A 72,089-nucleotide genomic window follows, 5' to 3' on the forward strand; every position below is an offset into this window, starting at 1 on the left:
ACCTCCTGCTGCTGGGAGTCCTTCCAGCGAGGAGCGCTTGGACAAAGGGTTTCCTGCCGAGGGCGGTGTTCGCACCGTCCCAGACAGGGTTTGTGTATTCTGGGTAGGTAGGGCTTTTGCGAGAAGGTGACTGCGGAGTGGCACCCCGGTGCTCACTACGCATCTGCCGGTCAGAACCAGTTCCGGGGGCGCCAGCCCTGGCCTGGGGAAAGTCCGGCAGGGGAGAGGGGTGTAACTACCCCCCTTCCTGGTCCCACCCTTAGGGCAGGACCTAGTCATGTACCCACCCCTTTCTTTAGAATAAAGACCGGAGCGGGGACCCTTCCAAATTAGATCATCTTTGAATCAAGAACTACTTTCTACGAAAGGACATTCGAGACTCTTCTCAAGATTTCTCCCTTGTGACTAAGGAGTAGTCACCCTGCATCAGCGGGCACCATCTAAGAACTCTGCGGGTTGCTGTAAGTCCTTCCTCAAGGATCCGACGGCCCAGCTCGACGAGAACCGGCTTCCCTGGCACCTCTGACCTCTACCCACGTCATCAGCCCAGCTGTGATCTGTGGGTGCGACGAGACCTCGAGGGACCGGCCATCATCAAAACCTGCACGCTTTCTTAACCAGCACGACCATCGAAGCAATTCTCTGGTGAGTGCTCTGGGGTCCGAGAAGCCCCGACCCTGAGCCGCTCCAGCACCGAAGTGCAGTCTCCCAGCATCTCCACGATCTGCGTGGGGCCCTTCTGCTCGCTGCTCAGCACGTTGTCTGGTCACTTGCCGCTGGCTTGTGCCCTTCCTTGACGACATCCGACAACAAACGCTGCTGGTCTGGTTGCTCCAGACCGGCCCTTGCTCCCTTTTTCGAGAGGAGCACCCCGGACCCTCCTGGTCCATTCAAGACGCCATCTTAGGCCCACCACGTGGCCCGAGATCTGCCAAGGCTTGTTGCCCCAATCCTGGGCCCAGCGACGCCGACAGCATCATCCTTCGTGGGACAGCTCGCACCTCCACCGTGGTCGCCGACAACGCCTCCTGGTCCGTGAGACTGCAGAGCCTAGCGTCGCCCACTCACCTGGTCGAGGTGACGGCCAACGGGTGCCTTCCCGGTACCCTCTGACTACTGGCTAGTAGTACAAACTTGGTCCCCTCTGCTTTCAGGTATCATCAATCTCTGATCCAGGCTTGGATCTCTACGAACTATTCAACACTGGTCGCCGGCCAGCAACTCCTTTTCTTCCGGCTCCTGGCTCGTCAGCGAAGACCCCGACGCCTGTAAGACTTGTGCAGCCGCAGCCCTCGTGGCTAGGTAACTCGGCATTTCGGTGCCTGCATAGCCTCTTTACTCTAGGGTCCCGAGTCCCTCGCTTCCGACTTGCCTTATCGGGTCCGCCCGAGACCTTAAACTTTCCGTGTCCTCGGACACTTGTTTTAATTGTGCACTTGAAGTATTTTCCTAAGAGTTTTGGTTTGTGCTTAGTACCCTGTCCTCATAAAGAGTACAGGGATGTTGTGATCTTTAATAAATAACTGTTTATTTTCATAACCCTTGTGTGGTGTCCTTTCACTGGGTGTTCAAGGGGTACATGTGTGGTAAACAGCTGGCTTAACACGCCCTCTCGAGTCTTTAGCCTTAGACTGCTCGTATCCACGCTACTAGGATAGCTGGTCTATAGGTTGACTTACAACCAATCACCATAAGGGTCGTTTGGAACGATACATAGCGGTCGCTAGAATAGCGAACGCTGCATATCGGGCCAACTTCTCACAGTCCTTTAATGCAGAACTAGTGAAGCAAATATGTAAAGGCTTACAGATTTCTCAAAAGTTTCATTCAGCCTTACACCCTCAGGCAGCAGGACTTGTGGAGCGGTTTAACGGCACGCTCAAGTTAAAGATGGCCAAAATATGTGAGAGTACAGGTCTCCATTGGCCAGACGCCCTTCCATTAGCTTTGCTTTCAACGAGAGTCACTGTGAATGCAAAAATGGGCGTCTCCCCCCACGAAGTGGTATTCGGCCGTCCGGCCAATATCTGGGGAGTGCCCAGGCCTAAATGTTTTACTGAAGTACCATACCCTCTGTTGACAGATTACCTGTATGCTTTGACTAAAGATCTTCGTTCTATTCATCAGCAGGTAGCAGACACTCTGAAGCCGTTGCCGGAGGGGCCTGGACACTCCATCCACCCAGGGGACTGGGTGGTCGTAAGAAGATATCAGCGGAAGTCTTGTCTGGAGCCAAGGTGGTCGGAGCTGCGCCAGGTGCTCCTCACCACACGTACTGCACTTCGGATCGACGGACGGAAGGCGTGGACACATGCCTCACATTTGAAGAGGGTCCCGCTCCCGTTGCCCTATGACAAATGGGTACAGGATGGCATCGCTGACGAGGAGCATGAGTCTATCCCGAGGTATGCTCCTTTCTCGGATGCTTCACTGATTGGAGGAGAGCGAAGAGGAACAGAGAATTCGGTGAGCTCTACTACTCCTGTTGCTACTAGTGAAGAGACACCAGAGAGTTCAGCATCTGCCACAGATACTCCTGTTTTGTTCACTGACCCCGAAGTGCCAGGGAGCACTCGATATAATTTGCGGCCCGAAGAAAATAAGTAACAGTAAGGAAAAAAAAATAATGGACTAAACACTGGAAGAAGGGCTTAGTAGACTTTCTGGATACGAAGATTTAGTGGTAGGGATGGACTTGCAAGAGCCCTGGTGTTTAGCCGAAGATTGTGTGCTATGAGACTATAGAGTGGTGCGGGGCCCGAATAAGTGCTTCCTTTGTTTCCAAATTGTTGAACAGCGACGTTGGAATTAGGTATGGACGGTAAAAGCCTGCCTGTGAGGCTTTGAAGGACACAGGGAGAAGATCCCTTTTTAAGGGTTGAAGAACCCCTCTGGCCGGTTGAGGATTGTCTGGGACTATTTTTTTAGTAGAAGTGTTTTTTCTTTTTGATTTTTTGATATTTTGAACGATTATTAAGAATGTATCCTTTTGGACGCCCCATTCCTGATGAGGAGCAGCCCTTTGCGGCTCCTCCGAGACCTGTGCCTGATTCCCCCTGGTTGGCCCTTCCCCGAAAAGGAAAGATTGTGGTCATCATTATTATTCTGATTGCCTTTATAGTGACTCTTGGAATATTGTTTTTCCTGGATAAAGCTTATCCCGTTCATGTGTTTGCACCCACACCCACTGCCGTCCCTGAACACAATATGATTACTGTTGATTATGGTGAAAGAATGTTAAGAAAAAGTTATAAAGATAATGTTTTTATTAAGACTTTGCACCATGCGCACGCCACTACCAACTTGACAGATTGATGGGTTTGTGGGCTTTTGCCTTCTGCTGCCTATAAGAAAGACAGATTCCTTGCCCTCCCTTTGACGCCAGTGAATAGTTGTGTGGGGTGGTATACTCTTATAGGTCTTGTCAAATATTTCCAGCAGCCAGGTTCCCTGACTCCCCGACTGCAGAATAGGGGGTGGACAATGACAATGCGAGTACGCCCTCTGCCTCCATCTTCCCTCGGACGAATATATACTGATGGACGTTTTGACCAGACTTTTATAGAGACGTGTGAGAAAAGGTTGGGTCGGTTTCTGACACCAAATGATACTGACAAACTTAGGGAAAGTTTCCTGAAATTGAATGCTACTCTGTCCTACAGACACCCCCCGAAGAGTAACAACAGTTCCAAGTCTCTGATACCCCTGGCTGTGGTGGGTCCTTCTCCGTTTTTCTGTATAGAGGGAAGGGGCCCCATCAAAGTCAGTAATAGTTCCTGTAATGTGACTGCTTCAATACGCTTCCCTCTTAGCCCCTCTTTGATTGCCTCACCCAGTATCTATTTTGTCTGCGGTGATAATGGATACTTATGGTTGCCCGAGTGTTGGGTTGGGGTGTGCTACTTAGCCTACATGATTCCTCCTGTGTATGTGGCTCCTTCTGATTATCACAAAACTCATCGTCGATTCCCCAGTCCCCAGGAGCAGCCGCAAGAGCAGCGCAAAAGGAGGGAACTTCAGGTAGATGACGTTGACCAGACGGACACCTCGTACCAACAATGGACTGATTTTTCTAAGGGTTTGCTACCTTTCTGGGGTCTGATATTTAACAGCAGAGCTATTCGGCGACTGTCCAGAGTGATGGAAAAGGTAGTTCTAACGGAGATAGATATTACAACTAACATATCTATTGAGGTTCAGGCTATGAGATTATTCACGATCCAGAACAGGATGGTGCTTGACGTCATCCTAGCAGATAGGGGCGGGGCTTGCCGCGTCATCGGGACGTCTTGCTGTGTTTACATTCCTGACTCGGCCCCGACTGTTAACTTGGCAGTACAGAAATTACATAGATTAGCGACTGAACTACATCAGGATAATGGGACCTGGTCCTTACAGGGGTGGCTCTGGGGCGCCTTCTCTTCCTGGGGTTGGAAAATATTGATGGGTTTGGTTGGTGTGGTGAGTGTAATTCTGACTTGCTGCCTTTGCATATATTGCCTCCCTCCATGTTGCTCAATGTGCGCTACAAATTTACGTCCGAAAAAGAAGTTACCTGGTCAATATACCACTTCTATGATTACTGAAATTCCTGCTGGTGCAAGTTGGTTGATGTTTATTGCAGAAGATGTTCTAGATTAGAGACATGAAAATAAAGGTGTAGAAATGTTTTGCCCCTAGAATGGATGTCGGCACTACCTTTTGGCAAATAAATGAGGCCATAGTTAGCCAATGATGCTAAAAGGAGGGTTTGATAGAATTCACTTTTCGATACCCTAATTACCTATTGCTGATGTATGAGTTAGCATCATATGGCTAACTGATGAAGTTCGTATATGCACTTATGCTGAATTATTTTTTCTTTGCTCCTTACGTATATCCAAATGTATGTGTGATCATATTAGTTTCTTAGCTTAGCCTGTGTGCCACCATTTTGTGTATTCCTCTGTGCCTGCGGGCCCTGCTCGCTCATATGCCCCTCCCGCAGGAATACAGAAAATTCACTAAGACAGCAGTTTTCGTTTCTCGGCTTACTGTGGCCGAAACTAACAAGTCTCTTTATCAGTAATGTTCTCATGCCCAGAGACGCCGAAGCCTAGCTCCATGGCCTTGAGTAGAGATAATGATGTATCCCTTGCAGGTGCAGATGCCTACTGTATGAGAGCATTGTCCACTGGTCTGAGGCTCGGTAATTTTCCATTAGGGGCGTACCCCTTTTTGCTGTATTGCATTATAATGTATCGCTGTGATGCAGAGAGTCAGTCCTCTCGTTCGCACTCCTAGGAGTGAGGTCGGACAGGGCCCTCTCATATGAGTGTTGTTTGGCCTAATAAAGACTTTTGTTTATTCTTCTCCACTGTCCGGCTGACTTCCTGTATAGCGACTATAGGTGAGTGCGGTAAGTCACTCGGGTGGATTTGAGCCACGCTTATCAACATACTGAAGTGCTTTTTGTGTGCTATACATGTGACATACCATGATAATAATTGTGAGCCAATTAAATGTTACTAATGACATCTGCTAATAACTATATGTACAAGGGTATTAGTGCAATTGTGAATTGGATGGTGTGAGCACGACACATTCTAACTAACCGTCTTGTAAGAGGCCCATGTAATGAGATATTTAATTTCACTCGTGTGATATAACCTCGTGCTCAGAATCACCCTGGCAGGAACCCGACGTGCACTTCCGCAAAGAAAAATACGCTATTTAAACGGCTTTGAGGGATAGACATGGCATCCCCGGAAACTCGCCGTGTCCCTCGCTGCACTCAGTAACGATAATAAACAGCACTGTGCACTCTGGGCATCTGCATACAACACATGCATGTATATTCGTGAATATGTAGTGTTTGTGTACACACAGATTTCTTTTAAATAAATACAGTGCTGGCAGATTAGCAAATGGTTGCCAGAATCAAGGCTGTGCACACAGTATTTTGTAAGGTTGACGGTAAATACGGTTGATAAAGTCTCTGGGGCGCCCACCTCTAGCAGAGGAAGCTACGGCGACGTGACTTAGTTCAGTGTATCTTATGTGCAGATATGCGCGGGGGCCTCCCGGACTCCCTGCTAGACTTGGCTCTCAGGTATATGCCCCCCTCTTCCACAGCCCTGAGTCACGCTGTGGTCGTGGCGTTACAGAAGAGCCGCCATTAGTCCAGCCATCCTGGAGTTGACTCGCGCTATGGCATCAATGCGCTGAGTTCAACGATTCTTTTTTGCATTCTCTTGTGCCCATGATATTGACGGGGGCTTTCCACGGTGCGGGCTTGCCCCGGTCCCGGTCCCGGCCCGTGATAGTGAAGCGCAGTTGGTTCACCTCCTCCCAGTCGATGAAGTGCAGCACACTCAGCTAAAACTTCCCAGTAACTTGAGATCGCCTCGGAGACGGAAGCCGCGAGTGGTGCGCGCACACACCATATGCGTTCAATGATCGTGCCCGTGCCTGTGCCTGAAATGCGCGTAATAGACAAAACAACACGCAGTAAAAGGCCTATAGCAGGCCGCATATTGAAAATCACACGGACAAGCCTGAGGAATGTGCAAGCCTGTTTGTGGCGCTCCTCACACCGCAGCTCCCAGCCCGGCGCATGGCAGTCAGAAATGAGCAAGGCATGGCGGGGATGACGTAGGCAACAAACCCAGAGTGACAATTGGGTGAGAGCCTAATACGTCAGACCGACGCTCTGCTTTGAGACGTGCCGCCCGCCATCCACCCGCAGCTATGCACAGCCCCCCGCCATCTCTAACAATGATGGAAGCCCTGCGTGTGCCCGGTGAGTGGGGTTGGGAGGGTGTGTGTGTGCGCGTTTGTGTGTGTATGTAAGCCCCGCGTGTGTGGGGAGGGGAGGAAGGGGATGCGTGTGTGCGCGTGGGAATGTGTGTGCGCATGCGTCAGTGTGGCTGTGTTTGCGCATGGGAATGAGGCACGAGAGGGGCACGGCGTAGTGCGCGCCCACGAGGTGAAATCTGCGCTCGTGCACCTCTCGTGTCCACATTCCCAAATACGGGTAACAATAGTTGTCTTGCTGACAGCAATCAATGCTTTCGCGTTGAATGTAGGTCAGCTCGACCTAATGATCCATGCACAAGATTTGGGTGCAGAGTTCTTTATATGTAGAAAGCCGTCAGGAAGAGTTCTATTGGTGGAAAAGTACAATTGTTCTAAGAAGTGCCTTTGTATATTTTGGTTCTTTATTTTTTTTGTTTTTCTTTACTGAAACAAACTCACTTTTGAATGTTTATTATTTGAGAACACAAGGAGTTGTGCTGCTCACACACAGTAACATGTTCGCAGCAGCGAATGCAGTACATGGCTGTACACAGGAAATATTTATTCACATTTTCATCTTCTGTTATTGATATAGAAAATGGCGCAAAGCAGGGGCGGAGCTTCGAGGGTGTTTAGGATATGACACACCCAAATAAATGCATTCTTGGCCTGAGAGCTGGGTCTGGTGGCCCTAGTTGGGTCTTCTGTACCTTTGTTGGTTTTTCTCTTTGTCCTTATTTGCCTAAAGGATTTTTTTATTTTATTTTTATCAGTGGCCCACCTAATACAAATCAGTAGTCAACTTGTTCTTCGTGGGAACAGTGTATCCCAAACCTTGGACATCTCATCCCTTCACCCTTAGGCATACTGTTTTTAGCCGGGAAACTTGCAATTTACACCCCTGAAACTCGCTGACTAAGCTACGCCCCTGGCACGGCGTGACGTCATCAACAGATGTTGCGAGCAGAGCAGGTGTCTTGCATGCAGAAGGCACCTTTTTTTCACACCCTTCTTTCACAGTTCAGCTTGACTTGCCCTGGATATGGAAGCCAACTTTTCGTCTTGGCTATTAATATATGTCAGTCAGCTCGCCCTAATGCTGGGCGGAAGTGTCTTGGGTTTTTAAATAATCAGAGAATACAAAATGCCTGTTTTTTTAAGTTAGAGAACAGTCTGCTACCCTTGATACTAAATGTGGACTATTGGTCAAGTTTACCTAAACTAGAATTGATATGTGACGTGTGGAATAGAGAGATCCAGGCTAAGGAGTGTGTAATGTTTATAAATCCAGGGCTTCTGAGTTTAGGAGGAGTTTTTTAGAAGAATGTTCTTTGAAAATAGGATAATAAATCCCCCAAAATACATATTTATGGTCTATGACCTTTAACAGATTGTTGCAGACTTTGTACGATTTTTTAAAGTTGTTTAATCTATTAAATAGCGATTCCTTATCCATTTCTAAATCCATTTTAGGTGTCGACAAAAAGTTACAGTTTCCTAGAATGAGATTAGTACTTTGCAAAAAAAACGTTTTGCAGTCGCAAACACTGAATGAGAGAGTTTGCGACCACAAAAATGCTTTGTATATGTGGCTGTAGGTCAATTGGGTACCGAGGGATATGGGCGATGACTCCGCTTCGTGCCCCAGGTCCCCAGTAGAGGGACATTGTGGGATGTGGTCAGTATCACGGGGGTCACCAGTGTCCTCCTTGCTAGCCCAAGGAGTATGCCAATCATATTGGGGTTACTCTCTCAGACTCTCTCGCCCTGTATCCTGTAGTCATCAATATATTATCTTGAGTAATGGTTGCATTGTGATTCCATCTGCTCCAATGTATTGTTTCAGGTAGCAAAGCTGGGTTGGATATATTTTGTAGAAGTTTTGGGAAGAAGCTCATTCGGCTTGTTGGGATTTTGTCTTGCAGAAACTGATATGTGCAACAGTCTTATTAAGAAACCTATTAAAATGTGTAAAAATAGTTTCAGGCACATGGGATACTGCATGAGACCATACTGGCTCAGCAAGTGGGGTGGTGTTGTGTCAGACTTGTGTCAAGTCCTTCTGCCAATCACTCTGACGCTTGTCAGGCTCTCTTGCACAGGATTTGTCTCTGCCCTTCCTACTGGCCCATTGACCGGAACTACTTCGTTAGTGCTTAATATGAGCCAGTGGTTGCCGCAGTTGTGGCTGGCATGTACAGGGAAGAGGGGGTGGGGGCGAGCGCAAAATAAAATAAAAAGAATAGAAACGTAGCTGAACGTGACGCAACGTCCTCAGCTCCGGTCCTCTTCTCACCACTGGAACTGGAAGCAGCAACTCCCTTGACCAATTATGGCGCTGCTCTGAAGCAGCATGAGTGCAGCATCCTGATTGGAGGGTGCAGCCTCACTCAGAGCTCCACCGAACTCCGGAGACTTTGGATTGGTCTAACCCAACTGTCATAGGACAGCTGGGTTAGAGCTGTTTAAAGTGCACATGTGTGGCTGGCCATCGCAAGATGGCTGCTAAAAAGACATGTACATTTTAAACCGTGCATAACCAGTCCACCCTCCTCCATGCTGAGTGACATGCTGCTGTTACTCAGCAGCGGCCCCGCCCCCGTCCTGACGTTCTGTTTGGGACGAGGAAGAAAAATAAAATTACTATTTTATTTTTCAGGGTTTGGGAGGATTTTAAGTGGGGTGACACTCCTCCGCTCCAATGGAGGAGCATCCCCAGGGTTGCCATTGGCCCTCATTTTGAGGTGATCGGCACTTATTTTTACTCATCGGAAATTTACAGGGCCCGATTCACATAACTAACTTAAGACAAAATCCTAAACTTACTACTTTTGGTATTCACAGAAGTTAGGATTTTGTTTAAGTTTGTCTTAAGACAAACTTAAGACAGACTTAAGACAAACTTAAGACAAAATCCTAACTTCTGTGAATACCAAAAGTAGTAAGTTTAGGATTTTGTCTTAAGTTAGTTCTGTGAATCGGGCCCACAGAGAGCAAGAAAAGTAAAAACACACAAACTGGAAAGAGAAAGATGGAAAAAACATCACATTGACAGAAAGCAGGAACCAGCAAGAGTGAGACAAAAAGCGGACAGAATGGCCAGCAGTGAATTAAAGAGGCACGAAGTAGATTCAAGACTACGCAGCCTTGGTATTCGGTGCACAGACATTTAATAGCACAAGCTGCGGGGTTCTAAGCAAAGCTTTGGACACTGAACTCATTCTTTCACAAATGAAGCACTTCATCCCCTGGTGCACCTTGCAGTGCAGTCCCAGCCTCTCCTCCTAGTATGGGGAATCTCTGGGTATCTGGTAGATTCTCCTCTCTTTCTTTTCCAGATTTTGAGTTCTCACTGAAGATTTTGGAAAACATATTACAGAAGAGCCAGTGCATTCTGTCCCTCATATGACTAATAAACTAATTGATACTCATCTCAAACAAGACACCAACATGTGAGCCACCGACTCAAGCTTCTGTGTAACATCAAACACTTGGAGGCAGATTTATCAAGGCTTTGTATTTGGTGCCAAGTCACAAAAGGTGACAAAGTCTTGAGAAACTAATTCATTTTGCAGTCTGAAAGTGCACAGGCGTGGGTGAAAAGAGCATCAGGGCCACGAATTAGTAGATATGGTGCTGCCCTGCTCGTCTCACACAATGCAGGTTGTTGCCCTTCGTGAAATATTACTAAATCTGCCCCTAATTCTGAAGGAAAGAGCTTAAAATGTCTAGACAAACCATTTTTAGTTCACAGATTGACTATGGCTGAGCCCTACCCAGTGCCTTTCCCAGCTGTTCTCCCCTCTGCAGCCAGACCGACCACAATCACCAAGGGCCAGATGTATCAAAGGGTTTTACCCATTCTATGTCTACGGGAAAATGTGTTCATACATTTGGCCCCAAGTCATTCTAGAGTCCCATCAATGGCTTCCCTTGGAGCCAGGTGACTTGCTCCCTCCATAAACTGTTCAAGTCTGAACCTTGTAACCAGGGTGTAGATAGCCCATGTCTCTCATGACAAGGTGCCATCTCGTGCAGTCGAGCCAGGCGCCCATCCATCTAGGCCCCACCCCTGCTGAGATCTGTGTGCTTGCTCAACAGCTTATGCAGTTCCCTGATGCACTTTGTTGTGCTGAAAGCTGTTCATCAAACATTTGTCTGCTGTCTCATTAGCTGGAGGCTCTCCAGTGTTGTGCCTGCTTACCTGCTGCTTGCATGCTTTGTCCCCCCCCCCACTCCTGGGCCCACCCGCTGAGCTCTTTTTAAAGCTCTATATGGAAAACCAATGAATAATAGTGTCTGTGTTTTATTACCATGTGGCAGTTCTTTATGCTTTCCATAAAGTCTAATAAAGTTAATTTATGAGAAAACCATAAGTACAGTTTGATGAATTTGCAGAAAATGTGTAGATGGTTTGCCTCTTCAGTCTTCAATAGATCTGTCAAGGCGAGGTAGGTAAGGTAGGTAAGGTAGGGAGAGAAGGAAGAGTTATCCGTTCAAGCCCCCTAGTAGTTTTGTCTTCCGATACAGCGGGCTCCGGCCCATCCCTGAAGCAACCTCCGTGCTCTGTAAAGTCACTGACCGCCAGTCCAAAGGCTGTGTGACGCAAGATCTGGTCACAGTGCACGACTTCCGGTCTCAGCCACGGCTGCTGCCTGGAAGCAGCGGTAAGGCGGGTGGCGGGGAAGGAGCGGGGGTGAGCGGGGGTGAGCGGATCACTATAAAAAAAAAATCACGGAATTATGGTCGCCAAACGGAACATAGCACAAAAGTGAGGAGGGGCGGAGGTGCCGTCTCTTGCAGAGTGGGAAAGGGACATGGATGCAGCCATGTTTGCCGAGAGGGAGGTGTTCAGTAGTAGAGATTGCCCTAAAAAGTGGAGTAAAATCTGGGGGTCATGGAATAAATATAGAGGTGATATTTGTGAGCCACCTCCGGACCAAGAAGATGATGACTCAGACTCGGATGAGGCGTGTTGATTTATTGGTGGATGGACGGGGCCCGGTTACAGACATTGAGGAAATGCAAATTGGTGACTTGATAATAATAATTGGTAATCATGGTGATAAAGTGTTGTGCTATACTGCTTAATTATGTACAAGAATGTTTTCTTGCTTTGTTGAAATGAAACTCAATAAAAATCTTTTTTAAAAAAAACAATTACGTACCTCCTGGCCAGCACTGCTGCCGCCGCCTCTCCTACGTCATCTTCCTAGCTTCCTGTGAGAAACAGGAAGCAGAAAGAACCGGGGCTCCCACACTCCCGCAGCCAATCACAACGCTGTCTAGCTGACACAGCGCTCAGCAAAGGGCTGTAGGGATGAGCATGTTCTCCATGCAGGCTGCATTAGGGAGGAAAGTGCGCATGACTGGTTTGGGCGGCCGAGAGGGCCGACCAAACAGTTATTGCGTACTTAGGAGGGTTGCCACACTCCACCCCTGCTCTTCAGCCCCCCTTGTCCCATCACGCAATCTGCAGCAGCAGGAGGACAAAATAAAATTACTTATTATCATTTTATTTTTACCTTTCTTTTCCTGCTTCGAGGCACTGGGGTGACGCTCCTCCGCCTTAGCGGAGGAGCCTCTACTGTCTGGTCTGCTCTCCATCCGCCCCTGAGCTCCAAGTGCATCTGGCCTTGCACTGCTCTCAGCCCCCTTACTAACAGAAACTCCATCCATGGCCTGTGTCCAACCATACCCCCCTAAAACCATCTCTGCGCATTGCCTCTTTGGCTCTCGGCCACTGTCTTGACTCAGGCCATTGCCTGCTCCCATTTCCATTGGCCCCTGGCTTGCTGCCTGTTATATGGTCAGGTACTGGCAAGTCCCCCTCCTCCCCTAAACCTAGACTCTTGGGGTGGGGGCCCTTCCCAGTTCTGGCGCAGCTTGCAGCCCCCTCTTCCCCAAGGCAACAACTTAAACAACACACCTGTTTGGATTAAAGGTTGTAAACCCAGGCCTTATTTATTACATAATAATAATCAGAAATTAATATTATTACATCTTGCACACAATATGCAGAAAGTCTGTTCCATTACATTGATAGGTACAATATTTCAATTGGCTACCCTTAACATATATCTAATACATAGCCATTCCTATCATAAACTAAGTGATCAATAACATTATCTTTCTGCGTATCCCTGTTTGAGCCTACGGCAAGGTCAATGACTGGCCCCCAGATCCCGATCAAGCTATGTCCCAACCTCTTACCGGAGTGACCTTCCGCAGGTGGCCCAGTTCACTGGAAGGATATCTCCCCCGGACACACCCTACACCCTGAACATTATCTTCATAAGGGCCGGTGCAGTTATGCATGCTTGCACCCTTGTGCGCATGCGCGTGCAAGGGTTAGCCAACCAACCTACGGGAAGCAGAACTTCCCTTCCCTGCACCCTTCCAGCCTACCGGCTGTAACTGCCCTTAGAGTTCCATGAGAGACCATCTGTCCCCCCCTTGGGCATCTCCATTTGACAATGGTGATGCCTGCTAAGGACAGTAAAATATGCTCACCAATCATGACCTTACTGCCACAGGCCAGCATAGTTGCCCGACTATCTGGCCTCCCCCCTCTTCCTCCAAGAAAGGTCTTGCCCTGTCCCTTGCCTCAACTAGCCGTGCAAGTAAGTTTTCCATGAACAGCTCATTACCCAGTCTAGGGAGGTGCACAAAAAGTTCTCGTTGGAGCCTCCAATTGAGGCCCTGCATCTTGCAGATGGCTAACTGTGAAGCAGCAGAAAAAGAGACTGCTCCCGCCGCTCCACCGTCTTTTAAGGCCATCTGCGCCGTGAGCCGGATCTGACATACTTCCCCAACTTTTTTTTAACGCGAGACCCAGAAGCGCTGTCAAGCGCTTCCGGGTCATGCGCCCGCCAGCCAATCAGTGGAGGCAAAAAGAGGCACGGGAGGGGGGTGTCGCGTCACCGCTGTGCGCTGCCCCACCCCACCTCCCAGCCAGCTGAGGGGGACCGGCACGATCGCCATAATCGGCTCTGTGCCCGAGTCCGTGCCAGCCTATGAATCGGTTATGTGTTGCGTCATTTCCTGTGTAGAGTGCACTGGGGCAGGTAGCGTAGTGTCGCCATTTAGATGCATTCACAGAGAAATGTTTATTCTCCAACCCAAACAGTTCAGTCCAGACCCAAGCAGGTGGCCATCTCCCTGGAGTGAAGCCTCAGATAGGGTAAGAGTCACAAAACTATGAAGGTCTAGGTAGCGTGAGTTTACGCCAATGATTTGTGTAGATTTCCCAATTTTCGGGGATTCAGACAATACTCTGGTTGTAACCTTTGCATTTTTACTACAACCGCTGAGAATGTTGGTATTTTTTCAATCCCAGTTTCTATATTTACTCCAGAATTTTTGAAGTCTAAGGTTAAGTGTGAAATTTGGGTGGGCAGCAACTAGGATTGTTTTTAAATACCCTGGGTGTTCCTCTAGTTCCCAACTGCTGCACTCCCCCAGGCCCCCGCTCCCCTAAGGACACCCATATCCCCATGCTGCCACATTGGTGGGTTTTCCCTGGCTATAAATGGGACAGAGGTGCAAAAATGTCCTTTGAACAGTCTGCCCAAAACAGTATGAGCTGTCAGTTTCTTTATCCACACACTGTGGAGCTGCAGGGGGGCTGTAGAACCCCAATGCAAACAAGGAACCTGGCCCACATTCTCAAGCTTCAGTAGTAACAAGCATTTACAATGCAATGGTCTCTGCATTATTAAAGGTAGAGCTATTGGCATTGCTCATGACATTTTTTTTTTTATCATAAATAAATGACATTGTCATTTACATTGCCAATAGCTTAATTGTTAAATAAATGGCATTGTCATTCACAATGCCAATAGCTTAATCGCTTGCATATGCATGACCTATTGCATTTACACCCACACAGAGCCACACACACAAAGCCACCCACACACACAAACAGAGCCACCCACACAGTCATTCACATAGAGCCACCTACACAGAGCCACCCTCACACAGACAGAGCCACCCACACATAGGGCCACCTGCAAAAAAAGCTATCCACACAGAGCCAGACACACACGCACACACACAACCACACACACAGAGCCACGCACACACACACAGAGCCACGCACACACACACAGAGCCATGCACACACACACACAGAGCCACACAAACATACAGAGCCACACACACACACACAGAGCCACACACACACACACAGAGCCACACACACACACGCAGAGCCACGCTCACACACACACACAGAGCCACACACACACACAGAGCCACACACAGACAGAGCCACACACACAGACAACATAAATGCAGTGTGTATGTGTTAGCTGATCACTGCATAAGTGAGTCAAAGAATGTATTGAGGGTTTCACTTAATCAACTCATTCAGCTGTAGTGCTTTAGGGACGAATTCTACTTGGAAGAGGTTTGATAACATTCTTTAGACCCCCAAAAGAAATGTTTTGCTTCATTTGTGGGACCAATAAACGCCATTGCTACCTACACAATATAGATTATTCACAAAAACTACAAAGCTGCTGGTTTTCAGTTCATCAGAAAATGTGCAGTTTAAGTTTTGCCAGGCAGGAGTGTGCTTGTGCCCTCCGTCGTGCTGTGTGACTCTAAAAGGGGACGGAAGTGGTACTCACAGTGGTTGTCGGTGTTCTCCGGGACTATTTCCACCAGCACGAAGGCCCCTTCCTCCACGGTGTCGAGCAGAATGGTGGTGGCCTGCAGCTGATCGCTGGTCGTCAGGTCCCTCCACGCACCCACGGCCTGCAGCTGCAGGAGGTCCTTTACCAACTCCACCATGGCTTGCGGAGCAGAGGAAACAGGATGCCAACCCACCGAACAGGCTCTTCCAAATTGCGCACGCACACCTTTTAGCACGCACGATATATAACCGCACAAAATAAAAACCGAAAAACACCCAAAGTGCACCCCTCAGAGGTCTTTTACTATCTCAAGAGCAGTCACCAACCTGGGGGGCAGTTCCGGACAAACAGCAAACATATTACATGTATGTTAGAAATGTCTGCAGATCGAGAAACAACTACTAGTGCCTCTGAAGTAATCGAAAGGTGTGACGTAGCTCTTTATAAAACAAAGAACCAGGGATCACTACCCAACTGCAACCATCAGGCACGACGCGTTCCCGATGACACAGACTTGTCTTTCCTCGAATAATCAATTGTTGTTGGGCTGAGCCAGCAGTCATTTGGGAAGCAGTACGGCCTATGGACTTTCAAAGCTCCTTCTGTTTCCCCCCATGACCAGCCATTACACACAGTCGGGTTTATTTTCAAAAGAAGCCTTTTTGTGCCACTTCATAGGAACAACAGAAAATGATGCATTGTGAACACCCAATGATAAAGATAGACAGACAGACACACACACACACATCTGTTACCAGAACAGGACAAGTTCACAACTTCGTATGTAATGTCTCCTGTCTTTAGACAGCAGAGAACACAGAATACTTTCTCCCAACATACCATGACAAAAGTGACTTAACTGAGAATGGACAGTTATCTCCCAATAAAACAGGTTGGTTGCCTTTTTTACTTCCACTGGCTCCTCTGGTGTCTGCATTATTGTATACAAATGACAATGGCTCAGCAGAGCATTGCATTGTCCCTGACAGTATTAATGAAATGTGTCTTGTGCCAGCCCCACTCTATTTGGTAAAAGTAGTGTTTGTTACTGGAGTATTTGGAATGCTCGGGGTGCGGGTCACCTGTCGTTGTCCTTTAAAGGGTGACCGCCGTCTCTTCTAAAAGTACAAGGGTCTCTAGGCCGCAGGGCAGACCCGTTTACCCCCTCAGTGCCCACCGAGCCCTGCCCACAGCGCGCGTGCTGCTTGCCCTGAAATAAAATGGGTGCTGTATGTCTCGTGGGTTCGTCCGTGCTCGCCAGAGCCACCCCCTTGCTCTGATGCCTCCCTCTGAATGCACCACGGAGCGCCTTGGCTCGACGTGCGCCCCTTTCATCCAAACCCGTGCTTGGCACACCTGAAGCCCGCGTCATCCACTCCAGAGGCTGGTGAAGGACGGGCACCACCCTCTCGTGGGTAAGTAAGTAAAACGTTTGTAGAACGCACAAATACCGAGGTTTCTTGGCGCTCTAAGCGAAGCCTCCAAAAGGGGACACGGGACTTCTTTTTACCGACTGGGCCGGGTTCAACTCCTTCACTAGTAACTTCTTTTTCATACAGCGCCTGCTACTGTAATGTTGCCACTTCTTGGCACTATGAACAAGATGTGCTGCTAGTTGTAGAATGTGCTTACTGCTGCATCGCTGTCGTTTCTTGGCACTGTAAATAAACGATGTTGCAATTACCAAATTCAACTCTGCACTACTTGATTTACCGAGCTCTAAATGCTGAAAGGACCCGATCCTGTGGCGTGCCGGTTACACACAGCACTTAACACAATACACGTAAAGTGAAACAGGAGAGTTGTGGGGACACCAAACCCAGTGCCACTCAGCGCAAGTCGGAGATGAAAAAGCAGCGAGTTTACCTACAGCTGAGATGCAAGATTGATGCATTCCCTATAAACGTTGCAATAAGGCAATTTGTCATGAACCACACAGTTTGATCAAGTGGGGTAGCCAGGATTCAAAACAGGGGCTTGTACGAAATCGGAACAATACCGCGGAACCACGTTGAACTAAAAATAAAATGCAGCAGGGTCAGCTTTAGTCCGTGTCTGTCACTTCCAGACCAGGGCTAATCCCGTGAATGTGTTCACTGAAGAGGGAACGGCGCGCGGGCCATCGCATTCTCCCAGGCTGTATTAGCTGCACAAACACGGCATTCCAGGCCCGAGGCCAGCACACAGCTCTGTGCACACAGCCCTGTGCACGCGCCGCCACTGGTCCACAAACACGGCATTCCAGGCCCGAGGCTCGACCAACAGCTAGAGCAGACCGGGAGAACATGAAGCAGGGACCATAGAGGCACGTACTTGAAAAGCTGTGCTCTTTCAGATAAAGTCGTCAATTTGTAGCACGGAAAACGGCACAACACGGAAAACGGCACAAACGTACAATTATGAGACAGAAAGCACAAAAAAACGGCACAAACCGGGAAACAGAGGCAAAAAAACAAACAGGGGACAGAAGGCACGAAAAACTTACCTCATGTCCTCGGTAGACGCTGTAGACGCTGCTCTCCTGGTTTTACCGAGCAGCAAAATGGCGGCCGCAAAACTCCAAACATTTTCGGATTCGGGCGTGTTTTGGCGTTCTGAGTGACGGATGACGTCACAGGTGGAAAGAACGCAAAAAACACGCCCCCGAATCCGAAAGAGACGGGGGTGATTGGAGTGCCGCCCCTCTCCTCCAATGGCTGGCCTCCGTTTAGGAAGCCAGCCAATGGAAAAGAGGTGGAGGAGAGAGGCGGGTTCAACCCCCGTCTAAAAAACATTAATTCTCCGACCAAAGACTGCGCAAACGCAGCCTTTAGGTCCTCGACCTAAAAACCAGGCATAACCGGGATGTAGCTAGCCTCTCACACCACTGGACCTACCTGCTGCAATATTTTGAGAGCTAAGCCCTTGTTCGCACAACACAATATTCGTTTTTATTTATTTTTGCAGTTTTATAAAGCATGAACATGGCCTGAAGGCATCAGAGCGCTTTACAACACACAGGATAGAGGGTAACAGTACTAGTAGTTAAACACGGAGGTTTACATCAGTGGACGCGTACAGGAGTTACCACAAGAGATAGTTACAACAATCTGCCAGAGAACATACACAGTTACACAAAGTCAGTTCAGGGCGCAGTAGAAAAAGCACTTAGGTCTGGTTGAGGGTAAATTAACCAGGATGTCTGTCAGATTGGAGGAGCTTGCGGTCCTGTCTGAAGGTTGCTAGGTGGTGGTTGGACGGAGTGAGGGAGGCAGAGAGTTCCAGGTTTGGCAAACCTTAAGTCCAGTTGCAGGTTACAAGGATATATGTACTGAGCTCCCCATCAGCAGGATTGCACTTCTCTGCTCAGCCTCTGGTCCCACCTGGTTTAAATGCCAGACCACACATCGGGTGACACAGCAGGAAGCTGTAAACATCCTACTCAGGGTGGAGGAGAGACACCTAGAACACAGGGATGCAATCAGAGGGCTGGGAAACTCCTCAGATCTAAGTCTGTGGGGTTTTCCCACACTTTATGCAGTGGGATGGTTTGTGCATGAAGCCGTCTGTGGTTTTTACCACACTTTGTGCAGTGGGATGGTTTGTGCATGAAGCCATTTGTGGTTTTCCCACACTTTGTGCAGTGGGATGGTTTGTGCATGAAGCAGTCTGTGGTTTTCCCACACTTTGTGCAGTGGGATGGTTTGTGCATGAAGCCGTCTGTGGTTTTCCCACACTTTGTGCAGTGAGAAGGTTTGTGCATGAAGCCGACTGTGGTTTTCCCACACTTTGTGCAGGGGATGGTTTGTGCATGAAGCTGTCTGTGGTTTTCCCACACTTTGTGCAGTGGGATGGTTTGTGCATGAAGAAGTCTGTGGTTTTCCCACACTTTGTGCAGTGGGAGGGTTTGTGCATGAAGCCGTCTGTGGTTATCCCACACTTTGTGCACTGGGATGGTTTGTGCATGAAGCCGTCTGTGGTTTTCCCACACTGTGTACAGTGGGATGGTTTGTGCATGAAGCCGTCTGTGGTTTTCCCACACTTTGTGCAGTGGGATGGTTTGCGCATGAAGCCGTCTGTGGTTTTCCCACACTTTGTGCACTGGGACGGTTTGTGCATGAAGCCGTCTGTGGTTTTCCCACACTTAGTGCAGTGGGATGGTTTGCGCATGAAGCCGACTGTGGCTTTCCCACACTTAGTGCAGTGGGATGGTTTGCGCATGAAGCCGACTGTGGCTTTCCCACACTTAGTGCAGTGGGATGGTTTGCACATGAAGCCGTCTGTGGTTTTCCCACACTTAGTGCAGTAGGATGGTTTGCGCATGAAGCCGTCTGTGGTTTTCCCACACTTTGTGCAGTGGGATGGTTTGTGCATGAAGCCGTCTGGGGTTTTCCCACACTTTGTGCAGTGGGATGGTTTGCGCATGAAGCCGTCTGTGGTTTTCCCACACTTTGTGCAGTGGGATGGTTTGTGCATGAAGCCGTCTGTGGTTTTTCCACACTTTGTGCAGTGGGGTGGTTTGTGCATAAAGCCGTCTTTAGTTTTCCCACACTTTGTGCAGTGGGATGGTTTGCGCATGAAGCCGTCTGGGGTTTTCCCACACTTTGTGCAGTGGGATGGTTTGCGCATGAAGCCGTCTGTGGTTTTCCCACACTTTGTGCAGTGGGATGGTTTGTGCATGAAGCCGTCTGGGTTTTCCCACACTTTGTGCAGTGGGATGGTTTGCGCATGAAGCCGTCTGGGGTTTTCCCACACTTTGTGCAGTGGGATGGTTTGCGCATGAAGCCGTCTGTGGTTTTCCCACACTTTGTGCAGTGGGATGGTTTGTGCATGAAGCCGTCTGGGTTTTCCCACACTTTGTGCAGTGGGATGGTTTGCGCATGAAGCCGTCTGGGGTTTTCCCACACTTTGTGCAGTGGGATGGTTTGCGCATGAAGCCGTCTGGGGTTTTCCCACACTTTGTGCAGTGGGATGGTTTGTGCATGAAGCCGTCTGGGGTTTTCCCACACTTTGTGCAGTGGGGTGGTTTGTGCGTGAAGCTGTCTGTGCTTATTAAGTGTAAGAAAAATACGTTTAGGAAGATAGAATAATATTCCTAGACCTGAATAATCTACAGAATACAATACGATATAATATAAATGCAGCCTGTCAGATTCAACATAAACCACAGATAAAAAAAAATATTTTTGTTTTTTTTCAGTATTATTTATTGGTAGTTTATATTCTTAATATCGACCACTGAGTGTCTATACCGATTCAAAGATTCAAATTTTCAAGACAATGTCTGACATTTACATTTTTTAAATTCTATTGCCTAATACATGTCTAATCAGTGTGCTGTCATTTTATTTCTTGTGTTCACAGTGTTTGCTGAAATCCAAAATATATACAAATTCTTAATTCATTAAAAATGAAAAACATTTACAGAATAGCAAAGACATTCAATGGTAGCATGGCTATTACATTTTGTTAGATCCTACGCGTGTTTCGGCTGTGAGCCTTCATCAGGAAGCCATGTATATGGTTCAGTCAGAACCTTAGCATAGATGTAGGATGCTCTGACATCTAAATAGAGCGAACGGATGTAACCCCACTGCCAACGTGTTTATGATAAAAACTTTAAGAATTTGTATATATTTAAAACAAAAATCAAAAATAATTATCTGTGGTTTATGTTGAATCTGACAGTCTGCATTTATATTGTACTAGCAGCCCGTCCCGACGTTGCCTGGGTATGAATTGCTGCCGGCCAGCAGTATATTGTTTTGTAGGATTTCGTTTTGATAGCATTTCTTATCTGTGACAGGCCTGTGAAACGCTCCGATTCACAGTGCACTGCTGATGCACTTAAGAGTTTGCGTTCAGTAGTGTGTGAACTTGAGTTTCCCCACTTTATTTTTCCTCGCAATATTATATAGCACGAACTCGACAACATGGCATGAGCACAATTTACATTACAGAAGAACACATTCATTTGTGGTAGGCACGGGGAGACAAAGCGATTTGCCTGGAATCACAGGATGTTGAGCTGATGCCGAGATTCGAACGTAGCTCCCCAGCTCTAAAGTTCGCAATTCTAGAACTTGTGGCGGGAGGTGTGTATAAAAGTGTATGTTGTGCTGGCCATCAATGAGAGAGACCTGTGCATTTTTCAAATGGGTGGGGAAAAAATATGAGTATGTTGCTGGAGATGTGGGCCGCCGTGCCACCAATGTACTTACCGAGGGAGGGTAAACACCCATTATTCAGCAACTTTCCTTCTGCATACCATCACTCCGCATACTTACATTACGAAAGTACCATGACTCTGAAATGCCATTATAACGCATGGCATTACATTTTATATGCTTTTACCACACATACATTTACAATGAAATTCGTTGTAAATGCATGAATGGTAAAAGCATGTTTTTTTTAATGTTTGGATAAGGTAAGTATGGGTATAGAGGTATATGTTTTGGGGTACTGAGGTATATGTTTTGGGGTGTTTGGGTATTTTTAGGGTTCAGATATAGTTTTGGGTTATGGGGTACAAGGGTAGTTTTAGGGTTTAGGGATAGGTATGGGTTTTGGGGTACAGGGGTATTTTTAGGGTTCAAGGCTAGGTTTTGGTTTTGGGGTATAGGGGTATTTTAGGGTTCAAGGGTAGGTTTGGGGTATAGGTGTATTTTAAGGGTTCAGGGCTAGGTTTGGGTTTTAGGGTACAGGGGTATTTTTAGGGTGCAGGGGTAGGTTTGGGTTTTGAGGTACAGGGGTATTTTAGGGTTCAGGGGTAGGTTTGGGTTTTGGGGTACAGGGATATTTTAGGGTTCAGGGGTAGGTTTGGATTTTGGGGTACAGTGGTATTTTTCGGGTTCAGGGCTAGGTTTGGGTTTTGGGGTACAGGGGTATTTTTGGGGTTTAGGGGAGGGTTGGGTTTTGAGGTACAGGGGTATTTATAGGGTTCAGGGCTAGGTTTGGGTTTTGGGGTACAGGGGTATTTTTAGGGTTTAGGGATAGGTTTGGGTTTTGGGGTACAGGGTATATTTATTGGTTTAAGATGGGTTAGTGTTTAAGGGTGTTGTGGTATTTTAAGGAGTAAGGGTGGGTTATGATTATGGGGTGCAGGGGTATTTAAAGGGAGCAGGGTGGGATTAGCACACAATATGAAACATGGCATGAAGGGCGGAACGTACCACACACAAAATGTGTTTTTCTTACACTTGATTTACTCGCCCTGGTTTAGTCAGGAGTACCCTTATCTTTACAAATGCTGTGTGTGCTTATTACCAGCTAAGCAAGTTCTTTTCTTGTATGAAATGGCCCAAGCTGCCCCATACATGGCGGATGCAAGCACAGACTACAGCACAAACAGAACCTAGCATTTGTTTACAGTCTCAGCTCCTCCTCATAGAAGGATGCAGATATACATCTTATGCGCATTAATTATTCACCGCCCCCTGCTCACTTACTGCTCGGCGGCCATGAAACCCCATCAGGGAACATTATTCAATTATCAGACTCAGCAGCGCTTATCCTGGGTGGGAAGATGACATTATGTCCCCTTAGTGCAGAGCACTTCTTTTCAGATCTAAATCTGTTTACAGAGGCAGGCTGCCCCAGTAGAACAAGCAGTAGCAAAGTCAACAGGTCTGATCCTGCAAGCTTGTGTTTTAGTTCAGTTTTTACATGTTTTTTACAAGTATATGCCACAAAAAGGTAGAAAAAATAAAATATGCAGTTATCTAAGATGTCTTATACTTGCAATTACCATTTCAAATGTATGGGAATAAGACCATCACATATTTTTTCTCGAACTATACGAGTGCTTTCTAGCAGGCAGGCATTTTTAGAACATGTATAGAAACTCTTTTGTTTAGGTTTAATGAACAACCCAGGAAAACATAATTTTTATTGGCTCAACGAACCGGTATTAATTACTGTACCCTGAAGACTTGGTTTAAGAACACAGCGATGGCTAAAATAATAATACAAAATAAAGAATGGTAGAGAATCGGTAGTTGAAGCGGGCTGATGTATTGCCCCAGGGTGTACGCAGAGGTGGGCAGAAGAAACATGTAAATGACAGTCGAATGGAGCACTGGACCCAAATCCAATCTTTGTATGTATATATGCATGCATTTTTATGATTTTTCTTTTTATTACACAAGGTAGTAAGTTAAAGCCGTTTCTAGACCAGACTTTAAAAGGGTGAAGTTTCCCAACAGGCCTGTGTATTTTAATTTTGTTTATTGCCTGATAAAAAATTGGAAACATCAGTAGAAGACTACATTTTCCCCCTTGAAGCAAAATCTCGAAATAAGAGATACGAGTAATAAACTCTCCAAGAGATTTTTTATTTGGTGTACATATGACTCATAAATCTATACAAAGGCAAACAGACACAACATGTCCATAAAACATGACTGCAGTAATCGAGAATTCAGGAGAATGTGTCTCATTTCTCACTCAAATAACAAATGACCTTCCAGAATGTCAAAGCTGGAAAAAATTTCAGGCATTTTACTTTATAAAAAGCCTTGACGCATTCTCCTTCCCTCTAGTTTACCTCCCTACTTCATTGATAAACAACCTTTCTTAATTTTGCCTGCTCCCAGCCCTTGAAGATTATGTACCCTTGTTTATATATTTAATAACCCAAACTACATATATTTGGTCGATCATCAATTGCTCCGTTTCACACGAGTCCCAATCATAACATCATGAGCACCTAAACAAGCATTGGCAAATCCAATATGTCTCACCTATGCAAGAGCTACTGGCTTTGCCAATATTTTTTTGCATTGTTGTACACCAGAGGCTGCTGTTCAGCATGGCTCAAAGTTAGTGAGGTAAAGGAGAGCAGCGTGGAGTGTAGTGTTATAAAGTGGAGTCGAGTGTTATTGAGCGGCGTACAGTAGAGTTGAGTGGTGTGGCGACGAGTGAAGGCGAGTGGCATGGAGCAGAATAAAGTGTCAGTGGAGCAGAATTTAATGTAGTAGAACATCATAGAGTGGAGAATCGTGGAGTGTCATAGAATGTAGTATAGCAGCCTAGAGTGAAGTGGCATAAAGTAGAGTGGTGCAGAGCAGATTGGTATAAAGTGCAGTGGCGCAGAGTGCATTGGTTTTGAATGAAGTGGTGTAGAGTACATTGGCATAGAGTGTAGTGACGTAGAGTAGCATAGAGTGCAGTGGCATGGAGTAGAGTGGTGCAGAGTAGACTTCAGTGGCGTAGGGTGAAGTAGAGTGGTGCAAAGTGGAGTAGAGTGGTGTAAAGTGCAGTGGCATAGAGTGTAGTGGCGTTGAGTAAATTGTTTCAAAGTAGAATGAAGTAGCTTAGAGTGGAGCATTGCAGGGTAGAGTGGAGTAGTATAGAGTATCGGCATAACAGTGCATTGGTTTAGAGTGCAGTGTTGTAGAGTGGAGTGGTGCAGAGTGGAGTGGCCTACAGTGTAGTGGCGAAGAGTGCAGTGGTTCATAAGAGAATGGGGTAGAGTGCACTGGCATAGAGTAGAGTGGTGCAGAGTAAGAGGCGTAGATTGAAGTGGCATAGAGTGCAGTAGTAAAGTGCAGGGGTGCACAGTATATTAGAGTGTCAGGGTGCATTGGCGTAGAGTGCAGTAGAGTCACTTAGAGTGGTGCAGGGTACAATGGCATAGCGTAGAGAGGCATAGAGTTCAGTGTCCAAGAGTGCAGTGCTGCAGAGTAGAGTGTCAGAGAGTGCAGTGGTGTAGAGTTGAGTGGCAAAAAGTGAATGTGTTTAGACTGCAGTGGTGTACAGTGGTGCAGAGTAAAGTGATGTAGTGTGCAATGGTCGGTTTCGGTCGATTTATTTTACAGGGGGCCGATATTGCCGACCCCTGGTAACAAAAACAGCTCCCCAGGTGCCCAGAACAGGCCCCCACCATAGCGGCCCACCAGGGAAACACCCGGTGCCCGCTATGGCCAGTCCGGCCCTGCTTGTACTATTTCAAACGTACTGTTTTCTACAAATTTGAATGTAAAGCGCTCTGACCGCCTAATTCTTCTACACGCTAAAGAAAACTTCAAATTAGTAAATAAATGTTGTTTCCATATTATTTCTGAAAGGGAAACACTATTCAAATAGCTGGAGTAGCGGAGGGGTAGAGACATGAAAAAAACTGCAAATTACCAGCAAACCAAGAAAAGGGAAAGAGAAAAGAGAAGGGGGGGAAGACAGGGACAGGCTTTGAACTAAAACATGATACAGAGACTTTGCAAGAATAAGACAGTGACAGAAAAAATAAATTAACAATCTGCAACAAAATTATATTTGCAGAATTTAATTAACCTTTTATGCCAGCAACAATTAAAGAAAAAACAAGCAATGGCACTGAATTGTTTAGCTTGCAGGAGATAACAAATGAGGGGGCCTGCTGTATTGTGCGAGGGGTGCAGAAAGGAAGACGCACAAAGGGATCCCTCCCTCGAGCCTCCCAATTAGCGAAATGCTGAGCATGCAGGGGCGAGGAGGTGAATTCCTCTGAAGTGACAACAATTAAGAAACAGACGAGGGACTCTGGGGCCCTGAGAGGCACAATATTTAAAGGGGCACACCCCCATTAAAAAAAAGAATATGCTTTACTACTGCCTGGGCCCTTCCAGAGAAACTAATTTCCAATTTTTGAGAAGCTGGCTGTAGTACACCAGAATAAGTTTCTCCTTGTGAATGAAAGGAAGTTTATTTGTTAACAGCCTAGTGACACTTAGACAGGCACAACAGCTCCAAGGAAGCATTGTAGGTAGCCAATCACATATCGTTACTGCTTGGTCTGGTCAGTAGGCGCTATATCTAGCCCGTATCATGAAGTGCTCAGAAGCAAATTTAAGTTTTGCTTTGGAAATGGCTTCCACGGTCTGTTCACGGTTGGTATTTTTGACCTGTAGACCTTCCCTCTTTTTTAATACTGGACACCGATGGGCAAATGTCCAGTCACCCACATGTTCCATCCGCGCGACCAGCTCTGGACCTTGCACCAACGTTTTAAAATCCCATTGGAGGGAATGGCGGTGCCATCTTCTTTCTGGCGTTTAAGACCCATCTCCGGTACCAGGGGCGCCCGTAGGGGAAGTATCCTCATGATCAGTGTCCTTAACAGAGTCCAGAAGGGCTATATTTGAGGAGTAGAGCAGTACAGTTGTAAAATAGATCCTCATAGAGTTCATTGCAAGCACTGGAGAGGAGGTGGAAGGATACACCCAGTCAGCCAATAGCATTGAGTGAGAGGTAAAGGCTTCAATGGGGCAAGCCAAGATCGGATTGGCATAGTTCAAAGGTCTATCTTTTCTGAACTGAATGACGTCATGTGACGAGTCGAAATTGAATCAACTGGTAGACAGAAACCTGCCCCTACGGGTGGGACTGACCACTCTATCTCATCGAAATGCTAGAGTTTTAGGGCTTTCTTACACTTCTGCAGCAGAGCATTTAGCAGCACATCTTGTTTGGTGATGGATAGACCCAGGATGTGTAAAGAGTAATGGTCAAAACCCAGAAGGGCAGCAAATGGGAGCTGGTACACTCCCTACGGTGCATCGACTCACCTCAAGCAGCACCCAGCTCACCCACACCTGAGCTCAGAAGGCCTCAGGCCCTTTAAATTCTTGTCTTTGGAAGAGTATGTGTACAGTGATGCGCTGAGAGACAGGGGCGAGATGGGCAGGCCACCTCATCTGGGGTGCAAGTAGCAACCCATTGGGCACATTCAGTTCCATGAAGCAAATGACAGAAAAGGGCGTCTTCAGGGAGGAAGTGTTGTTTTCATCATTCAGCCTTAAATAGTTGGAAGATCTAAGTTTGCAACATTTGATGTTTTTCCTCTTCCAACCCAGTGTTCTCTGCTGAAACTGGATGACGTCTCCAGGGTTCTTTTTTGCTTGGAATTGGTGGCTGTTCTGACAAATATCTGCAGAAAAGTGATGGGTCGCTACCAATCACACACACTCAAAAACAGTCATGGCACAGGAAGCAACAGTGCAAGCTTCCCTCACACATACACTCAAACTCACACCCAAAGAACAGTCCTAGCAGAGGAAGAACCAGTGCAAGCTTCCATCACATATACACACAAACACACACTCAAAGAACAGACATGGCACAGGAAGTAATAGTGCAAGCTTCCCTCACACATACACTCAAACTCACACCCAAAGAACAGTCATAGCAGAGGAAGAAACAGTGCATGCTTCCCTCTCTCTCTCACACACAAACACACACTCAAAAAACAGTCATGGCACAGGAAGCAAAAGTGCAAGCTTCCCTCACACATACACTCAAACGCACACCCAAAGAACAGTCAGAGCAGAGGAAGAACCAGTGCAAGCTTCCATCACATATACACACAAACACACACTCAAAGAACAGACATGGCACAGGAAGTAATAGTGCAAGCTTCCCTCACACATACACTCAAACTCACACCCAAAGAACAGTCCTAGCAGAGGAAGAAACAGTGCATGCTTCCCTCTCTCTCTCACACACAAACACACACTCAAAAAACAGTCATGGCACAGGAAGCAAAAGTGCAAGCTTCCCTCACACATACACTAAAACACGCACCCAAAAACAGTCCTAGCAGAGGAAGTAACAGTGCAAGCTTCCCTCACATATACACACAAAAAAGAAAATCTCTCTCTCTCTCTTTTTTTGCAGGCTACGCGGCAGTAATTAAAGTTTCTCATGTTGCTTGCCTATCTGTGTATTCCCTCACTGGCTGGCCTTGAATCGGGTTAATAAGGCCGAGCGAGGGGAGTGTGCAAGGAATGTTGATGTGTTTTATGGGATTTATCCGGACAGCATATAAACCAAACATGTTTTAAATTAAATACTTATTGGGCTATTAACAAAAACAACACTTCCTAATAAAAAATAAATGGTAAACAGACGTCTTTGAATACAATAAAGATTTCTTTATAGAACTCACTGGTCTCCAATGAAAATACACACGAAAAAAAAAAAAAAATCCGTTTTACAGCCACGTGCTTTGTTAGGCAGTTTTACAAAAACGTCAAGTTTATTCTAAAAATATACGGAAGGGAAAAAACAGGAGCAACTACATTGTGGTTGCAAAGTTAGACTTTCACTCCCAAAAAAAGAAAGGAAGTCACTCTAACAACCTCGATCCCCCCCCCCCCCCCCCCCCCCCCCAGGGGAAGCCTAAACTGTGACTCCTTGTTACACCTCCTGTTCCTTCTAGTAGTGGCCTGAGGCGGTCCTGCGACTGGCAGAACATCATTACATGAAACAATGTTTGCACTTCTTTTCTCATTACAATTGCAAACTGATCACACAATGGATTCCAGGCCAACAACCTTCATCTTTCTTTACATTTAGAAGATTCAATGGATGCTTCATATAGAGCGCTGGAAGCTGCCATCTGAAACAAAAACCTTTGTGGATTTGAGAATAAAAAGAGGCAAGGCGAGCATGTACCGAAGCCCGCCCTGCTTAGAAGACAGAAAATGTTGACAACTTGTCTTTTAGCAAAAATATACCCACTTTAATATACTTCTCCCGAGTTGATACAACAAATATGTTTCTGTTGGTCAACAAAAGGCGAAACAAGTCAAATACTTCATTTATACAATTTAACACACACTGCGGGGGTTCTGGCCGAGAAGGCGGTCCATGGAAGAGAGGCATTGGTAGCGCCCCATCAGTTTCCTGCAGATATTTGACAGAACAGCCCCAATCCCAAGCAAAGCAGGACCCTGGAGACGTCATCCAGTTTGAGCAAAGAACATTGGGTTGGAGGGGGGAAAAAGATCAAAAGTTGGCACCTTAGATCTGCCAACTATTTGAGGCTGGTGAAACACTTTGTGCCCTGCGGAGATCCTTTTCAGTCCTTTTGCTTCATACAACTGATTGCGTCAACGACATCAATTAGGTAAAGCCATGGCTAGCAGCTGGTTGACTTACCACGTGGTGCCCCTCCAACTACCCTGACCTCTGGGAGCGGAAGGAGCAGAGGAGATCTAACCCAGGGATCGAAGAGTCCTCCCTACTCTGCCAGGTTTCAATTCATTACTCTTCCCCAAACCACCCACAGCAGGCAATTGGAAGCTGCAGAAGGACTGAGGGGGGGAGGCGCAAGGGATCAACTCTGTGATTTCATTGGTGGTCCGAGCCTCTGGGATGTCGCTGCCGCCACCCAGGCCATTTCGGTGAATTGATATACATTATAATGTCCTGTTCCTGTTTCAGGAATTGATGGCACAGTCTAGGCAACTCTATTCAACAGGGCTTCAACCAATCAAATTGCCCGACACTGTCAGCAGATGTCATTTCCAGGTGATGGGGCACACAACAATAAAGGTAGAAAGCACCACCTTCCGGGTCAGGGAGTGCAGCATAGCTCCTAGGATTCTGCACATTTCACCTGTAGACAAAATATAAATATGTTATTCACACTACACAATAGAGTGAACGTCCTCCTGGTAGAGGTCTCACCTGATGGCTCCCTTCAAGTGCCTCCTACCTGCCCTTCTTATGTACAACTTACGTCCACCAAATGCTTTCCTACAATTATACCAGGAGCGCTAAGCATGGGCGAATTTTGCGAATCTGGCGTTCGCGAATTTGCGAACTCCCAATCTGCAAAATCCGCGAATTCTCGCGAATTTGCGGATTTTTTTTTTGTGTTCGCAAGGGTTTCTGCCAGTTCGCGAGGGTTTTGTACCAGTTCGCAATTGCGAACTTACTTGTCGGCTCGCAACGGTCGCGACTATGTTGTTTCTACGTCTGGTTCATCATCACAGGTTCCCAGCACCCTCTGTTTCACCACTGCCACCCTCTGTTTCACCCATGCCACCCTCTGGTACATCAATGCCACCCTCTGGTTCATCATCACTGTAGATTATGGGGGGGGGGGGGAAAGCAAGCACACCTGCCCTGCTTCAACTGACATGAATTAATTTGGGGTTGATTTATTAATGTGTCACTGTTTAAAATTCCATTCTGGCACCTGCTTCCTTATCTGTAATTTGCTTTCTGTTGCAGTGCAATTTTTTTTCCAGGACCTTTGTGGCCTACTTGTAGCTATTCTATGAGCCTGCTGTGAGGGTCAGAGCAGGGTCATACAATTGTTGCAACTAGCAACTGAACTCTGGAGGGGCCCCAGTCAGGAAGCACTACAGGGAATGGTTACTATTACTAATGATGAGTTTGAACTTTTGCACCTGCTGAGTGCTTTCAGTTTGGCAAAATTCGTTTTTCTGCAGAAAAGCAACTGTAATGCCCCAAACAAACATAGGCAACTGAACTCTGAAGGGAGCCCTCAGGAAGTACTACAGGGAATGGTTACTAATGATGAGTGAACTTTTGCACCTGCTGAGTGCTTTCTGCAGAACAGCAACTGTAATGCCCCAAACAAACTTACTTATGAAAGTTGATTTCTAATCCAAAAGTGATCCAAAGAGAGTCAAAAGGCCTCAAATCAAAAAAAAGTGCAGGCAAATGTCAACCTGAAGAGTTATTCTGATAAAAATCATCATTTTCAGAAGGTCTATGCTGCTTGCTAGTGGATTTCTTGTGCAGAATTGCAAATTTTGTAATTTCGCGAGTGCGAGATTGTTGCTGCCCGCCGCACCTACATGTTCGCAATTGCGAACTCTCGCGATGCGTCGCCAAACTCCCGCGGGATCCCGCAAGATCCAAAATGGCGCAGCACTCGCAAAATATCGAGAAAAACAACCCGGCAAACGCTGAATGACGGTACGTGAACGCCGCACGCCGCAAAATTGTATCACCACGAAAATATAATCCGCTGCGTGTGAATTTGCGGATTTTCGGCAAATTCGCAATCCGCGAACGCTCGCGAATGTACCGAAAATCCGCGAGCGGAACGGATTTTCCGCCCATGCTTAAGGAGCACACCACTTATTTTTAGGCCTCGCCTAGGCAGCGCTTGCACTGTCTCTTCAAGGCATGCAGTATCTAGGATATGGGGTTAAAAAAACACCTTTTTCATTGGTTCCTGTTGCTGTTCTTTAGAAATGCTGGCTTTTTATTGGTGAATACACTTAGTAGTCGCTCCTTTTGGTATTTTGTATCCTCCCATAAGGACTGGACCCCTTACATTTGTTCTTACTGTTCTGTTTATTTATACTTAGAGACGGGACATAGTGAACCCACAGCTTTCGTAGCTTAGGTGGGAGGTGGAGTTCTTGATGGGCTCCATCTGTCTGTAGCTCGGCAGATAAAGGCTCTTAAATAACGACAAAGTGGGGTGGTTGGTTGGTTGAGTGAGTGAAAAGACTGACAGGTGTGTAGGTGAAAGGGTGGGTGGATGAATGAGTGAAGAGATGGATGTAAGGATGGATAAGTGAAAGAATGAATGGATAAGTGAGAGTGAGGATAGATGAATTGATACACTTGTGGATAGATGGACCAGTGAAAGAATTGATGGATGAATGAAAGAGGGTGGATGGTGGATGGAAGGGTGGATGGATGAGAGGAGTGAAAGGGTGGGTAAATGGATTGAATGAAAGGGTGGATAGATGGATGAACAAAAGGATGGATGGATACAGTGATTCCCCCAACTTTTGAAGCTACAACGGTTGGAGATTTTGATGAACGTCTTCTGCCTGTATCTAGTCAGACAAAGGTAAGTTAGTGAGTGAACGGATAGATGGATGGATGAGTGAGTAAAAGGGTAGATGGATGGGTGAGCGAAATGGGAGATGGATGAATAAATGACTTAAAGGATGGAAGAGTGAAAGAATGGATGTGTGAGTGCAAGAGTGGATGGATGAAAGGATGGACAAGTGAAAGAATGGATAAGATGAGTGAAAGTGAGGATGGACAGATAGATCAAGTGAAAGTGTAGATGGATGGATGAGTGAAAGGGTGGATGGATGAACAAAAGGATGGGTGGATGAGAGAAAGGATTGATTGATGAGTGAAAGGATGATTGAGGGAAAGAATGGATGGGTGAGTGAAAGGGAGGGTGGATGGGTAGATGCCTGAAAGACTGGATATGTGGATGAGTGAAGGAATGGATGAGTGAAAGAGAGGGTGGATGAATGAAAGGGTAGCTTGATGAATACGTGAAAGAATGAATGAATGAGAGAAAAGGAAGGTGGATGGATGAGTGAGTGAGTGGATGGATGTACGAGTGAAATTGTAAATGGATGGATGAGTGGTTAGGTGGAAGGATGAGGGAAAGGATGGATGAACGGATGGCTGAGTGAAAGGATGGATGGATGAATTAGTGAAAGGGGGATGGGTGGAGTGCAAGGATGAATGGATGGAGTGAAAAGGTGGATGGATGTAGTAAAAGGGGAAATGGATGGATGGATGAATGACAGAAAGTATGGATTAATGAAAGGGTGGATGTAGAGAAGGATGAGTGAAAGGATGGATGGATAGGTTTGGAAATGCATGCGTAGGTTTGAATATGGCCAGGTGGATGGACGGAATAGTGAAAGACTGAATGATAGATGAAAGAATGAATGGATGGCAGAATGTAAAGGTGAAATTGTGGATATCAGCAGGTGGATGGATGGATGGATGGATGAATGGATGGAAGAAACAAGAGAGCTTGTCTGGGGAGGATCATGATGACCTGCTTCGTTGGTTCGAAGTGGGGGACATTTTTAATTTTCTGGCTACTCCCTTGGTTAGAGAGAACTCTTTTTTGGTTGGGCTGCATCTTTGCTCCTTAAGTGCTCTATTTACTTGTGCAATGAAACTTCCTTGCGCTTCATTTGCTTGCGATTCTGTCCCTTTACTTATTTGCTTAGTCCCTTGATCTCTGGTACCTCCCCCTCACCCCTCCCTCAACACTGCTCCAAGCCCGCTGTTTTCTTTCTTCAAAACACTGCTTTTATGTTATTTAACATTTTAGCTGCTTTCCTCATGACACTGCTTTTATGTTATTTTACATTTTTACCATTTATTTATAAAGCATGCTTTTATGTTATTTTACATTTAAAGCTACTTTTCTCATGACACTGCTTTTATGTTATTTTACATTTTTACCATATATTTATAAAGCGCCGTTTTTATGTCATTTACATTTTTAGCTGCGTTCCTCATGACACTTCTTTTATGTTATTTTACATTTTTACCATTTATTTATAAAGCGCAATTTTATGTTATTTTAAATTTTTAGCTGCCTTCCTCATGACACTACATTTATGTTATTTTACAATTTTTCCTTTTATTTATAAAGCGCGCTCGGGGGAAATTAAACAATCAGACTGCCAGCAGAGCAGACTCAAATCGGGATACCCGGCCTCCCAGTTGGTAGCTTTCCCTGCTGTGTCATAGCCTTCCCTTGGCAATCTTGCAGGGTGCAGTACCATATGTGGCCAAAAGAGGTCCCATAGGACACCTAGTGACAGCCTGTGGTACCTCACCCTCACAAAACTCCTTGTTTACTGCTGATGCGAGATCTATTGCATTGCAAATTTTTGTCCCACATAAAGACAAGCTACATGCTTGCAGGGAACAAATTAAATATAAATGCTCTTTGTGAGTGCCAGAAGCACATGTATAAGTCTTAGAAAGACATGTGCCTCTGCTTGTGCATGTTGTATGTTTGAGTAAGGGACGTTTGGGAAGTTGCCTTAGTTCTTCCAGCTCTTTTATAAAGAAGCTTGCACATCAACGCCCGGGCTGCACATGTTCTGTTTTAGGGACTCATAGTTCTGCTGCCTGCCCTGTAACTAATCTGTGTGCAAGCGGAACTGTGCCTATGCTACTGCCCATGCCACACATGTCCTCCGTATGAGAAACTGGTGCAGTGTTTGATCTGTATTAGCAAAACTCTCACTACCCCTGGTATACCTATTCTGTGTTTAATGGACGCTTGTACTGCTGATGCTCGCGTTGTACCTGCTGGGTGTTGTAGAGAGATCCTGTTCTCTATATTGAAGCCAAAATGATGGTCTTTGCCACTGCTTGTTTGTTGAATATTTGGGGATAGAAGCGGTCAGTTCCTCAGACTGCAGGCAAGCCATCAAGGAGCTACATGAGGCTGGTATTTTGAGGTAACTTTCAGAGCTGCCTCCATCTCCCCATGAAGTCTTGCATCTTTTACATGGAGTTTTGTACATTAACTTCACTATCGACATTCAAAACAGCATCTCTCTGAGCTCCACAATTATAATCACTAGAACGCGGGTTCACCAATATTAAAGTAATATTCCAATTTGTTCAAGTGCAGAAGTAATGTCTTTTGCCACAAAATTGTCTTGAAATGAGAAATTCCACCAATCCGGTATTCCAGTCTCTTTTAATGATTTTTCCTCTTCATTCAAATTCACAATTGTCCTTAATTGTAATTCAGCCCCATCTTGATTTAATTTTAAGTCCACTGCTAATAGAAAGATTTTGTTTGATGTCTAGTTCATGCAATAAAGTACTCATAGTAATGGGATCTTCTTCATTCTCTGTAATCGAGAGGAGGAGTTTTGTATCATAAACCTCCTGTATAGTTATATCATTAGGTAAAGTGGTTGTTGGTAAATCACATCTATGTTCAGTTTCTTGATGAGAGAAATATTTCTTAAGCTTGAGTAACCTTGCAAATTTATAAACATCAATTTTAGCAGTGTACCAGTCAATACTCGTAGTCGGACAGAATCCCAAACCTTTTTTTAATAGTGAAATCATAGTATTTGACAGTGCATATGAAGAAAGGTTGATAATCTCTATCTCATTCATTTCTGTACTGTTTATTTCCAGGACCTGGTCCGCATCCCTACTCTTGTTTTCTCTCCTCCTTTTTCCTCTTGTACCTCTCCTTGTCTTTCCCCGCCTGTATCTCTTGGTCTCCCTATTGGCTCTCGATTCCCCATCCTGAACCGACGTACCTCTTGGAAAAAAGTATTATCTAGAATTTGACCTGTTGTTGTTTCTTCCTCATTTTCACTAGTGGATACACTACTAGAAGACGAGGGAACCTCTGAACTTGAAGGTGTAACGCTTTTCTTAGAAGCCCTCTCTTTATCTACGAGATAATCAAACCTTCGTGCGAATGTAAAAATACGACCAGTTTTATAGTCATGTTCATCGCGCTTAATTTTTCTAGCTTTTCTGCGTTTGATGTCTGCTTGTAAGTTGGTAAGTATTTCATCCAATATAGTGTAATTTTTAATTGTAGACTCTGGTAAATTTAGCTCTTTTATCTCATCCTCACAAGTTTGAATTTCTGTCAGAAGTTTAGCTATTTTTCTCTCTGCATTTTCAATCAAAATCTGTATAAGATTGTTTGAACTATTAGTCAGCTCTTTTTCCCAGCGGTCAAGAAGGTCAGGATCTAAATCCTCATAAGTCGGAACTATCTGAGATCTTAGACCACGTGGTATACGTTTAAGGGCGAGGTATTGCTTTAATGTGGCTGCATCCCACCACTTATTCATCTCCAATCTCAGCAGTAGCCTCAACTAACAAAGTTAAGATTGAAGGATTGAGAGCTAAATTTATCAAATTAGAGAGGCTTAAGAGATTGGAGATGAATAAGTGGTGGGATGCAGCCACATTAAAGCAATACCTCGCCCTTAAACCTATACCACGTGGTCTAAGATCTCAGATAGTTCCGACTTATGAGGATTTAGATCCTGACCTTCTTGACCGCTGGGAAAAAGAACTGACTAATAGTTCAAACAATCTTATACAGATTTTGATTGAAAATGCAGAGAGAAAAATAGCTAAACTTCTGACAGAAATTCAAACTTGTGAGGATGAGATAAAAGAGCTAAATTTACCAGAGTCTACAATTAAAAATTACACTATATTGGATGAAATACTTACCAACTTACAAGCAGACATCAAACGTAGAAAAGCTAGAAAAATTAAGCGCGATGAACATGACTATAAAACTGGTTGTATTTTTACATTCGCACGAAGGTTTGATTATCTGGTAGATAAAGAGAGGGCTTCTAAGAAAAGCGTTACACCTTCAAGTTCAGAGGTTCCCTCGTCTTCTAGTAGTGTATCCACTAGTGAAAATGTGGACGAAACAACAACAGGTCAAATTCTAGATAATACTTTTTTTCCAAGAGGTACGTCGGTTCAGGATGGGGAATCGAGAGCCAATAGGGAGACCAGGAGATACAGGCGGGGAAAGACAAGGAGAGGTACAAGAGGAAAAAGGAGGAGAGAAAACAAGAGTAGGGATGCGGACCAGGTCCTGGAAATAAACAGTACAGAAATGAATGAGATAGAGATTATCAACCTTTCTTCATATGCACTGTCAAATACTATGATTTCACTATTAAAAAAAGGTTTGGGATTCTGTCCGACTACGAGTATTGACTGGTACACTGCTAAAATTGATGTTTATAAATTTGCAAGGTTACTCAAGCTTAAGAAATATTTCTCTCATCAAGAAACTGAACATAGATGTGATTTACCAACAACCACTTTACCTAATGATATAACTATACAGGAGGTTTATGATACAAAACTCCTCCTCTCGATTACAGAGAATGAAGAAGATCCCATTACTATGAGTACTTTATTGCATGAACTAGACATCAAACAAAATCTTTCTATTAGCAGTGGACTTAAAATTAAATCAAGATGGGGCTGAATTACAATTAAGGACAATTGTGAATTTGAATGAAGAGGAAAAATCATTAAAAGAGACTGGAATACCGGATTGGTGGAATTTCTCATTTCAAGACAATTTTGTGGCAAAAGACATTACTTCTGCACTTGAACAAATTGGAATATTACTTTAATATTGGTGAACCCGCGTTCTAGTGATTATAATTGTGGAGCTCAGAGAGATGCTGTTTTGAATGTCATATTTACCCTGGAGGTCTGGGGTGTTTTGGTGACTGTCTGGCAACCAGTACCTTTCTCTCTTCGAGTTCACACTTCATATTTGCTTATGTTGTAATACACTCCAATACGTTGAGCTGTGCGCCCGATCTTTGACTTGGTTGCCTAATTTGATTGTTGTTTGATTCAGGTCTGGGCAGCCGCTTGGGTGGAAGTGAACAATCATGAATAGGGATAAAGAAGCACAAGATTTGTTTAAAAATTTAAGTTCAGGTACTTCTATTAGTGCAGCAGTAGCCTCAATTAACAAAGTTAAGAATGAAGGATTGAGAGCTAAATTTATCAAATTAGAGAGGCTTAAGAGATTGGAGATGAATAAGTGGTGGGATGCAGCCACATTAAAGCAATACCTCGCCCTTAAACGTATACCACGTGGTCTAAGATCTCAGATAGTTCCGACTTATGAGGATTTAGATCCTGACCTTCTTGACCGCTGGGAAAAAGAACTGACTAATAATTCAAACAATCTTATACAGATTTTGATTGAAAATGCAGAGAGAAAAATAGCTAAACTTCTGACAGAAATTCAAACTTGTGAGGATGAGATAAAAGAGCTAAATTTACCAGAGTCTACAATTAAAAATTACACTATATAGGGGGCGTGGCTTGGATGCCGCGCAAGATGGCCGGCTAGGTGCTGAGTTCCGCTGCACCGTTTACCTCACAGCCTTCTTTCCCAATGTGAAAGGGACACTACCTACGCCTCTTTCCCAGAGTTTTACATCGGAACATCGGGGGAACGAGCGGAGCGGCTTTGCGGCTTCTGGAGTGCCGCTTTTCATCTGTTCCGCGATGTTTTCTGCCGTTCCTCACGGAGCCGCCATCTTAGCTGTTCAGTGAGCTGCCGGACCTCCGCTTCCACCACCCGCCAAGACGACCTCTGCTGCCATGTCTCATTCGGCATTGACGACCTTGGGGGTGAGCAAGTGCACTATTCGGTGACTGTTTTTCTCCGTTGTGCTTACTTTTGCACTTTCTCTTCTGAGTAGCGTCTGCTCAAGCTCTAGTCATGAGGCTCCCTCTGTGAGACCCGCCTCCCTCAGGCGCTTTGACACTTCAGCGTTCATCACTGACGGTGTACCACGGCTGTTCTCAATCACTGTTTACTGACTTTCTGCCTCACAGCTAAGCATGGGCGAATTTTGCGAATCTCGCGTTCGCGAATTTTGCGGATTTGCGAACTCGCAATCCGCAAAATCCGCGAATTCTCGCGAATTTGCGGATTTTTTTTTTTTTTGTGTTTGCGCGGGTTTCTGCCAGTTCGCGAGGGTTTTGTACACTTTCGCAAATTGCGAACTTACCTGTCGGGTCGCAAGTTTCGCGAACTTGTTGTTTCTACGTGTCCAGCCTGTTTGGGACACTCTTCTTCATCACTGCCACTCTCTGTCACCACTGCCACTCTCTGACTACTCATGCCACCCTCTGGCCCACCCATGCCACCCTCTGTTTCATCACAGCACCCTCTGGTTGTCCAGTCAGTGTACATTATTGTGGCAACGCAAGCACACCTTCCCTGCCTCAAGTGACCTGAATTAATTTGGGGCTGATTAATGTGTCACAGAATATTTTTTTAGCTGGCACCTGCTTCCTTAGTGCTTCCTGATTAGTGATCTTTTGTACTTGCTAAGTGCTTTCATTGTTGCAAAATTAGTTACAACACCTGCCCTGCCCCAACTGACAATAATGAATTAGGGGCTGATTAATGGATTTGAACTTCCAGCCTGGCTCCTGCTTGTCTCCCTTAGCTGTAATTCAGGACCTTTGTGGCATATGTGTAACTATTCTGAGGTTCAGAGCAGGGTCACATAATAGTTGCAACTGGCAACTGAACTCTGGAGGGGCCCCTCAGGAAGCACTACAGGAAATGGCTACTAATGATGAGCCTGAACTTTTGAACCTGGTAAGTAGTTTCAGTTTTGCTAAAATCGTATTTCTGCAATTTTGCACTTATTCGCGGGGCGCGAAGTTGTACTGGGAAGCCGCGAACTCACGCGAACAGTGCGAGCAGTGCGAGCAAAATCCGCTGCTCGCGGATTTGCGGATTTTGCGGGAGATTCGCGAATCTCGCGGATTGCGAATTTACCGAAAATCCGCAAAATCCGCGAGCGAAACGGATTTTCCGCCCATGCTTACTCACAGCTTATTTCTTCAATGTCATGTTCAGCGCCCTTTCTCTTCAATACTACCAGCATACGCACCATTCAACTCGCTGGCGCTTTCCAATGCAATTTACCAGCGCTTCCTCAGGCAGATAATTTCATGTTATTTACCTAATTTTTTGGCGCCTTTAGATCAAATACCTCTCCTGTTTCTGTGCTAGTTTCTTATGCCAAGTATATGCTTTGAACTCGATAAGTGTATTTTTGGTGCAACCCTGTCATATTCAGCTTATTGACACAAGAAGTCATTTCTATGGTGAGACTGCGTAAGCCTCAATTTGTCTTTACGCCCTCGGTGAATACTTCGGTAGGTTCTTCATCTGGTACAAATAAATTGCACTGCTCTACAAAAATGTCTTCTCAAAAATCATCTTTGGCTCATACACCTGCCAGTAAGCCTTCTCCACCTGCTACATCGGGCAAACGCCTTAAACAAAATTCTCCTACACCAGAAGATAATCCTTCAACCTCTTCTACTGATCACATTTTGGAAGAGCTGCGAGCAATGCGTCCCTTTGTTGAAAAAACGAGTACGGATATGCAGCTTTTGAAGGACAATTGGGAGAACATGGATGCCCGACTTTCTACTGTCGAACAACATATCCCTGAGCTTCAATCCAACACGCAACGTATTGTTGCTTTAGAAAAGACTGTCCTCTCTCTACAAAAGCACACAGAGGATTTGGAAAATCGCAATAGGAGGGACAACCTCCGTATTTACAATTTGCCGGAAAATCTTGAGGGTGACAATCCAGTCTCTTTCTTTACCACTTTTCTGCCGAAACTTCTGGACTTACCCCCTCTACCTCCATTAGTATACAGAGGGCTCATAGACTAGGCGCAAGAACGGATTCTTCTTCTAAGCCTCGTGGAGTCATCATCCTATTTTTGAAGTACACAGACCTCCTTTTGATCCTTTCAGCAGCGAGGAACAAGAAACAAGTGACTTGGCAAGGTCAACGAGTTTATTTATCTCAAGATGTCTCTAATGTTACTGCCTCCAGACGTAAAGAATTTTTAGCTATGCGTCCCTCTCTACGCTCTCTAGGCGCAAGATATGGCCTGTTTCACCCTTGTACTCTCAGAGTCACTTACCGGAATAAGACTTGGTCATTTCAAGATCCTGGTGAACTAAGAAATTTTCTCCTTCTGCAGAGTGAAGAAGGGATGGACGCCTCTTCTTCTACTCCGAATAGTGGCTGAACTCTGGCTTTTGTTGTCTTCATGTCCTGTCTTCTACTAGCGCTTTTCTAAGTTCATGCGCTTATCTATACTCTTTATCTTCATCTTAATTTTCTTATCTTGCTTATCTTCTTTCTTCATATCTCTTCTTCTTTGCATGTCTTATATATACTTACTTTCTCTTTCTACATTCTGGTTCTAGATCTTATGTACCATGTTCCATATGTTAACAATTTCTTTTTTCCTTTTCCCCAGACGGATATGTGTGTTGGACGTTCCCTTCACCATCTTGTTTCATCCTTTGTTCCTTTATGTGAGGTCTCGGTGTGGTTCTGCTCCTGTTCCTGGTGCATCCGTCTTGTAACGCATCACCACTTCCCCACCTTCCCCCTGTGTGTCCTTCCCCTTCCAGGTATGTTCATTACAGTCATCCTTTTGGATTTGTACTGTCTCCTATGCCTTCTCTCTTTTCTTCCTTCTTCCTCTTTTGCTGCTCTTCTTTCCCTTTCCCTACCCCTCTCCCCTTGCCCTTTTCTTTTTCATCCTCTACCTATCCTTCCTTCTATCTTTTTGATGAACTTTATGGTTATTACCTTTCTAAAGTTTGAATTATTAAATGTACAGTATGTTTTTGCATTTTTCAATTTTGATCAATTTACTACTCTTTCACCTTCAAAGTTGTTTCATGGAATGTGAAAGGATTTAATCACCCTATTAAAAGGCAAAGAGTACTCTCACACCTATCCTCTTACAATCCAGATATTGTTCTTATTCAAGAAACCCACCTCTCGGATATTGAATCCTTAAAACTAAAGCGATTGTGGGTTGGAACTGTTTTATTCTCTCCTGCCTCTCAAAAAAAGAACGGGGTGGCTATTTTGATTCATAAACGCCTTCAGTGTAAAGTATTACTAGAAGAAAAAGATGATGAGGGGCGTTGGATTTTGGCTAAATTACTCATTAATGCTATCCCAATTACGGTGTTCAATGTTTATGGCCCTACATGTTTTGACTCCTCTTTTTGGCCCTCTATTACAGCAAAATGTGTTCAATATAAGGATGATTCTTTCCTATTAGGTGGAGACTGTAATCAGATCGTTGACCCCTTTTTAGACCGTAGATCTTCTGTTCGTTTTTCCCCTCACAAACCACATAAGCAATTCCTTGACACTATCACTCAAACTCATCTTGTAGACTCATGGAGACTCACTCACCCAGATGTTATGGATTTTTCCTTTTTCTCTCCTCCTCATGCTTCTTTCTCTCGTTTGGACTACATTTTTCTATCTTCATCTCTATCTCAACACCTTATATCCTCTTCTATTGAGCCTATTGTTATCTCTGACCATGCTCCTATTATTACTGTTTTTGACCTTCTTCCTCCTACTCCTAAATCTTCTCGTTGGCGTTTTAACCCTTCTCTTCTTGCTGATCCTCTTTTTTCTTCCTCTTTTCGTTCTTTCGCTTCTGAATTTTTTCAACTTAACTCTACGCCTGATACCCCCCTCATATTCTTTGGGATTCCTTCAAGGCCACAGCCCGAGGTTTTATTATTGATTTTGTCTCTAAAAAGAAGAAAAAATTCCTTCACAAGCGTAAAGTTACCCTTGCACACATTAAATCGCTGGAACATCAATTCTATACTTCCTCTACTAAGCATATGTCTCCTGAACTTCTTAAGGCTAAGATTGCTTTTAACAAGCTTACTACAGATTCAGCCTCCTCTTTTCTCCTCCGAAGCAGCGCACGATATTATGGAGGTCGCAATAAATCAGGTAAATTATTGGCTAACTATCTAAAATCGCGTAAAGAACGAACTAATATTGACTCTATCTATTCCCCCTCTAATATTCTTCTTCATACAGATGCAGAAATTTTGGAACAATTTCATTCTTTTTATGAATCTTTATATACTCCTGAGAACCCCCCCACTCCAGAGCTTATTCAATCTTATTTTGATAACATACCTCAACCAGATACCTCCCACCTTAATTTTTCGGCCGTAGATACTGATCTCACTATTTCAGAGTTGTCCACTGCTTTATCTTCCCTCACTAAAGGCAAGACTCCGGGACCTGACGGCTTTCCAGTTGAATTTTACCTACATTTTTCAGATCTCCTCTTACCTAAACTTCTATCTCTTTTTCAGTCTTTTTGTTCTACTGGATCAGCCCAAGGCTCATTTCAGGACGCTACCATATGCCTTATCCCTAAAGACGGTAGAGACCCTAAGTTTTGTAAAAATTATCGACCTATATCTTTAGTTAATGTGGACTATAAGATTTTTGCAAAATTATTAGCTCTTCGCCTCGACCCGCTCCTACCACATCTCATTGGGAAGGAGCAATGTGGCTTTGTTAAGGGCCGTCTTACTTCGGATAACTCCAGACTCTTCCTTAATGTTTTAAGTAAAGCCCCTTCACTATCAATTCCCATTGCAGCCATTTCAGTAGATGCTGAGAAAGCCTTTGATCGGGTTGACTGGTCCTTTCTCATGGCTTCCTTAAAATGGCATGGCTTCAGTCCTAAATTTATATCTTATATCTCTTTGATCTATTCTATGGCCAAGGCCTCTGTTCTCGTCAATGGTCAACTCACTTCCCCATTCACGCTTCAACGCGGAGTTCGTCAGGGCTGTCCTTTATCACCTCTTTTATTTATTTTGGCGCTTGAACCCTTCCTTACTTCCATACGTAATAATCCTTCCATTTCTGGATTCCCGTATGGTAACCAACATCTTAAATTATCTGCATATGCTGACGATATCCTTTTATTTATCTCAGACCCGGTCACCTCTGTTCCCTCTTTATTAAGTGAATTTGAAAAATTCTCTTTGGTTTCAGGTTATAAAATAAATTCTGACAAAACAGAAATTCTTCCCTTAACCAAATTTTGCCTTCCCCACTTCTTCACAGCCACCGGCTTTGCTTGGAATTCTAACAAAATTAAATATCTTGGTGTTCTTTTTTCTAATTCTATTTCCTCTTCTATTCAACTTAACATGAATGCGGTCATCTCTAGAATAGACTCACTACTCACTTCTTGGAATCCCCTATTTCTTTCCTGGTGGGGTCGTCTTGATTCCATCAGGATGATGATTGCCCCGATTTTGATCTACTTATTATCCATGCTTCCAATTCGTATCCCAAATTCATATTTCCGCCGCATTGATTCTGTTTTGTCCAAATTTCTCTGGAAACAGAAAAAGGCTCGCATATCCCTCTTACACCTTCGTAAATCTAAACTTAATGGTGGAACCAACTTTCCAGATTTTCGCCTTTACCACAAGTCCTTCTCACTTCGACAAGCTTCCCGCTGGTTATCTCAGGAAACCTCCCCTTTTTCTCCCCTCTGGCTTTCTGTCGAACAGGAGTTATTGCTCCCTTACTCTGTACAAAAAGTTATTCGGTTCACTTCTAAAGCCCCATGTCTTAACCCCCTTTTATTCAAACATACCTCTTCTCTTATACGGCCTTTAGTCTCCTCTACCTCGGTCTCTCAAGAATCCTTCCTACTATTACCTATATGGTACAACTCACTCATATTAATACATAACAGACCTATTGCATGGCCCTCATGGAGAGCGAAAGGTATCATCTGGGTACGTCATCTTTTTGATGGCTCATCCCCATGCTCGTTTCCTTAATTTCAATCTCAATTCCACTGCCCTTCCTCTTTTGCAAAGAAATTCCTCATCCTTATGGAAATCATTCTAGATTGTTATTATTCTCTTCCTTCTGAAAGCATACCACCCTCGTCTCCCCCTCTACTCACCGTCCTCTCTACTATTCCTAAAGCTTCCCTTATCTATCGGTATTTCTCAGCCCCTGACCCGGACCGTCTCAAATCGAAATTGGAATTGTCTTGGGAGCAGGATTTGGGTTCCTCATGGTCAACTTCTCTTTGGGACAAAATATGGGCCAGATCTTTGAAGATTTCCCGTACTGCCTCTCTTACTCAATCCCTATTTTTCTTCTATCACAGACTTTACCTTTCTCCTCTTTCTATTTCTCGCTTTCAATCCAATTCTGTACCTAATTGTTGGACCTGTAATACTCCCAATGCAGATCTTCTACACCTTTTCTTCCTCTGTCCCTCAGTTCGCATTTTTTGGACTCAGATATGCTCTCGCCTCTCCCGTATTTTCAACATTTCTATTCATTTTTCCACCTCTTTTGTGTTTCTCGGTAGCCTTTCAGACGATTTGGATCTCCCTCCACATTCTCACGGTCTTTTTGATCTTATGCTAGCCCTTGCACTACAGCACATTGTTTCTAACTGGAAATCCTTGAACACTTTGTCTCTAAATTGTTGGTGGAATTTAGTATGTCAATCACATAGACTTGATGTTGCCTTTGCCTCCTCCTGCAAACCCTCCCGAAATGTTGAACTTTACTGGTTACCTCTCACTTTATATTTAGATCAATCTGCCAAAAAGACATATTCTCCACTTTCCTCGGATAATTTCAAACCCCCTTGAACACATGTACTCTTGCCTGTAGTTTATGATATTTTTCAATTTCACTATTGTGATTTTTTAGCTTTATACCTGTTTCCTTTTTGCTAAAAGTTCTTATTTCAAGTAATTGCTAAATATTGTGTATTTTACTGTACTTTCTGACTGACATCCATTGTATTTTCTATTTTTACTCATTCTCTATGATATTAACATGCTTTTTTTATTTCCCTCCCTCCCCTCCCCCCCCTCCTCCCCGTAAAATAATTCAAAATGCTTTGCTTTTCATTGTGATATTGGTTACTTATCTTTATTGTATCCCATCCTTTAGCCTTTTTCTTATATTTGCTGATGTCACCTTATTGTAATATCTGATTTTACTCTAATAAAGCTTTCAAACATAAAAAAAAAAAATTACACTATATTGGATGAAATACTTACCAACTTACAAGCAGACATCAAACGTAGAAAAGCTAGAAAAATTAAGCGCGATGAACATGACTATAAAACTGGTCGTATTTTTACATTCGCACAAAGGTTTGATTATCTGGTAGATAAAGAGAGGGCTTCTAAGAAAAGCGTTACACCTTCAAGTTCAGAGGTTCCCTCGTCTTCTAGTAGTGTATCCACAAGTGAAAATGAGGACGAAACAACAACAGGTCAAATTCTAGATAATACTTTTTTCCAAGAGTTACGTCGGTTCAGGATGGGGAATCGAGAGCCAATAGGGAGACCAAGAGATACAGGCGGGGAAAGACAAGGAGAGGTACAAGAGGAAAAAGGAGGAGAGAAAACAAGAGTAGGGATGCGGACCAGGTCCTGGAAATAAACAGTACAGAAATGAATGAGATAGAGATTATCAACCTTTCTTCATATGCACTGTCAAATACTATGATTTCACTATTAAAAAAAGGTTTGGGATTCTGTCCGACTACGAGTATTGACTGGTACTCTGCTAAAATTGATGTTTATAAAATTGCAAGGTTACTCAAGCTTAAGAAATATTTCTCTCATCAAGAAACTGAACATAGATGTGATTTACCAACAACCACTTTACCTAATGATATAACTATACAGGAGGTTTATGATACAAAACTCCTCCTCTCGATTACAGAGAATGAAGAAGATCCCATTACTATGAGTACTTTATTGCATGAACTAGACATCAAACAAAATCTTTCTATTAGCAGTGGACTTAAAATTAAATCAAGATGGGGCTGAATTACAATTAAGGACAATTGTGAATTTGAATGAAGAGGAAAAATCATTAAAAGAGACTGGAATACCGGATTGGTGGAATTTCTCATTTCAAGACAATTTTGTGGCAAAAGACATTACTTCTGCACTTGAACAAATTGGAATATTACTTTAATATTGGTGAACCCGCGTTCTAGTGATTATAATTGTGGAGCTCAGAGAGATGCTGTTTTGAATGTCATATTTACCCTGGAGGTCTGGGGTGTTTTGGTGACTGTCTGGCAACCAGTACCTTTCTCTCTTCGAGTTCACACTTCATATTTGCTCATGTTGTAATACACTCCAATACGTTGAGCTGTGCGCCCGATCTTTGACTTGGTTGCCTAATTTGATTGTTGAACTTCACTATCGACATATAACATTTCTTTTACGTTTCCATGGTATTGTCGGCGTATTCCTTCCTCCATAGTTAAAAAACAAACTCCTTAACAGTAGTTTACGGGTTCTGAGGTTTCAGGAACTGCATTCTGAAGCACTCCCTCACACATTTGGTATACATACTGTGTAAATTGCACTTTATCAGAGCTATGCTGTGATCCTCGCAGGGTTTTGGGAAGTCATATTATCAGATTAACCCTTTGGGTGTGGTCGCAATTCTGCGCCTGTGCGGCAGAATCGCGAGTGGGCGGGTTCATGACGGCCCCCAGCCATCATCAGCACAAGAGCACCGTAATGCATGACGGCTGGGGGCCGTCATCAGCACCGAAGGGGTTAAAACTCAAACTCGCGGGTAAATCACATTGTCATTTACAACGCCAATTGCTATAACTCTTGCAAAGGTGAGACCTTTTGCATTGCAAATGCTTGTTTTGACTGCAGATGTTTAAAGAGGCCATCCAGCTAATGATATCACAATAGATCTCAAAATCTTTGGTGATGTCTTTAAACAAAAAAAAACATTCTAGGTGATTGTTAGACATGCACAACTTGGTAAAAAGGAGTGTGTTTTTCTATGCTGCACTGCCCCTTTAACAAAACAGCGGCCAGAGGTCGTGCGCGAGCACGGTTCGCGAGTACGCGTGTCTTGGAGAGGTGCCAGTGTCTGCTTAAACCCATCCAGCCCACTGTGCCAGGGGTTTCATGCCTATTGTTTTCATTAGACGAGAAGTGGAATGAATAAAAATGTAATTAAACTCGCTTACTGATGTAACTACGTAAATGATATCTTTGAAAAACAGATTTGCTCGGTACATATAACCTTTAAATGTCACCAAGTATGCCCTTCCCAGAAACCACTGCTTCCCTTCGTTCTCACCCAGAGTGCTCTTCAGTTTCTGAAAGCCAGGACTCGTTATTCTCTTTTGACAAATATTACCCTAATGTAAACTCTATTTCTTTGGTTTTGTTTGGATTTCACTTTTATAGCGACTTTCCCCAAAGGATGCACAATTCTGTGCTCAGGAGAAAGCAGGTAAGTGAGGTGTGAGACTCCAGCAAAAAACAGAGGATTTCATCTGAGATTTGAAAGGAAAATGACAAGGCAGTGTCAAAGGGAAGTGCCAGAGCCCAGGTCTTACTTTAAAGAAAGACTTTTGTGAGCAGCAAATGGAGAGACGAGAGAAGCCGGGGGATAAGGGATGAACATAACAAGCACAGTTAGCACTTACGGGGCATAAGAGGCAGCATCTTCCCTGGACCAGAAACAAGCATCCTGGGACTGGGTACGATGGATTTAGCCCAGATCTCTGTACTAGGGTGAATGTATAACATTGTTCAGCATTTTGTCCATCAATTGATCTTTTTGCATTTGTCACCCCTGAGTGGGAAGGGTATGCCCAGACATGGGTCCCGTGCTCCCCATGCCACTGGAGTCTTTAGCCTGGCTGATGAGGGGTGAAACCCTGAAACCGGTCCTAGGATGCTTGTTTCCAGTCCAGGGAGGACCTAGCTTGGCAGTTCAGGCTGGACTGTTCCCATGGGAAACGGGGCCAAAACTGATTTGCATATGGCTGGGTCTAAACTGTAACGGCATGGGGGAGCAAAAAAACAATGGATTTAGGCCCAGATTTCTGTACCAGAGTGAATGTATGACATTGTTCACCATTCTCTCCATCAATTGTTTTTTTTGCATTTGTCATCCCGAGTGGGACGGGTGTGCCCAGATGTGCGTCCTGTGCTCTCCATGCCACTGGAGTCAAGCTAGCCTGGCTGATGAGGGGTGAAACCCCGAAACAAATCCTAAAATGCTTGCTTCCAGTCCAGGGAAGACCTAGCTTGGCAGTTCGGGCTGGACTGTTTCCATGGGGAACAGGGTCAAGACTGATTTGCATATGGCTGGGTCTAAACTGGAATGCATTGAGGCCCGGATCTCTGTTTTGGGTTGAATGACATTGTTCAGACTTCTGTCCATCATTTGTTCTTTTTGCACTCGATATTTGCAGAGCACAAGAAAGGGAAAAACACAGAGATCGAAAAGACGGAGGAGAGAACGACAGCAAAACTAGCAAAACTGTCACAATGGGTGAAAGCAGGAACCTGCAAGATTGAGATAATGGGGCAGGAGTGTCTGGTAGCAGATTAAAGAGGCATGGGGTGGATTTGAGATTACGAGCACGCCCCTGTTTAATCGCACCGGCCACCGACTTCTGAGAAGAATCGCACCGGCACTCTTCCTTTTACAAATTAAGCACTAGGCAAAGTGCAGAAGAAGTTTATAGATTATGGTTTTGTGAATGTTCCTGGCAGCAGAGTAATTTGTGGTTTGTGTCAACCCAAAACTTTCTCCAAACAAACGCGTGCGGTCATGGAGCCGCTGAGACTGTAGCATGGCAAAAGATCAGATGGTCCCATAATGCTGAATACAAGTTTCATCCACTATTCTGTGGTGATTTCCTCTGGAGATAGAGTAGGAGTATGTGCCATGACCTGTAGGTTCCCTACCCCCCACCCCGAGGCCACAGGGGTCGGATTTCTAAATCCTTGGTGCAAAGATTTAGTTCAATGCACCAATATGAATCAGAAATCCCCTTTGACCGCAGCCCATACGTGACTCACTAAGAGATACTGTGCAGGTGGTGTTTCCTGTTCCTGATTAGTCCCAGTAGATGAGTTGAGGGACACAGTGGAACGCCAAACATTTTTTGGAAATGAATAACACACTCAAAATAGCACTAAGAAACAGAGAATAGGAGGAGGAGCTTCACGCGCATCCAAGATGGCCGCGTGAGCACAGGGCTCCCGAGACCCTTGTAGCCCCGCGAATATATCCTGCAACGAATCCTGTCTGCCGTTGAATTCTCTGTGTAGCTGAACCTCGGGAGAATCGAACGCCATGAACCGTGTCCCGAACGGACCCCGGATGCCAAAGTTGTGAAGTGAGAGAGTTTGCGGCCTCTACCTCTCGGATGCCCGGCGCTTGGGTTGGCAGAGCACCCGAGGTGTAGTTCAACAAACAACGGCGCAGTTTACCGGAAGTGGCCGGTCTGGCCCAACTTTCGCTTTCGATTTTGGTAATCAACACCGTCTTCAGATTTGGGTACATTTCACTAGCACGGACGACCCAATCGCCGCTAGTGTGCGTGTTGACTGAACAGTCCGATGAGTGACAAACTCTTGCCTTGAGAGCTGGGTGTCTGGCTGACCATCGCTGGTGCTTTGTCTCGAGGCCTTCCTATACCCTGACTCTGTGGGAGCTGTGCGGTCGTGTTTCGCTGATCAGAAACTGGGGGATCGATCTTATCTACTAACGGTCATTCTGAAGTCTCAACCCCCCCACCTGAACTGTGCGACGAACTGGGATCGTACCGCAATGGCAAACAAGCCGGAGGGGGATAAGCAGAAATTGAAAACCACTAGACTGGGTGGGTACACCCAATCAAATGTTATGGACCGCTATGCCCAGGTTAAGGGATCGCCTAGTGGACCGGGCAGGTCACAGGATGAGGCGAAAGATTCCTCTGCTCTGGCAACTGAACCAACGTTACAAGATGTAATGGCCGCCATCGATGGGATCAAATCCTCCCTTGGGAAGCAAATGGAGACCCTTGCTCATAAGTTGGACACAGTATCCATTGAGGTGAATTTGATTCGCACAAACCTCACGAAAACAAGCGAAAAGGTCAAATCGTTGGACATTAAAATATCGAGTCTCATGGTGACGTCACAGAATTACAGACCGAGGTTCGGAATCTGAGGACCTCGAATGACCTTGTCGTCCGTCGACTGGAGGATTTTGAAGGGAGGGCCCGGAGGAACAACGTGCGCATCATCGGAGTGCCGGGAAAGGCGGAAGGCCAAGCGGCAGACCTCTTTGTCAAGGATCTCATTGTCCAACATCTTGCACCCAAAGGCCTGAGCAAGTTCTTCCCTGTCGAGCGGGCTCACAGAATCCCCGGCGGAAGGCCGCATGTAGGCGCCCCGCCTAGGCCTATGATAGCTCGGATATTTAATTTCAGAGACAGAGATGCCATCCTCCAGGCCTCCCGAGCGGGTGGGCCCTTGAAGTATGAGAACTCGTCCATCAGTTTCTATCCGGATTTCACGCAGACTGTTCAAAAACAAAGACTCCGTTTTTTGGGAGTGAAGACAAGACTTTGGGACCTGGGACTCAAATATGCAATGCTTTTCCCGGCTAGGCTGCGGATCGAACACAGAGAGCGGGTCTACTTCTTTGACAAGCCGGAAATCGCGGCAGACTGGTTGGACACTTTGTCTGCCCAGCAAGTGCCGGAGGGACAGAGTGGTGGTGCGGAGGGGAGAGCGCAAGAGCAGGAATGAGTGCTGTTGTTCTGGTCTCTGGGGTCACCAGGGTGCCGATTACTGTGGTGGTTCTGATCTCATTATATTGATGTATGCAGTATGATGGGGGGTTAACAGGCAATCAGGGGGTCTCTCTCCTCCTCAGATCTACTTCTTGTAGTTTAGTTTAGATGTGGGGGCGACAGGCACACTGCGAGTTGGGGTGGCTTTATAGTCGGAAGCAGGGGTGCAGGGAGGGGGGTATTGTAACGGGAAGTTTCAATGGTTCTTTGTTTTATTTTGTTCATGTTCCCGCAAGGCACCGTATCGCAAGACTGTTTTATTGTTGTGCTGGACTCAGGGGAGGGGTGGGTTTTCTTTCTGTTTCATGATGGGGGGTAGGGGGTTGAGGTTGATGAGCTGGAATGTTAATGGGTTGGGGGACACGATTAAACGCGGGGTGGTGTTGCAACTCCTGAAACGGCACTCTCCGGACGTGATTCTACTTCAAGAAACCCACTTGGTTGGTAATACATGTCATGCCATGAATAGAGAGGGATATCGTTTGGTGGCTCATGCTGGGTTCTCATCCGGATCTCGGGGTTGGAATCCTCCTTAAGTACTCTCTTCCGTTCGAGGTGGAGTCAACGGTCCTTGATGAGAGAGGGCGTTATGTGGCTGTATCGGGACGATGGGAGGGCCACATGCTTTCCCTGGTGCCTGTTTATGTTCCTCCTTGCCTGCAGTCTACTACCTTTGCTGATCTGGGAAGGGCTCTCCTCGATCTCCCTGGGGGGTTTCTGATTCTGGGTGGCGATTTTAATGCAGTGGTATCAGGTATGTTGAATAGGTATCCACCTAGGGATCTCAGGGTGGCTCATGGCTGGCTCCCTGACTTCTTTGGCATGATGGGCCTGGTGGACTGCTGGAGGTTGCTTCACACTGCTCAGCAGCAGTACACTTTTCATTCTGGCGCCCATGGTAGTCTCTCCAGGATAGACTATGTGTTAGTGCCGGCTGCACATGCATCCTATGTTGCGGAGGTCAGACATATGGCTCGGGGTATTTCTGATCACTCCCCGCTTTGGTTTTGGTTTGAACTGGCGCCGGGCTCTGAGGGAAGGATAGCTCCTATTAACCCTTGGTATTTTCGTAATCCCAAGACTCGCAGTGCACTTGTTAAAGCATTGGAACATTATTTCCGGGAGAATGAGGGTTCGGTTTCTTCCTCGATATCGCTGTGGGAGGCTTTCAAGACAGTACTTAGGGGTCAAGCTCTCTCTTTAATTGCTGGTGTTAAATAACAGAAGGAAGAGGATGTGGTGAGGATAGAAACGGAGATAGCTGATTTGGAATTGGAATTGGAGCGAGAGGATACCCGCTCTAGACTGCATGTCCTGCAATTGAAGCAGCTGGACTATAGAACGTTAGTAACGGATGGTGCGAAGGCCCTTAGTCGGGAACAACAGGGGCGTCTCGGACGTTGGGGACAAAGCTGGCAAATTACTTGCATGGTTGGACAGAAAAGACAGAGCTAGTCGTGTGGTACCAGAAATTGAGATAGAGAGTGGGGTTCTGGTCACGGACCCGCAGGAGATAGTAGCATGCTTCACTGATCATTTTCGCTCTGTGTACTCTTCCGTGTCGGATAGACCGGAGGAGGACTCATGTTTATTGTTGCAAGATATTGCGCTCCCGTGCCTGTCTGAGGCGGGCCGGGACCTTATGGATGGTAAGATCACTGCAGATGAGGTAGCGTTAGCAATGCGCTCCCTGAACTCTGGAAAGGCGATGGGTCCCAACGGTCTCCCGATTAAGCTTTACAAGCTTCGCCCGGATAGGATTGCTCCGTATTTGAGAGACATGTTCCTGGAGTCCCGAGATCGTGGTCTCCTCCCCCGTGACCAGAGATTGGCATCAATAGTTGTAATTCATAAGGAAGGAAAACTGAGGAATAGGTGTGCTTCGTATCGGCCGATCTCATTGTTAAATTCTGAACCTAAGATTCTTGCTAAGTTGTTGGCTAATAGACTGATCAAGGTTATTAGCGATTTGGTTCACCCGGATCAATCTGGCTTTATCCCGCACAGGAATGTGGCGTTGAACCTTAGGCACCTGCACGGGGCGTTTGCGAGGGCCTCAACGCTGCGTGAACCGGCCATTTTGGCGTCATTAGATGCCACAATGGCGTTTGATACTGTTGAATGGCTGTATCTGTGGGCAGTGTCGGCTAAATTTGGTTTTGGTTCAGATTTCATTAGCTGGGTGCGTCTTCTTTATGCAGACCCTCTTGCCCAGATAGTGGTTAATGGTCGTGTCTCTGAGCCGTTTTGTCTTGGGCGGGGTACTCGCCAGGGTTGCCCGCCGTCTCCTCTGTTATTCGCGTTGGCCCTCGAGCTTCTCGCAGCTTGGATCCGCTGGGAGCCCTCGATGAAGGGTATTAGTTGGTCTCCGCAATTTGAGGATCGTGTCTCATTGTATGCAGACGACATCTTGCTGTATTTGACCTCCCCCAGGAAATCTTTAATAGTACTCTGTGATGTTCTGACCTCCTTCGGTAAAAACTCTGGCTTGGTCATTAACTGGCCAAAATCCTATCTGTACGTTCTCAGTAGCGATATCCCGATCCTACCCCATAACTGTCCTATCCAAATAGCACAAGAGGGGTTCAAGTATCTCGGAATTTATGTTTCGATGGACCCCGTGGTTCGATACGAAAGGAACCTTCTCCCTCCTCTGACTCGGCTAAAGCGAGATGTTGTGGGCTGGCGGAAACTCCCGTTGTCAATGCTTGGGCGGGCGGCCCTTTTCGAAATGATGTCGCTCCCTCGTTTTCTGTATGCCCTTCAGAACACGCTTGATATCGTCCCAGATATCGTACAAAGGCGTAACGCTACCTTGCAGTGCTTTTGCTTCTCAGCCGCTAGTAATATGACTTTAATCATACTGACACCTGGGTCAATCTAGAGGGGCAATCCAGCTACCACTGGTGTGGCTCCTCATTGTAGTGAGGAGTGAGAGCTGATACAACCTGAAGAGTTCCTCTAGGTGCCAGTGCTGTGCACTGACTTTAATGCGCAACGGCTCCTCCGCTAAGGTGGCAGAGCATCATCCCACTGCTCTCAGAGCAGTGGAAAAAGGAAAATAAAATGATAATAACACAACGTTGTACAGGCTATAGGGCCAGGCTAGGGCGGGATGGGGCTGGGGTCACAGGGAGGTGGAGTGGTTGGTGCACCATAAGTGCGTATGACAGTTTGGCTGGAAGTCTTGGCCTGGCCAAACAGTCATGCGCACTTAGCATTTCCCCACCTAGCTGTGTTGCACAGCCAGGTGGAGAACAGACCCAAGGCTCCCAGGCACTGTCTGAGCAGCCATACAGGCTGGTCATGCTGGTGACAGCAGCGCTGTTGTTGGCTTTGGGGAGTCTTTGTGCTGCCGGGAGCCAGGAAGAGAAGATGACGGAGGAGAAGCTGCAGTCGTAATCAGGTAAGCAATCTTTTTTTTTTTCCTCCCCCCCCCTGCCTCACCAACCTGTTTTATAGCAGCCGCCACTGACTTTAATCTGGCTGATAGCTGACCAGGAGGATGAATCTGACTGCAAGTGTTATGGCCTGAGCTGTGTCTCTTCAGATGCTGGTGCTGTGCGATATGAGGAGAAATTATTAATTTCTCTTCGTATTTTGCTCTTTCCATGGGTGCTATAAAAAGAGCAAATCGCATTTCAAGATTGCAAATGTGCAGGAAGGTGTCCCTTCCTGCACATTAACAATCGCCCTTACAGCACAGGCACCTCTGCAACATGGCACAAGGGTCCCATCGCTGGCGCGACGCAGCTTTATTAGTCAAATGATGACCGAGTTCCCCTGACGAAGGGGTTTTCCCAAAATGCATTGGGAGCACAGCATTGATAAATGTATGTTATTTCTTTGACTGTACATTCAATTTGGTTCAATGTAAAGAATTCAATATGAATATTGAACAGCATAGGTAATTGTTGATCATCAATGGTTTATATTTTTGTTCTCATTTGTGATAATTTTTTGTGTTTTTGAAAAAAATTAGATTAATTGGAATAAATCAGAAATGAAGAACAATTCTAAAAAAGTTACATTCCATTGCACCTTTTTGGGATTGAGTAGTGCACCTTGAAGTATGCGACAACATTTGAACACATCATTCAGCAGCTCGTCAACTGACAGCTATGTGGCTCCTCAGCTGTAACTCCTGCAGCTCCACAGCTGCAAGTGTTGCAGCTCCTAAACTGCCAGTGATGCAACTTCTCATCAACCAGTGCTGTGGTTTATCATATGCCGGTCGTGTAGCTCTCAGCTGCCATTGCTGTGGTTTCTCATATGTCGGTTCTGTAGCTCTCAGCTGCCAGTGCAGTGGTTTCTCAGCTACCAATCTTGTCACTCCTCAGCTACTAGTGCTGTGGTGTCTAAGCTGCCAGTGCTGCAGCTCCTCAGCAGCCAGTGCTGCAGCTCCTAGGCTTCCAGTGCTGTGACTTCTCAGCTGACAATGCTGTGGTTTCTCATGCCAGTGCTGAAGCTCCTCCACTGCCAGTTATGTGGTTTCTCAAATGCCAGCACTACGGCTCTCAGCTGCCAGTTCTGCATCTCTTCAGCCGGCAGTGCTGTTGTTTCTCTGCTACAAGTCTTGACGCTTCTCAGCTTCTAGTGCTGTGGTGCATATGCTGCCAATGCTGCACTCCTCAGCTGCTAGTGCTGAGTTTCCTCACCTGACAGTGCTGTTGCTCCTCAGCTGCCAGTCCGGTGGCTCATCAGCTTACAGTGCTGCAGCTACTCAGCTGCCAGTGCTGTGACTTCTCAGCTGACAGTGCTGTGGTTTCTCATGCCAGTGCTGAAGCTCCTCCACTGCCAGTTATGTGGTTTCTCAAATGCCAGCACTACGGCTCTCAGCTGCCAGTTCTGCATCTCTTCAGCCGGCAGTGCTGTTGTTTCTCTGCTACAAGTCTTGACGCTTCTCAGCTTCTAGTGCTGTGGTGCATATGCTGCCAATGCTGCACTCCTCAGCTGCTAGTGCTGAGTTTCCTCACCTGACAGTGCTGTTGCTCCTCAGCTGCCAGTCCGGTGGCTCATCAGCTTACAGTGCTGCAGCTACTCAGCTGCCAGTGCTGTGACTTCTGAGCTGACAGTGCTGTCGTTTCTCATGCCAGTGCTGCAGCTACTCCACTGCCAGTTATGTGGTTTCTCAAATGCCAGTACTGCAGCTCTCAGCTGCCAGTTCTTCAGCTCTTCAGCCGGCAGTGCTGTTGTTTCTCTGCTATCAGTCTTGACACTTCTCAGCTTCTAATGCTGTGGTGCATAAGCTGCCAATGCTGCACTCCTCAGCTGCTAGTGCTGAGTTTCCTCAGCTGACAGTGCTATTGCTCCTCAGCTGCCACCGGTGGCTCATCAGCTTACAGTGCTGCAGCTCCTTAGCTGCCAGTGCTGTGACTTCTCCGCTGACAGTGCTTTGGTTTCTCATATGTCAGTGCTCCAGCTCCTCAGCTGCTAGTGCTGTGTGTCATAAGCTGCCAATGCTCTGGTCTCAGCTGCCAGTGCTGCAGCACCTCAGCTGCCAGTCTTCCCACTCGTTAGCTGCTAGTGCTGTGGTTTCTCAGCTGCCAGTGCTGTGGTTCCGCAGTTGCCTGTGCTGTTTCTCTCCTCAGCTGCCAGAGCTGTGAAGCATCAGCTGCCAGTGCTGTGGTTTCTCAGCTGTCAGTCTTGCCACTCATCAGCTGCCGCTGATGTGATGCCTCCTCAGGTGCCTGTGCTGTTGCTCCTCAGCTGCCACTACTGTGATTTCTCAGCTGCCATTTTTGCCACTCCTAAGCTGCCAGTGCTGCGGCTCCTCAGCTGCCAAAGCTGTGATGCCTCAGCTACCAGTGCTGTGGCTCCTTGGGTGCCTGTGCTGTGGTGCCACTTTAGCTGCCAATGCTCTGCTCCTCAGGTGCCTGTGCTGTGGTGCCCCTTCAGCTGCCAGAGTTGTGGCTCCTCAGCTGCCAGTGCTGAAGCTACTCAGGTGCATGTGCTGTGGTAACCCTTCAGCTACCAGTGTTGTGAATCCTCAGTTGCCAGTGCTGTGTCTCCTCGGGTGCCTGTGCTGTGGTGCTCCTTCAGCTGCCAGTGCTGTCAATCCTCAGTTGCCTGTGCTGTGGTGCTCCTTCAGCTGCCAGCGCTGCAGCTCCTCTGGTGCCTGTGCTGTGGTGCCCCTTCAGCTGCAAGTGCTGTGGCTCCTGCCTGTGCTATGGTAACCCTCCAGCTGCCAGTGCTGTGGCTCCTCAGCTGCCTATGCTGTGGTGCCCCTTCAGCTGTCTGTGCTGTGTCTCCTCAGCTGCCCATGCTACGGTGCCCCTTCAGCTGCCAGTGCTGTCATTTGTCAGCTGCCAGTGCTGTGGCGCCCCTTCAGCTGCCAGTGCTGTGGCTCTGAAGGTGCCTGTGCTGTGGTGCCCCTTCAGCTGCCAGTGCTGTTGCTCCTCGGGTGCCTGTGCTGTGGTTCCCCTTCAGCTGCCAGTGTTGTGACTCCTCGGGTGCCTGTGTTGTTGTGCCCCTTAAGCTGCCAGTGCTGTGGTGCCCCTTCAGCTGCCAGTGCTGTGGCTCCTCATCTGTCAGTGCTGTAGTTTCTCAGCTGCCAGTGCTGTGGCTCCTCAGCTGCTTGAGCTGTGGTGCCCCTTCAGCTGTCAGTGCTGTGGCTCCTCAGCTGCCTGTGCTGTGGTGCCCCTTCAGCTGCCAGTACTGTGGCTCCTCAGCTGCCTGTGCTGTGGTGCCCCTTCAGCTGCCAGTGCTGTGATTTCTCAGCTGCCAGTGCTGTCATTTGTCAGCTGCCAGTGCTGTGGTGCCCCTTCAGCTACCAGTTCTGTGGCTCTGGAGGTGCCTGTGCTGTGGTGACCCTTCAGTTGCCAGTGCTGTTGCTCCTCAGGTGCCTGTGATGTGGTTCCCCTTCAGCTGCCAGTGCTGTGGCTCCTCAGGTGCTGGTGCTGTGGCTCCTCAGCTGCCAGTGATGTGACTTCTCAGCTGTCAGTGCTGTGATTTCTCAGCTACCAGTGCTGTGGTTCCCCTTCAGCTGCCAGTCCTGCGGTTTCCCTTCAGCTGCCAGTGCTGTGGCTCCTCAGCTGCCAGTGCTGTCACTCCTCAGTTGCCAGGGATGTGGCTTCTCAGCTGCCAGTGCTGTGGTTTCTCAGCTGCCAGTGCTGTGGCTCCTCAGCTGTCAGTGCTGTGGTTTCTCAGCTGCCAGTGCTGTCGTTCTTCAGCTGCCAGTGCTGTGGTTTCTCAGCTGCCAGTGCTGTGGTTCCTCGGCTGTCAGTGCTGTGGTTTATCTGCTGCCAGTGCTGTGGCTCCTCCAGTGCCTGTGCTGTGGCACCCCTTCTGCTGTCAGTGCTGCGGCTCCTCAGCTGCCAGTGCTGCAGCTCCTCGGGTGACTGATGTGGTACCCCTTCAGCTGCCAGTGCTTTGGGTTCTCAGGTGCCAGTGCTGTGGATCCCCTTCAGCTGCCAGTGCTGTTGCTCCTCAACTGTCAGTGCTGTGGTTTTCAGCTGTCAGTGCTGCAGCTCCTCCGGTACCAGTGCTGTAGCTCCTTGGCTGTCAGTGCTGTGCATCCTCGGGTGCCTGTGCTGTGGCTCCTCAGCTATCAGTGCTGTGATTTTTCAGCTGCCAGTGCTGCGCAACCTCCAGTGCCAGTGCTGTGGCTCCTCAGCTGTCAGTGCTGTGGTGTCTCAGCTGTCAGTGCTGTGACTCCTCAGCTGTCAGTGTTGTGACTCCTCCGGTGTCAGTGCTGTGGTGTCTCAGCTGTCAGTGCTGTTGCTCCTCAGCTGTCAGTGCTGTGGTGTCTCAGCTGTCAGTGCTGTGGCTCCTCAGCTGTCAGTGCTGTGACTCCTCAGTTGCCAGGGATGTGGCTTCTCAGCTGCCAGTGCTGTGGTTTCTCAGCTGCCAGTGCTGTGGCTCCTCAGCTGTCAGTGCTGTGGTGTCTCAGCTGTCAGTGCTGTTGCTCCTCAGCTGTCAGTGCTGTGACTCCTCCGGTGTCAGTGCTGTGGCTCATCAGCTGTCAGTGCTGTCGCTCCTCAGGTGCCAGTGCTGTGGCTGCTCAGCTGTCAGTGCTGTGGTTTCTCAGCTGCCAGTGCTGTGGCTCCTCAGCTGTCAGTGCTGTGACTCCTCCGGTGTCAGTGCTGTGGCTACTCAGCGGTCAGTGCTGTGGCTCCTCAGCTGTCAGTGCTGTGGTTCCTCAGCTGTCAGTGCTGTGGCTCCTCAGCTGTCAGTGCCGTGGCTCCTCAGGTGCCCGTGCTGTGGTTTCTCAGCTGTCAGTGCTGTGGCTCCTCAGCTGTCAGTGCTGTGGCTCCTCAGGTGCCTGTGCTGTGGCTCCTCAGGTGCCAGTGCTGTGGCTCCTCAGCGGTCAGTGCTGTAGCTCCTCAGCAGTCAGTGCTGTAGTTTACCAGCTGCCAGTGCTGCTGCTCCTCAGCTGTCAGTGCTGTGACTCCTCGGCTGTCAGTGCTGTGACTCCTCAGCTGTCAGTGCTGTGGTGTCTCAGCTGTCACTGCTGTGGCCCCTCAGCTGTCAGTGCTGTGGCTCCTCAGCTGTCAGTGCTGTGGCTCCTCAGCTGTCAGTGCTGTGGTTTCTCAGCTGCCAGTGCTGTAGCTCCTCAGGTGCCAGTGCTGTGGTTTCTCAGCTGCCAGTGCTGTAGCTCCTCAGGTGCCAGTGCTGTGGTTTCTCAGCTGCCAGTGCTGTAGCTCCTCAGGTGCCAGTGCTGTGGTTTCTCAGCTGCCAGTGCTGTGGCTCCTCAGCTGTCAGTGCTGTGGTGTCTCAGCTGTCAGTGCTGTGGCTCCTCAGCTGTCAGTGCTGTGACTCCTCCGGTGTCAGTGCTGTGGCTCATCAGCTGTCAGTGCTGTCGCTCCTCAGGTGCCAGTGCTGTGGCTGCTCAGCTGTCAGTGCTGTGGTTTCTCAGCTGCCAGTGCTGTGGCTCCTCAGCTGTCAGTGCTGTGACTCCTCCGGTGTCAGTGCTGTGGCTCCTCAGCGGTCAGTGGTGTGGCTCCTCAGCTGTCAGTGCTGTGGTTTCTCAGCTGTCAGTGCTGTGGCTCCTCAGCTGTCAGTGCTGTGGCTCCTCAGGTGCCCGTGCTGTGGTTTCTCAGCTGTCAGTGCTGTGGCTCCTCAGCTGTCAGTGCTGTGGCTCCTCAGGTGCCTGTGCTGTGGCTCCTCAGGTGCCAGTGCTGTGGCTCCTCAGCGGTCAGTGCTGTAGCTCCTCAGCAGTCAGTGCTGTAGTTTACCAGCTGCCAGTGCTGCTGCTCCTCAGCTGTCAGTGCTGTGACTCCTCGGCTGTCAGTGCTGTGACTCCTCAGCTGTCAGTGCTGTGGTGTCTCAGCTGTCACTGCTGTGGCCCCTCAGCTGTCAGTGCGGTGGTTTCTCAGCTGCCAGTGCTGTAGCTCCTCAGGTGCCAGTGCTGTGGTTTCTCAGCTGCTAGTGCTGCTCCTGCTGCTCTCCTCCTCTTGAAGGCCGGTCCAGACGCCTCCCTGCGCGTGTTGTAATGCGAGTGATGGAAGCTATTGTTGGCGTCTCTTTCTCAGACAGGGGAGGCCGGCCTGCTCTGATGGATAGGTCGGCTCTGCTAATCCGATGTACAATTTGATAAAAGCGCTCAGCACAAGAGACTGCCTTTCCCCGAAGGGAGAAATCATTTCCCTTAAGAGAGCCAAATCTGATTTCCACATTTGTATTGTCTTGTGCTGAAGAATCCACTTCATATTCTGCGGGTTCCCCCGGGGCATGTCGGCGCGTGCCTGCGCTCCTATAAGATACCTTTAGGCTCCGGCGGGCGGGGGGAGGCGCATTTCTACCAATAAATGGTGGTAGATTTGACGCCATTTTACAGCACAGCCTCGAGCCGTGGGTCAAAGTCAACCTAATGCATCCGTCCGGAAGTTAAACCGCATGTTAACGCCACCCTTAGGTCAGGCGAAGCCATCGACCCGTGGTAGGTGGATGACGACCTTCCCGGCCTCGGGCCACCGTAGGCGTCAATCAAAATGATTGACAGGCGTCACAAGGATATGCAAGATTAATTTAAATACGCGACAGCGCGCTGGCAGCAAGGTACACAAAGTACCAAAAAACTGTAGATTATAAAGGTTCTTAGGTGCGTTGACTCAATAGCGAACGATCCGGGGGGAGATTTTCAAAATAAGTCATGCGAAGCGGCCCCCCCCCCCCCCCCCCCCACAGGGAGGGAGCTACCCTTTCCCTTGCGCCGGCGCTGATTTCAGCTGCTGTGTGCATGAGTGTAGCATAGGTTTTGTACAGGAAGGGTACCCTTCCTGTACAAAATACTATGGGGCACATTTTCAAAGGTCGAGTAGAATTTGCGCTGCACCAGAAAGCCTTTGCGCTGCGTGTGTGAAAGTAAATAGCGCTGCATCATATTTACAACGCTAGGCATCGTGAACTAGCACATGCGCAAAATAGCCTCGCGTCGCAGCGAAAATGTATGCGCGTCATGCATGTCCTTAAAAGAAAATCGCAAAACACTGCAAAAGGTTCCGATGTATTTTGGTGGAAGTCCAAACACAAGAAATGGCAGAGAACCTTGCCCACAACCATTCCTGTAATGTAATGATGTCTTGTAGCGCATGAATCACCCCACATGGGTATCTCCGCGCTGTAGACCGCTAGGGAACCCGTCCTGGCTTTCCCTGTGAGTTGGTCCCTACTGGGTATCTCCAAGGTGAAACCAGGCATCCCCGGCGTTTGTGGGGGCCGTTGTGGAGAGGAGGCAAGCTTAATGCCCAGAGTTGCCGAGTGTGATCCCTGGTTAGAGTAGGCACCGAGGCGAGAATTATCGAGTCTGCTGACCCTGGTCCACGACCCTGCCGCGTCAGGAATTGAACCCTGGCCCCAGGCCATCCTCTGCTTTCCGGGTCTGCGGCCTCTAACCAGTGAGCCACACCACTCCACAGCAGTCAGAAGAGGATCCAGCTACTAGTATCTCCATGTGGATGAGTGATATTCTCTGCTTGTAGGTTCTTTCCTTCTTCTGTGTTTTCTTTTCCGCCAAGGCAACCATCCGCAGATGTTGACGGACAATAACAATCTTCATGGTGGACACAGCCAGTAGATATTTGTTGTGCTTCTGCTGGTAGATATCCCAGTATACGGCTCCAGCTCTTTTTGCGCCTGTTTTGTACCCGTGCTATTTTTTCAGCTCAAATCTTTTTTGTGCTGCTTCACGTCACTTTGCGTGACTCTTGTAAATACCTGTGCCTACAGGGTTTTAGAGCTTTTTGCATTGGTAACGCCCTGACACACCCACTCTGCATACATTAAGTCGACTTTGACGCAGAGAGATGCAAAAACGTTTGCGCGTCATGCTAACTTCAATATATGATGCATTTACTTACTTGCACCTATCTGAAAATGTGTGTGAGGTTTTGCGCTGCTTTGCGTCATGCGAGCGCCAGCGCAAACTCTTTGAAAATCTGCCCCTATGACTAGACATGATGGAGAGCTTTTCCCACTTTGTATCGCATGCAAAGTCAGAAAAGCATGGAGAAATGAAACCATTTCTTCTGTTAGCGCCTCTTTTGAAGGGGCATTACCATTTGGCGCAAAACCATGTTTACAAATCTTTGTAAATGCGGTTTTGCATCAAAAGGCATTGGTGGTTGCATGGGAACGCACATGTACCACCCATATAATGCCCCCTCAGCGCAAAGTGAAGCAAAGCAGCGCTTAGACGGTGCTTTCCAGCTCAAAACAGGTTTTGCTCTGTAAGGAAAATAGAAAAAAAATTGAGCTGGTTAGCGTCACTTTTGTGATGCTAAACCAGCACAAAAGGTTTGAAAATCTCCCCCTATGAATCATTTCTGTATCATCTATTTTAGGGTAAAACAGACCACGACAGACTAAATAGACAAATACAAAAACTTGGGAGTGGTATTTCTGCAGTAGGCATTTTTTCGGAACGGAGGTCCAAATTTTGTATTTTATTTATTTGTTTGTATAGAACTCTACTCCTTGAAATGTGTCAGGACAATACACAGAATGATGGAATGCAGGGTCCTTTGGAGAGGAAAAGAACGACCCGAATGACAATTGAGGAACACTCAACATCTAGGTGAAAGCCAGAAAAACAGTACTCCTGCCACTCACCAGAGCACAGAGCATGCCTTCTATTCCACCGGGCATTCCCCGGTGGGATGGAGCCTTGGAGGGCGGTTTGCAAAGCCCATGCCCTTCCTGGTACCTCTGTCCCTTTTACCAACTTCAGGAATTTATAGGGAGGAAGAAGTTAGAGAGAAAGTGATCAGAGAGAGAGAAGAGAGAGGAGAGAAGGAGAAAGAGAGAAAGGGGTGAATGGAAAGAGAGCGAAAGCATGGGGAGATGAAAGGTGCAGGCTGGTTGGAGCACTTTGCCAGGGCTGTTTCTGGTTCCCCAGTCTGGTCCTGAAGGAAATCCACCCAGCCCTTACTGATGCTACCAAGACCCCTTCAGTCTCCACCAGCACACACCACCACAGTGACGCCATCAAGACACTACATTTTGCTCCACTCCCATGTTCAGGCGGTCTACAAAGGATTTAGTAGCCTCTGCCTGCGTGAACAGCGCCTCCTCCCAGAGTGCATCACTTTCAGCCTCGCAGGAAAGCTCACTGAAGCTGTGAGACCCATTAACAGGAGGGAATTGCATATCTTTAGGAGTGATCTTTCTAGAGAGGGTCGCTGGGCTCAGGTTAGGAAATAACAAATCTGTTCCCCTCTAATGATACAACTTTCTGCTTGGTGGCCTCGTTGACTACTGCCCCAACCCTACAAACTATGCACAAACAATAACAGTACCCCCAGCTGATACATTATTTCCACCTGTTTTACAAGCACGTTTTACAAGCACCTTTAACAACCTCTAACAACCTTCTAACAATCCGCTAACAAGCCTCCTCTTTCCTATTTGCAATCCCGTCATCCCCTTTAGCGTCCAATTCATCTCTTCAAAAAGTGACTCTTATAAAATATGGAATGGGACTCCAAAGAATCTTAAGTATCAATGATCTCCTCAAATTACCCAGATATTGAATGCTGTCCACCAACATTGGGAGCCCCTCTATAGCACAGTCCCAAGAGGACATTCCTTATAAGACCTCATCACCCTCCTTAAACTGTCCCGCATGGACCCAAACTTTGGTCTTCTCTTCTTCTTGCTCAATGCCGCACTCTCTGCCTGATGAGGTTTCTAACTTCCCCTCAACAACTTTCACTGCTGTCTCCTCATCTGTAGTTGTTGGTGTGCAATGAGGGTCAATATCAAGAGTGCCCCCTCGCCAAGAGTGAGACTTGTAGTTTCCATCACATCCTCGGCTGTCTCCAGAGACACCTTTTTCCTGGAAACTCCTCAATGCCTTGAAGAAATCTTCCTTACCTGGTTTCCTTTCATGTTATCGAAAATACCCGTGGGTTAGGAGCCCAGCATAATATACTACATCATTGTAGAACCGTAAAGGAACCCCGATCCAAGGTCAAGAAGGAGCAGCCAATGGTAATCCAGCTTCTAATGCTGCAGAGAGCTATAGGGTGATCTTCCCCCATTGGTGGTCAAGCATCTCTCTAGGCCGCACTCCACACTGTGTCAGCCCTTGCCTCCCTTAAGTGTCCCACTACAACCCTGGCTTAGTATGGTGGGACGTCCACTTCCCCTTTGATGGGTCAATTTTGATTACCGCCACCGATCCCAGCTGACCATGAACGATGCGTATCGCCTGCAGCACTGGGGAGCAGTGCAAGGCAGGACAATGCACCCCAGCCGCTGAGGAAATAAATGCATTTTTACCTCGTTAAGGCTTCACACCTTTATCTCCACTCTCTGACGTCTCCCAGATGGATCTATTTTTTAAATAAAAAAATTAACATCTCAAACAGGTCTGAAAGATGTACGAGGAATCCCTGCGATGTGATTCTTCGGATATTCTTCCGCTCAGCCCAGCTCAACGTCCCCACCATCTCACAGCTTCTGGTTTGGCTAAATTGATTCTTGGACCATTGAGTGGTTCAGTAACACTCTCCACTAGTAAGTTATGGTTGGTTCTTTGTGACAGGTGGAAATCGTGACCAACATACAATGTATCCAATAGGTTAAATGTTAGCTCTGTAGCCGCCAACCGGGCTTGAACAGGAGCCGGGAAGACAATGGTCCCGTTCAGAGAGGATGTGACCTAGCAGGTCGATTGGACTGTTCCTATTGGAAGTGACTAAAGCTGATTGAGGCACAGAGAGGATAAAAAACAATGGATTAAAATGCAACCTAGAATAATTACCAGTGTCTGAGATTAAATCAAACATTCCACCAATCACGTTTTTGTTTTTCCCGGTGACGCAATACCCAGCCTTTCGAAATTGAAAGCAAATAATGGACGAGGGAGAGGAAATGAATGGCGGGATCCAACGTGGAAGGTGTAAGCGCAGCTGGACAACAGCAGCAGCAGGTTAAAAGGAAGCCACAGCTCTTCGCGCACAACACCAACTCACTTCCCACACCAGCCATGTTTGCCAAAAATGCTGAATAAGCGTAGGCGTTCTCTCCCTCCTCTTTGCTCCACTACACCCTTACGGGCACAGCATTGGACACAATATCAGCTTCACTTTAGTCATCATGGACAAAGCCAAAACACTTCCCACAGAGCCGGTCCTACCGGCCCACGCCCTTCCAAATAAAAGAGTAGCGTGCTACCCCTTAGCCAAGGTATTTGGAGCCTTATCAGAGGTGTGAAGCTCTATGTAATTGCAACTACAGTAGGATATTGACGAACAGTAGAAATGAGTACCAGAGGCCAAGAACCGGTAATCCTGGTCTGTTTGTAGAATATATATTGAAGTCAAACTTCAAAAGTCCTCGCAAGATTGGGCCATGGTCAGCCAATGGGCAGCCACTGTGGTCAAACAAATGTCATCCCTTGTATGGTTGACCCATTCATACTCATTTCTTACATTCCATGCGGATTGCCTTACAATCTTCCAACCTTAATTTGGTGTCCACCCACCATGACCTTTGATGTCTTTCATTTCATAGGCAACTCCTCCGACTTCCTAAATACTATAGCCTTGATAAAGTTCATTGAGGATGAAACACGTGTCGGCGGTTTGGTTGTCACTAGGCCATACCAGGCTGTTTGTGTACCGCCGGACTGTTCCACTACATCACATCATTCTGATCCCTCACTCATCTACTAAAGAAGAATAAACCCCGGCATGTTTAACCAAAAGTCGATATGTTGCTTAGTTACTGTTTCATTACTTGGTTCATCTTTTGTGTGATGCAATCATGTTTGTTATATATGATTGTTGTCGGAAGCAGGGTGTCCTTGGGCTGAAAGAGCAACAGTTCTTTTTAAAAACGTGGTACAAATTACCTTACATAATGTCACACACACAATTATTAGGTGAATGTACAACTGTTTTTCTTACTACTACCATTGTGATAGTAAACCAGAATATGACGTATAATGGTGAAGTAGAGCCCTGCATTAGCCATAAGTCTTAGAATCTGCCATATGTCATTTTTATGTTTTTTTAGCACTTTCCTTTGTTCCCGCATTATGAAACGTATAATTAGTTACTGAACTCCGTTTCTGCAAGTATACCCATCTGTGTTTTTTGAATCCATCACCTACCAAGTGTATCTGGTTCTCAATTTACCACGATGGTCTGAGCATGAATACGTGTCGCAATACTTAATACACACATTTGTTGGGATGTTTGTGCCTTCACAATCGTGCGGTTGGTTGGCGCTGTAAAGGAACTAAGAGGCTTATTAATGAGAGGGTTGCATCATGTTTGCACCACTCAAAGTGGCACACGTGTGATGCAAACCTCTAAATCAGATCTTTGAAGCCACGCAAAGCCGCTTTTGCGCAGGGCCATCTTAACAGCACTATAGGCCCGTGGCAAAGCATTGCACTGGGCCCTGCCAACCCAACCACTCACAGGAATAAACATCATTAACTGAAATGAGTGTTAAAATCTGGTCTTCATGGGACCCCTATGGTCATGGGGCTCCCTGGCAACTGCCCATCTTGCTCATGCGTTAAGGCGTCACTGACTGCGTGGCCATGAGTGGCTTAAAAAATCTGGAGTTACGCAATGCAACGCAAATCGCTGCGTTGCGTTACTCTGCCCTGGATAAACGTTCCTTGAGCGTTGTGTGGGTGGAACCACAGAACTCCCATGGATTTAAAAGAACTCGTAAACCAGGGAATGCGGCAACATTTTCACCAGCCCAGGAGAGGGGTAACGAGGTGAAATATCTCTATTTCTTCTCACAGCTTCCTCTTTCTATGCGTGCTGCATCCTGCAGCACGCATAGAAAGAAAAGAATGCCTCCCAGGATTGTTTTTGTGCAGCAAGGTGCACCTTCCTGCACAAAAACAATCCGGTATGGTGCAAGAGTGTCTGCATTGGCGCTAGGCTGCTGAAAGGGCGCCAGTGCAAGGGAAAGGACAGGAATGCAGCGTATTGCATAAAAAAAGGCGCATTCCTGGCCTTCCTTGTCATGCCGTGCAGCGCAGCAAGGTGATCTCCTTTGCTACACTGCATGACTTCCTCATAAATGAGGCCCTAAATGACCTACTGTCACCCGCTTCAGTGGTCCTCATTTAATCGACCTCAGAAGGATGAGAAGCAGAGCATATCGGTCGAGAATTCGAACTTTGTGTCCTGCAGTTTGTACACCTGCCATCCGGGGCATTCATAGCCTGAGTCATTTTAACAGATAACTGTGGGTCCCCCTGAACTGACAGCCCAGGGAAGGGAAGGAGCCTTTGTTGAGCTGGCATGGGAATTCAGAAGGCATTGCTGCCTGTCACTCTCACCTGCTGCTGCCTACACCTGACAGGCACAAACAGCCTCAAAGACATCAGACAGGCATGCGTGGGTGTGTTGTGACAAGGAGGCCCTCGTTACCGCTCTCCCTTCAAGTCATGTCAACAATGTAGGGAGCTGGGGGTTCAATAAAGGGGGGCTGTCCCTCCCAGTGGAGTGGCTAACGATCCCAGAGCCGGCAGAGTTCTGTGAATCTAGTTTCTAACTCAAACAGGTCTAAAGAAGCCTAAATAAAACCCACAGGGTGTGCAGCACAGCGGCAGGCCCTCGGCAAAGGTTAGCTGGTTGCCTTTCAGCTGCTAACTCATGCATTCAGGTGCTAAATTGGCACTAATTTAGATGAAGCGTTTGCTCAGCCAGTATTAATGTGAATTAAAATGATAAAATAATGATAGAACATTGCCAAGTTCTCAATATTAAAATGCCAGGTGACCGAAAAAATTCGGAAACTTCTTAAAACCTTTCTTTTTGAATGAGCAGCTTGCTTGATCCTTTGCGCGAAGGACCTTGTATATCAGCGCTGAGAAGCCCTCAGGGTAGCTGTGCGCTTTACAAATCCTTAACATATCATAGCACTAACGACGATTCATGTAGTGTTGCATTACAAACAGCTAACCGCAAATACCTTGGCAAGTCTTAGTATTAAAATTATAAGCAGGGCCAGAACGGATGCAAAAATTGGCCCGGGAACGCAAAATGAAAAAAAGTGGCCCACACTTGCGGAATACAACCTTTCATGAAACATTGTGTAGTTGGTAACGAGATTAATTTGGGGAGAAATTTCTGGTAAATTAAACTTTTTCAGGGTTTTAGGACCAATCGCATCATCCAAAACTAGAAAGATCATCATTCCATTGTGGCTCGCCCACAGGTCTTCTGACACACACCGTTAGGTCAATAAACCTCACTTTGCTGTCCCTGAATTCACTGCTCACTCTTAGATAGGGGTTGGCATAACTTGCGTAATTCTGTGTAACATAATCACGCAGAAGTACATGAGAATTCTGCGAGATTACCCGTAATTACGCGAGAAGAGTAATTCTACGTGTATCGTAAAAAGGCCCCCTGGCGTCCAAAATGGAAGCGCGGGTGAATTGTTGCTCTAAGAAATAGCACTAATTACTGCAGAATGTGAATACTGAGTGCGAGCGGCCTTTTGTGCTTGCTAAATGTGCTCTCCTGGTAGGATTTCACCTCCAAATTATGCAAGCAGGAGAAAGCAGGTAATTATCTGTAATAGTGCATCACGGAGTAACGTGGAACTACCAAAATTCCTCTGGCGTAATTGAAATTCCGCCTATGACCTATCTTAGATCCTCAAAACCTAGTTCACCCATACATTTCTTAGTTCTGTCAGGAGTGCACTTCTAAAGCTGCCCTGGACCTCAGTCGAGGCAGATGGAGACTCATAGGGTAGCAGGCAGGCACATTCCAGGTCGAGTTGCCAATGATCAGCTGTGCAGTTGCAGGAAAGGTCTCTTGTCGCTTGTTGGATCACTGAAGCTTGAGATGCGAGCCCTATGATCCTTGGAGTCCACTCCTTTGTGCTGGGTACAAGAGGGAGAGAAGGTCCAATCCTTCAGGGCTCTTTTCAGGTCTTAGCAGGTTCCGTACTCTTCTGATCTTCCACAGCTCTAGGAGTGTTCTGAAGTGGGTGTCTGCAGTTGCCACATTTATGCATGGCACAATCTTGTGAGTGATGATGACCTGGCGATGCCCTAAGTAGGTAAAGGAATGACCTGGGGATGCTCTAACTAAGGGAGTGAAGGTTCCTGGGGGTACCCCTACCCACTTCGAGCATTTTCAAGATTGATGAAGACTAAACCTAGACTTCGAGAGCTGTCCGCATGTGTGGGGAGTGTGCTATGGTAATTCTAGTTCCACTTTTAACACAAAAATCCAGTTTTAGGCAGAACCTGAACCCAAACAAACTCAGGGACAGAAGTCTGGTGGAACAAAGCTGTGCTTTTAGCAACCAGACAGTAGATACACACAAATTGTTTTGGCATTCGGTTTCCCCCCCTTGAAGTGCCCCCAAAATGTTATATAAAAAAACTGCAGCATACGTGTTAAGCGGGTGACATCTAGCAGCATCTCACACTGAGATGTAAACAAGAGTCCCACCATGATGGAGGCATATCAGGCTGGGTGGACAACAGAAAGATGCAGGCCTGAGCTTTAGCTACATCTGCTTGTGACAGGGTAGGCCTCTTTGGAAGGTTGGTAAACATTCCCTGAGGTGGGTATGCATGCTCATGGGCAGGATTGACATGTATGAAAGGTCACAGGACACCATCAGCACACTCCCAAGGTCAGGTGCAGTGTGAATGTTAGCCTTTGGACCCACTTGTATATTACAGGGTTTGCAAAGTAACTACAGAATTCTTATAGTTTCTGCCCCTCCAATATACCCTTATTTGGATTTGAGTACCTTCTCTAAACAGACAACACAGATCTTTTTCTCATTTCCAACTTTTTCAAGCCTCCCCGAGTCACGGGTTCTAAATTGTCTCACTCCCATCTGACACTGCATGGGCTAATGCTGCCTCAGGTTAAATTCCTCTACAACTAATGTCTTTTACATCCACTCCTTAGCAGCGCCTACTTTTCTGTCTTACTTTCTTCAATTTCCACAATGCACTGAAGTTCACCTCCTCTGCCAGAACCCTTTAGGTCCTCTTCAGCCCATGTACGCAGGATCTACCAATAAGTCCCATTCAATACTACAAAACTCTTGGCAGTTCACTGGTACTCAGCAGGCTAAATTATTGCAATAGTCCACCAATCGGTATCCAAGTACTCATTTGGATCTCTAGACAAAGTTTTAACCTTTGCCTCAAAAACCCTGCACAGTCACCACAGGCACACTTCCACCTCTTCATATTATCACCAAGCCGACTGGCACATGGCTGAGAACAATGTCACGAACACACCACTGACACTCATATGTAAAGCAGTGGACAGCAGTGTTCTCAACTACCTCTCCGACATCATCTCTACCTACATCCCCAGCCCAGAACCTAAGATTGGCTACCCTTAATATTCCAGAGGCACCCAAGCTCCCCTACACTCCCTCCAACTGTTCATCATTTCACCTTCTAGCACCTGTTGACTGGAACGCCTCTTTGAGACATCCAGTCAGCCAACCCTCTCTAAACATTCAAGATAATACCTCAGATGCTGTCTGATTCAAGGTAAGAGAAGAACGAGTGCTGCCCTGCTTGCCTCACACCGTTGTAAAAATGCATATTGCGTGCCTGTATAACCAGTAGTAGCCATACAATGTGTTATTGAACTTCTTTGTACCCAGTAGTAGTCATGCAGTGTGTTACTGCACTCCTAAATACCCAGTGTTAGTCATACAGTGTTATTGCACTCCTGTGTATCCAGTGCTAGTCGTACAATGTGCTATTGCACTCATGTACACTAGTAGTAGTCATACATTGTGTTATTGCATAGCTGTATATCCAGTAGTAGGCATATAATGTGTTATTGCACTCAGGTATACCCATTAGAAGTAACACAGTGTGTTATTGCACTCCTGTATAGCCAGTGGTAGTTGTACAATGTTCTATTGCACTCCTGTACACTAGCAGTAGTCATACATTGTGTTATTGCATAGCTGTATATAGAGTGGTAGGCATATAATGTGTTATTGCGCTCATGTATACCCATTAGAAGTAATACAGTGTGTTATTGCACTCCTTTATAGCCAGTGGTAGTTTTACAATGTTCTATTGCACTCCTGTACACTAGCAGTAGGCATACATTGTGTTATTGCATAGCTATATCCCCAGTGGTAGTCATACAGTGTGTTATTGCACTCATGTACACTAATAGTAGTCATACATTGTGTTATTGCATAGCTGTATATCTAGTAGTAGGCATATAATGTGTTATAGCACTCGGGTATACCCATTAGAAGTAATACAGTGTGTTATTGCACTCCTGTATAGCCAGTGGTAGTTGTACAATGTTCTATTGCACTCCTGTACACTAGCAGTAGTCATACATTGTGTTATTGCATAGCTGTATATAGAGTGGTAGGCATATAATGTGTTATTGCGCTCATGTATACCCATTAGAAGTAATACAGTGTGTTATTGCACTCCTTTATAGCCAGTGGTAGTTTTACAATGTTCTATTGCACTCCTGTACACTAGCAGTAGGCATACATTGTGTTATTGCATAGCTATATCCCCAGTGGTAGTCATACAGTGTGTTATTGCACTCATGTACACTAATAGTAGTCATACATTGTGTTATTGCATAGCTGTATATCCAGTAGTAGGCATATAATGTGTTATAGCACTCGGGTA

This window comes from Lissotriton vulgaris, chromosome 9 (assembly GCF_964263255.1).
Source record: "Lissotriton vulgaris chromosome 9, aLisVul1.2, whole genome shotgun sequence".
Classification (NCBI taxonomy): Eukaryota; Metazoa; Chordata; class Amphibia; order Caudata; family Salamandridae; genus Lissotriton; species Lissotriton vulgaris.